Genomic DNA, 72,089 nt, shown 5'->3' with positions numbered 1-72,089 from the left:
CTGCAAGCCAATTGGTCTGCCAACAGGCCCAGAGTCAGCCAGTAATAACAGAATCTCCGCATCTATTACTGTTATGTTTAACTGTTATTGCACACATCACTTAAACTAACACAGCTTCTTCATGTCATTTCTTCTTCAGTCAACAGATTGTGTGAAACCTGAGAATTTATTCTTAGTTTAAGTCCACATCAGTTACAGAAGTGATCCTCTGTGGCTGAAAACAGAAAATGACCTTAATTTGGGTACTCCTCTGTGCATCTAAATCTCCATATTTAAGGAATCTGGAGCCAAATAGCAAACTGTGGTAGAATCTGGGACATGAGCCTAAACGCCTCAATGTGTAACTTAGAAGTTTAGTTTGCCTCAGAGAACATAACAAGCTGCTATAACCTAAGGATTTAAGATAAATGCATTTAAAATAAAACTAAAAAAAGGAAGCTCTGAGGTCATTCAAGAGGTTTTCGGAGTGAGGTAGAAGGAAGGCAAGAAACCAGGCTTGTCTCAGTTTCAGTTAAAGAAAAGGGAATCAAATCAGATTTGTGAGCACAATGTTTCTTTAGTTTTTTTCTAATATGGACAAGAAGTTTCAGCCCATCACATGATCATAGTATTATATACAAGCCGCTTTTTTATTTTTTAGACCCCTCGAATTTAAGGTTTACCTAACTCAGTGAAATGTGCTGAGGAAGTTTCACAGTCGTGGGACTTTGGGACTTTTGAAACTTGCCCCGCAATTTCAAAAGTGTATCACCCTTTTTCCACCTCAAGCGAGATCTCATTTTCGTGGTGACGGCGTGCACGAACGGAGTACTCTGGCTTTTCTTTAAGTCACCTAAAAGCACATGCAACAAATCCAAAGACATTTATGTGTGTATGGCATGACAGAAAGAATGGACAACACCACTGTCAGCGTATTGACTCCTTATCACTGACCTGTCAACATCTTCTGATGATAGCACAGTAGTATACAAAACCCTATCAGCCCACATCCAAGACACTATTAGTCTGGGCCCATTATAGGCAAACTATCTGTCACATGAACTGCTGGGGGGTGGGGGGGGGGACCACACACCTCGAGTCAGCACACAAAATGGAGAATTCCAACATGCGACATGTACAAAGCTAACATTACATACTGGATTGTTATTAAGTTCACTCTGGCATATGATAAGCCAGGTGGTAGACTGTTTCTCACTTTACTTGTATCCTACTAATCCTCTTGAAGGGCCTTATTAGTGAATACAGGCTCCAAGGGCAGGGGGTTAACATGAGATTTGGAGACCTTGCACACCCTCTAACCCCTCACCCATTTAGCCTTACTGCACTTCACTAAATCTATAAGACTGCCAGGCTGAGTGGCAGCAGGCGAGGAGCATCAAACGTGTTGCTGAGTGTGGTCCGATCCCCTTCGATCATAAAGCTTTTCAAATGAGCCTTCAGGAACAGGACACATACTAGCAGGAATACAAGGTACACTGAATTTTTCCTTGTGTAAACTAGACGAGAATAGTGTTTCGGTCCAGAAACACACACGTCAGCTCATGGGAAAGCCCACTGGTTGTTTGGCTGTGACCTCTGACCTTCACACCTCCCCTGCAGTGATATGAACAGGTTAGGTCCAGTATTTCCTCAGTGACAGGTGCAGTTGGAGCAGCTGTCATGCGGGTGTAATCACAATAAAAGCTGTCCAAATACACGTGTTACCAATGACTCGGGAACATTTCTTGCCAAATTAGAGCAGACTTTTAGTGCACAGAATGCTTAATAGAACAGACAGTTTACAGTTTACATTAGCGCTCCCCCACATTGTTTGATTGTCTAAAGGCCATCCCGGCTATCTCCCACTGTGGGGGCCACTCATCCTTTCCTTTTCACAACAGAGGGGCCCCATACACCACCAAACCCCCACCTCACCAAAACCATCAAATACACACACGTACACACACAGCGTCTGGGCTCGTCTGACTACAGCTGGGCTGCGGGGAAAATGTGTCACACAACTTAACATGGCAGGCGTAAGGAAACACACGACCATTCACACACATCCAGCAGGAGCCACAGCGGCTCCTCTGTGGCTTATCACGTCCAAACATATTTGAATGTGCCCCCCCACCAACAACAACAGCAAAAAACCCACTGCTAAACACGCATACCAATGGTAATCAAGAATTATTCCGCCCATGACTGAGTGTTTAGATACATTAAAAGTGTCTATTTGGACCCAGGCTGGTATTCCTACTGTGTGTTCGATTCTTTACCGGCAGTCGACCGGAGGATGATCTGATGGGTTTAGCCTCTGGTCCGTGGGGGGTTGAATACAGGCTGTTGGCTCTTTGTTCGGCCACGGCCGTGTTGCAGATCTGGGTGAAGTAGCCGCTCGGTACCGTGTTCATCAGCGGGCTGGACAGTCCGGTGCTAAAGAACTCGGTCTTCACTCCTCCGGTGGACAAAACCTTCATCTTCTGCTGAGAGCAGGACAGCCCAACTGCTTGCCGACCAGATGCCGGAGAGACGCCTTTAGGCATCCGCATCATTTTCCTGAGTAAACTAAATTTAACCGGATTGGTCAAGCGAATGGAGAAATGTACTGGTCGATAAGCACTCGGTGTTCTGCTCCCTGATGTTAGCTAACTGCTGCTGCTAAAGGCAGTGTATGAAAATATATTTGTAACCCGGCCTAAAATAGCCAGGAGCAACTCATACAGCTGAGATCGGGCTATTAAATGCAAAATGCATGAGTTAAACTAGCAATTCAGCCGCACTTTCTAATAATATTCGTCAGTAAATATAGCAGACACGTCGGTGTTGTTATCCTTTGTCCAGTTGACAAAGTGCAGAGGAAACTTGCCTTACAAGTTATTCAAAAACTGCCGACTAAATAAATAACTGTAATTTCAAACAGCCAGTATACTGAAGTCCAGTACCAGAAGGCTTCCAGGTCTCATTGAGATCGGGTTCTTCCTTGAGATTCACAGCTTATTATGCTTTCCTCTGAAGCAGAATCCGACCCGGTCTGTGCCTCCTATTCGTCCTCTTCGGAGCTCTGCTCTCCATACAAGGGGACAAGAGCTGGGGAAAGAACAGCTTTTTTAGCGCCAAACCTCGTCCCGCGAAATTTAGATCTCCCGCGGTTAGAACTCGCTTCTGATTGGCTCATGGCACGTTCGGCTTGTCATATTTGCATAAAACAGTTGTACGCGAATGGGGCTGCTCTTCTTAAAGGGACAGCAACATGATTTTTGGACATAATGTCCTTTCATTTCCAGGCTAGTGCTGGAGACAATGGCCTCTTATTATTCTTGACGTGAATAAATCCAGTTTATGCAACCAGACATATAATGAGAGATTTGTAACTTTGTTGTTACAACACATTTTTTGTGGTTATTACAGGCCACGATAAGCAACAATTTGACCCATATCTCGCCTCATACAGCACCTTAAGCTTCAGCTTTCTTGCTTCTCCATAAATAAAAAACTCACGTCATATTTGAAAATTTAATTTAAAACTTTATTCTAAATTCTAGTCAAGGATTTTCAAATATGGAAAATTTCAGGAATATCACTGTAAATAAGATGAAGAAATTCATAATTGATGTGATAAAATTAAGTTCGATTTTAACACTTAACTTTTGTTAAAATGTCTGTGATGTTGTAATGGGTCGGGTATAGCCTTAAGTGAAAAAGTGGAACAATCATAACTTTGACACCATTTCTGTTGAAATTAAAGAGAAATGATGTGGACAGTTTTGCACGGAAGCCGTGTTCCACTTGATGGAAATATATTGCAGCCTGGTGCGAAGTGCTACTGGGGATAGTTTGTAGATGATAATTGGATTCATTCAGTACCACTCTTGCTTATTGGCTCAGAGGAGATATTGAAAGAAAACAACCCCTCCCCCACCCACAGCTTCCACACCCAAGCCATATGACATGACCCCCACTGGCCCAAGCAAGACTCCCTAGCAAAGCAAGCCCATTGTCATGTCTCTGTTTGAACTACATTTCAAATGAAATCATGAAATCTAAAAATGTTCTGCATGCAGGGTAATTCTGTTCACTCAAGATAGCACCTAATGACTTTATGGCATATACAACGGGCTGTGCTCATGTCATGATCCACCTGCTGACCATTTGCACTGCTTACCTCACTTACTTGCACTACTTCCACTCTGTTTTACCTCACTATTGTACTACCTCCAGAACCATATGTATTTTACTTATCTTATCTTATTTGATTTTGTTTTTGTTTTATTTTATTTTATTCTATTATTATATGTTGCTCGTTCTTACGTTTTATGTATGCACCAATCACTAAGACAAATCCCTAGTAATGTGAAATCTCTTCACTTACATGGCAGTAAAGACGATTCTGATTCTGATTCTGATTCTCAGGGGAAAAGCTGACACAGTTCCTGCTCAACACACTGGATTAGGTGTGTATTAATTGTCTGTTAGTTGAGAAATTTTTCTTTGTAGATCACAGGATATTTCAACATTTAACAGACGTTAGAGACAAGAATTTCTAACAGAACTGTCATAATAATAAATCATCTCCACCCAGAATGTTTCTTCCTCTTTCAGATGTGAGTCCACAGTCACGGGAGTCCAGATTCTTATTTCCATCCAACTGTGTGATGCCTTTTCATAGCTTAATGTGGTCTGAATTGTAAAATATTAATAAAACATTGGGGTAAATTAATTTTTTCCTCCCCCATTCTGTCTTCTTTAGAGAACTTGGACTGTGTCAGGAACCGAACCTGATACAATACACTAGGTGGCACTCTTAAAATTGACCTGACTGATATCTGTTGACTGTCTGGGGACACAAGACTGTATAAATAAATCAGTGAATTGTTCACATTTTTCCTTTTTTTAATATTATTACCCTGTCACTGAACACTGTTTTCTAAATTAAAAAACTCAACCAAGTTCACATTGCATTTAAACGGTGCAATGTAAATGTAAAGTCATTTTAAGTCATTGTGGCCTGTAGTGTGAAACAGTGTGAAACAGCTCGCACTGGCGACTCACTGCAGGGCGAGACAAACAGAAAAACTGCAGTTGCATCAAGATGCATAAGGTTCACTCATGCCAAAACTTGTCCATCACTGCACTGATTCACAGTTGGTTGTCACGATATACCGACATTGAATATAACAGATGTTTGATGATGTGTAAATAATACATTTATTATGATATTGTGTTAATAATCCAGTGCAGATGTTGGCCTTGGCGATCTTGTGTTTATCAGGTTATCTGGTTGCATTTACACTCTTACTTTAGGATTATTTTTGTGCGCTTTTGCACAGTCCTTAATTGAGTAATGAAAATTGGACATCACAACAGCCCTTCTGTATGTGATTTATTTGATATATGAGTAGTCTGAATTACATTTTGGCTTTGAGTTGTTCATCTGCCCCTCTATGCTCATAATTCTCTGTGCTGTAAAAAAAAACCAAATTGGATTTGTCGCAGGGTCAAAGGGTTGAATCTCTAGGTCAAAACAGCACTTGACCTGCAGAAATGCATTTTGACATCTAAAGTGACAAGTTTATCTTGTTGTTAGAGCACTCACATTCCTCCAATGTCAGGCGGACTCAAGATGTTGCAGTCCTCATCCAACACCCCCATCTTGTGGTGTGCACTGGGACCTGATGCTCAGTATTGCAGCCTCTAGCAGTGCTTCTTGTTTATCTGTAAGCACAAACAGTTCCGGCTGTTATTTTCAAGTTATCAAATTATCCATATTATTCTATCAAAAATGCAAAACTTGCCACTTTTGTTTTTGAGACTGTCTCGGTTATGCTAATATTTAGCCCACTGTTTGTAAATGTCATATACATTGAGAAGTTCTCCCTGCAGGACTAATAAAAGCCTACCTTATCTTATTAAGGTGTTCATGGTGTGCTGTGCTTTCATTTCCATACAAAGTGAGTACATTAATGCCTTAGTGGAAACCAATACCACACCTGATCCAACCAAACTCCTGAAATGACCAACACCCCTTTAACAGCCTATACAATATATATATTCGAATCAGCTTTATTGGCCAAGTATGTGTACACATACAAGTAATTTTACTGCATTTGTTGTTACTTGCTATGTACTTCCACATCAAACACTTTACTGGAAAATAAAAATAGGATCCAACATTACGATGTCAGTGACCCCCGGAGTTCTTGTATTCCGTATCCCGGACAGGTCAGAGATGTTTTGGCAGCACAAGGGGGGTCCTGCAAAAATATTAAGCAGGTGGTTTCGATGTTGTGGCTGATCCGTGTACCCACAACATGTCTGAGGTGTTCCACCACGCTGAAAACATCATCAGTAACCCGTTTCCTCCTCTAGATGGAGTTGTAACTTCATTATTTGCAGTATACCGAAGGCTAGAATTGGGTCAGCTTTCTCTACTACTGATTGTATTGAAGAATGTGATTGTTTTGCTTGCTGTCTCTTTTTAGGCTCACTAGGGCTCTAAATAAGTAATAAAAGCAAAAGTAATAAAACCACAAAACATTTCTTTACTGTTGCTGGTGATCCGGGTGAGACACTGGTAGTACGTGCCTGAAATTCCACAAGGTGGAGTAGTTTGGTCAGCTTTTGAGATCTTTTAGGTATAGCAAGATTAATTTCCCAAACTCCCCAGGTATCATAAGACAGTTATATTCTTTCTATAGGCCTTACCAGGATGATTCCTACTACAGTACGACCTTCCAAAGGCCAAGGCAACGTGTTCATACACATTCTGACCTGTTGTCACCAACACTGATCTGACAATCATGGCTTTCAATATTTGTGAATGGTCTATATGTTGGTTTATGATCACGTAACATCCTTTCACATTCTTTACTATTTAGGAAGTTCAACTGCTTTAAACTTGCGGCAACTCATTCTTTGGAAAATTAGAAAGTCTCACAGGAAACTCCCTTCGTTTGATTTCCAACCACCCAACCTCAAGATTCATCTGAAAACATCCTGTTGTATCAGCATTTCATTGTCATCTAAAGCCAGAAAGTCACGTCAGCCTCATGCTTAACTTTTGAATAACATAAGATCAAATGCATTCACAAGATCAAGCATTCCATAAAGGATTCCAAACTGTTTCACATCTTCTTTTTATTTCTTTACATAAGAACATACATACAAAGCACACTTTATAATAAAGAGTTTATGAAACTCACAGCACATTGTCTGTAGAAATAACACAATCCCTACAAACATTTAGAATTAACTCTAGTATAGAGTTCTGAATATCCCTACGAAAACCCAAACTCCCATTCAGAAAAAAAACCCACCAACGTCCAAACCGACTCACGCCTTACATACCCACAGCAGATATGTACACATTCTTATGAAGCTGTAACAGTCTCCAGATCATCAGAAATCAGATTAGGGTGCGGAGGATAATTAAGTGAGATGATGTGAGAATTGGTGTAGGAAGGTTTCAGGTTGGGTGTGGAGTTTAACCCAAAAAAAAAAAAGATTTAAAAAAAAAAAAAAAAAAACTGTTTGGAATGCAACACACAAAAAGAAAAATAGAATAAAAGTACCAATATTTCTACTACTTCTACCTACAGGGTAGACCCCAGTTTCTTTTCCAAGGAGGGCACCTAAAGCCAGTCACTCTCAGCCTCCAATCCCAGCTTCTGCTTTGGTGTGTTGATTTGTCTGTCCAGGGGCCAGAAGAATGAGTCTCTGTGTTCTTGCTCATGCACTACTGTTGATCCCCACTCATCTAGGAAATGGTCCACATTTTTTTTTAAACTTGTCTTTTCTTTCTTTCAACCCTCCACCTCCCTCCTCCTCCTCCTTCTTCTTCTTCTCTTCCAAATACCTATCCCACCCTTTCTGCCCCTCTTGTCCTCTTGCCCGGAGTGAAGTGGAGACATGTGTTTCCCTGCACCTGCATGGAGAGAAAGGAAGAAAAGTGAAGTCAGATCTCTCCCTCTCACCCTCCCTCCCTTCCCTCCCTGCAGAGGAGAGCAGACAGACTGGCGCCTAGCATGGAACTTTCATTAACCCCAGGCAGATAGCAATGAATCCGCTACACACTGGCTGGCCTGTCTAATTGGCAACCATGCTGAATGTGGAGGGTAAAGACACTTTCATCTCTCTGCACATCAATGCCAACGCTATTCTCCCTGCTTTTATTTTGAAATTATTTGATTTTTAAAGTCAAAATAAGACAGTGCTGTAATTCTAAGAGAGTTGCCCCCAAGACAAGTAGTTTCTCGACACATACACCTTGTGATCTTATTATTTTGGAAAGATATGGCTTATTTTTAAATGATAAATACATACCATATTGTGTCAGAGTCATCCTTAATGGCACAACCGTCTTTCTTCTTTGGAGAAATTGCGAGTAAGGTCCGCAGTCTGAATGGAGAGCAGAAAGAAGCCGAGTTAGACGCCGACTCCTGCTCTAACTGCTTATAACTCCTCACAACATCACACATCGGAGAACATCACATGCTAACACCATCGCAGCGCATGCAAGCGGGGATGCGGGGATATCGTGTTACGGCGCACGAATCTCAAGTGGGACAAACTTTGCAAAATCCGCAGACAGAACTGTTAACTAACATTTCACTTTTTCGTCGTCACTACAGACAGATCTGTGGCCACTGCTGTCAGGGTGATGTTGAAGGACAAGCATCCACCCTGCGTGCCCGCATCTTTCTCTCCCCACCCCTCACCTTTATTGACAAAACCATCTCCGGCTCGGCGGTGTCCTCCGCCTCCAACGCGATCTGCAGGTCGAAGATGTAGTCGATAACGTGTTGAAGGATCTCCACCTGGCTGACGGACTCGTTTTGCGGGATGCTCGGCACCAGCTCCTTCAGCTTGGAGTAGCAGTCGTTCATGTCGCACAGGGCGCTCACCGGCTCCTCCAGGCACGAGTGTTTATTCCGGTTTATGGCGAGACTCTGCTCCGAAATGCAGCACACGGCCTTGTAGCAGCTCCTCACCGAGCGGACGGGACTGATGGCTTTCATGGTGAAAACAGACGCGAAACAATAGCAACAAGGCTCGGATCGATCTTTAACTACAAGTTTGTGATGGGTTTCCTCTACTCGAGATCTCGCTAACAGTGTCCTGATAAGCTCCAGTGCTCTGACAGCGACCTACAGTTAGCTTTTTATACGCCACACGCCCGCTGACGCCGCCTTTCTCGCACCGTGTTCTGATTGGCCAGTGTACGGAGCAAGCCTGTTCTCATTGGCTGACATCACCTTGTGGTACGGGTGGGAAAGAATGAGGAAATTGGGCTGAGGAGCCTAGAGGGGATTGTCAATCAATTAGTTACCTCTTTCAGGTGTTGATTTTATTTTGAAATGGGTAACAACTGTTCTCAAACTATGGCACAAAACCAGGAAGATTTTCTGTTTTCTCACCTCAGCTTAACTCCTCAGGAGTATTTACAAAAAAAATAGTTTTAGATTAGTATAGATAGTATAGATGTTTGCCTCACATTTGCTTTTATAAACAGCTTCAGTTTCGAACAATATCAACAATAAAAAGGCTTCCCCAAAAGATATTGTGATGTTACAAGTGAGATCGTTATGACCTTTTCTCTTGATTACTGTAAATCTTTCACGAGGTTTCACAGCTTGTTGGACTGTGTCAAGACCTCGGAAACACTTAACATTTCCCCCAAAAAGACAGAGATAAATACATATACAGAAACAGATGGGCTATGTAGATACTGTGTAGACAGGTAGATATTAAGGAGACCTGCTTATATGCTTATCATTTGACACATTACCTCCCCAAAAAATGCGCGTATAGAAATGTTAGATGTTAAAAATCAGATAGTTATATGATATAGGTAAAAGGTCAGGGGATTTTCAGGTCATTTTCTACAGTAGTTATTAGCTAATCACATGTTATTCTGATGAGCTATCATTGGACATTATTGATTTATTGATTGATTAAGCTATCTGTGTTTTGGTAGCTTATAGGCCTTTTATTATAGCCTGATAGCACATGTCTAATGAATTTCAACACACAAAAGAATATAAAGTGTGCACTTAATCTGTCAAATCACATACTGTTAAAATCTAACCTCGCTCAGTTGAAACAGTTCATGAAAATTATATTCTAACAATTCCAAGTGTTGTTCTCTTTTAGTTTACATCAAAGCACGTCCCGTTCTGCTCCTATTTGGGTCTTATTTTCCCCTTTTCTCACAATCCTGTTTTGTGGAGGAATGCAGGCCTGAGCCAGCTGTGTGTCCTATCCCGGCCCAGCTGTGTTGATCTAACGCGCCAGTCCCAGACATGCTGGCGCCAGCCTCCCGACGTCATCCATTCACCCCGACGCGCACTCCCCTCTTTGGCAGACGGCCCGCCCTCCCCCGTCCACCTCCAGAGGGGAGAGAAGGAGAGGCGCTCGGAGATCCCATTGGCTAAGCAGGCCTGTCGCTCACGGACGCAGCTCTACGCCCCCACGCTTCCCTCCACCAGTCTGAAGCTGCACTCAGAGAAACTGAGAGGAAAAGCTTTCCAAGTACTCTTAGCAACTTTTGGAACAATGAATACGCCAACATGAAAAGTGACAGGAAAGCATCGTTGAGCGAGTGCTCACACAGAACAGGCTGCGATTACCAAAGCCGGGATGAATCCAAATTTGGTCGTGTAATGTAGTTGTTGTACAGAAGTAAGAGAAAGTGGTTGCTGGACAGTCCGTGAGTGCCAGAATGGTAGCACTGCCGACCGACATGTCAGAGCCACACACAACTAAAAGTCTGGACTATCCGATTTAGATTAAATTGTATTATAATCGAGTGAGGGTGTCAGCAAATTGAATATCTTTTATACATGATGTAAAGATGATGAGCTGGGCGTAAATGCGCACGGCTGGACATCCCCCCCCCACGCAGTGCTTTAACAGATGATCAAGTCACGGCCTTCCTCCTGGCAATCATACCCCGTCATCCTCCCCGCAGCCACTGAGCCTGTATGACAAGCTCGCTTTAAAGAAAACCTCAATAATGAACTTCAGTCCAGTGCTATTTTAGAGATACGTTGTGTGAACGCTGCAGAGTATCCAAACAAGACTTTGACCTTAAATATCTTTCTTAAATATGTCAAGGGCAGTACAAATATTGCCCTGGATTTCCCAAGTCTGGTGGGAATATAATTGTGTGTATCTGCTGACTGAGCAAACTGGAGGTTAAATAGATGAGTCGTTTGGGATTACAGACCTTCATGTGGAGTTGACGTAAACATCTCATTTGATTTTGATCTGATCATTAACAAAAAGCGATGCCCCTGAGTTTGCAGGAACTATACGAGCTATCTCTAGGATATCAAAAAAAAAAAATGCCAGCAGAGTAGTTTCCTCCCGTGACAGCGCTTGTCTGCAGATTCCAGAGTTCTCGGTGCGTAAATCTGTGCCACGCACACACGCACACACACACACTAGTGTGTGTCTGGGCAGGGATCAGGTGCTTGTCGGAAAGGCCCCGGACACAATCGGGTCTCTCTTTCAATGGATGGGAGAATTCCGAGCCTGGCGTCAGTGAGTCTGCCTGTCTCCCCGCCCTCCCTCTCCCTCTCCCCGCTCCTCCGTGCAGCTGGACGCAGACAATCAAGCCATCAACAATCGCCATGCATAATTAGCAGAGCCTCCTCCTCTCTTCTCTTCTCTACTTTTCTCTCTCAATTAAATTTCGATCCACCATAATTTATTGACAGCCAAATGAGAAAGCAATAAATACATAAATGAATAAATTACTATCAAATAAGAATAAGCCTTAACATCTGGTCGTCCACTTCTATGGCTGAGTATGAGTGTTTCCATACCTGTAGGATCTAAATCCCCCAATCCCCCCCCCCCCCCTCTCCCAATTCATCTTCACCTCTCATAGCAAAGTGTCTGTAATAACAGAAGAGAGATGAGAAAGAAAGAGGGAGGGAGACAGAGAGACAGACTGGGTAAACCACCATACTGTCATGTGGAGAGGCAGTGTTTTATACAGAAGGGTATCTTTTTCATCCACAAGTGCAGGCCCATCTTGGGGGAGGAGGAAGAGGAGGAGGAGGAGGGTTAATTAAGTGGCAAGAAATGCACTGAAACTTAATTCTTTGTATCCCTGGTGTGTGTAGCGTAGGATTCCTCCTCCTCTGCTCCCTGTTTTCCCTCTGTCCTCCATCAAAGACGCCACAGTCTTCTCCATCAGCTTTGAACAGCCCACAGATCCAAAGCTTTTGTCCCTTGTGACCCAGGCAGTGACATGACATTTAATGCACATTGTTGACTTGTACTGGTCACTTGTTATTTATGTTTGAGGCTCTTGTTCGAGCTTGTGCATAACAATCTCGTTTGATTTTTACATGAGAGGGAGCCAAATGCATTAAGAAAGAAACTCGCCCCCCCTCCTCCACACCAGGATCTGGATCGTGTGCCTCCTCTGGAAAACTTTTGAGCAACTTAACGTCTATGACACTGTGGATGTGTGGTTAACGTTAAAATATATCACACCCTGGCTGAGCCAATTACAAGAAGTCAGCTCTAATTACAGATGTGATCGCATTCAAACACGTCTGTCAGACTTGAGGATCCGACTGTTGAAACCAAATCTGGTGGTGGACAAAGTGAAGATCTAATAAACACAAAAATATTTTAAACACGTTGCTGTCCTCAAATTCAGATGAAACATATATTCATAAAAATCAGTGTTGATGAGCTAAAACATCAGACATTGACGGAAATTCGAAATCTGATGATGTGGCTAAGGTGGGGTCTTAAACCATAATACATAACAGAATTCAATAACAAAATGAATCAGTTTTACACTACGGTGCTGCCCAATGTGGGAACTTTGCTGTTGTCCCTATCGTGTTGTCAGGTGGCCCCGTCTGTGTCCTTGGGTGTGAATGTTTTACTGGTCCATGCAAGAATAAATGGAGGTCATACAACTGCAGGTGGGACGCCAGCCACAGAAGGCCATAAAGCCCATGGCCACCACACACAGGGCCAAAACAAGCTGACTGTTCAATGTGCCTGGGCGTGTGGAGAGGCTGCCAGCTGTTGGTCACACTATTGTTTTGGCTTTTTCGCCGTCCCTGACTGAACCGCTCCGTTTATTGAACAGCCATCTAATGCCAATAAACATCTGGCTTTGTGTAAGCATAGTTAAGGTTAGACTCGCTGATCACGGTTTGGGCAAGCTGATGCGGGCAGCGGTGATCTGATTAGTCATATCACTTTCCATCAGTCCTCTCAAACAAAAGGTTTTGAATTTGAATACTGTGACTTTTGATTAACAAATAGACTGATGCGGAACAGGCGTCACCGCATTGTTCAGCCTGCCCAAACAACTGTCAAACACACAGGCTCAGAATGATTATTTACAGCCTCTTTGGAGCTGACAGTGGACTTGCTGCTGTCGTCTTCCACTGGATGACCATTAATGGTAGCAGTGTCTGCCCCAATCTCCCTTCTAAAACCATTCCTCTGTTTTCAAAACTGCAAATAAACACCAGAATGAGTGTCTGCAGACAGCATAGACAGTCTGCTAGTTGTCTCCACATTGCCAAGGGAGGAATGATTCTGATCCACATCCAGCCTTGGGCTCTGTCAGCGTGGAGCTGCATCCTTAATCTTTAACCCAAATCAAGACCTATGCAACAGTCTGATGACTACCAGATGATGACCGTAATAATTACAAAATACTGTTGTGTAATTGCTGTTTTTACTGTTGTTTTGTAAGTGGGACATTTGTGGTAAATACACAATCACTTTAACTACAATTTTGACCTTGTAATTACTGTCTGGGTCCATACTTTGTGAGACCTCACACAGAGTGTAGCCTGTACATAAAGATGCAAAGAGTGTTTGAGAGTGGGATCCAAATCTATTCGTGCACTTTGATGGCTCCAGTATACTCTAAGCTAAGTCCATTTTGGCTGCTAAACTGCTGATAAAATGCTGGGATAAAAACATAAGCACTCAGACTGCAGTTTGATCTGTTCAATTAGAAGGTCAGCAGACTGCAGTGGAAATAAATAAGAATAATAACAATCTCATCAGTTTTGACTAATTGCGATGGTGTAGGGAATGAGGCTGGATGAAGTTTTTGACAAGTTCATCTGGTCAGCCTGTGCACGTGATCGAGGCCAAATACGACTCTTCGTTTTGTTGGCGGACCCCACACAGTGCAAGTTCATGCGTGTGTTTTTGTGTGGGAGCAACATGCACTGGGGTGGTGGTGGTGGTGGTGGTGGTGTTGGAGAGATATCAACAGGAAATTTGTACGGGTGATCAGGAAGCAGAGTGCAATGAAGAGAATGAGCTGAGAGAAAGCAGGGAAGATTAGTGTGGAAACTGCGGGAGTGACAGAAAGAGAAAGTCATAGAGGAGCCTGACGCTTTAGCTGCTGCAGGGGTTCAGCTGGTCAGGCTTCACAGAGACACACAGACAGAGGCCATGAGGTCCCCGGTGGGTATCTGTGCACCTGTGTGTGTCATGTGTTTCTAGGTCAAGTGGGTCCCTGAAATCTAAGACGAGCCACAGTGGTGAATTTCTCCTTCTGTCATCGGCATTGTGTTCTTTCTAACACTTTTTCTTTCTTCTATTCTGCACCCCTGACACACACACACACACACACACACACACACAATCTCTCTCTCTCTCTTCTTCCAGCACATGTTCACGTACAAATGGGTATATGCAAGCACACACACACATGAGTGCACACACGCACTTGCCACCCCTCCTCGTCTCTCTTGTCTTTTTCTTGCGCTGCTAATGAATTGAAACTGTGGGGATTGAGACATGATACACAGCTGATTCCCACCGTTTCCCCCCACCCACACACACCCAGACAGACATACACTTACCCTTCTCTAATCTGGGTCAGTGGTGCCCCTCTCGGTCACCCCTGGCGGAGCCCTCGAGACGGAGGGGGCAGAGTGGGAGCGGAGAGGTCTGGACTCTTGGTGACCTGATTAAAAGCTCTTACAAAGACTACCAAGCTCTGCAACCAATCAAACACAGAACACACCATGGCCTTGCTGCTGGCCTGTCTCTCACTCTGTCTGCTTGGCATACAATTATCTGCTTATATGCTTTTTTCATTTAAAGATTTAAATGCATTTACAAATGACTGTGAGATTTCTGTTCTTTCCCTCTTAAACACTGCATACTTCCCCCAAAGTGGCTTCAATCATGGTGGTGTGACGTGCATGGCATCGTGAGATGGACATAAGGACTCAGGGAAAATGGACACTCTGCCAGCTGGTCAGTTCTGCATTGCCATGTTCAGCTGGGCGAGTCCTAATTGGGTTACTGTGTGTGAAACCATTAAAAATCACATCACTAAAACTGGACTGGTCCACTGTGTTTGTCTATTTAAAACCTACTGCTGTTCTTGTTCTGTTTGCAAACCATTTTAGGCCATGAACCAGAGTAAAAAAGGCCGTCCATCTTTGACCCATTGCCCCTCAGTCACTTCTTATAAACAGCGCTGAGCTAAAATGCTTTAAAATCTATGTAGACTATTGTTGCTGAGAATAAAAGCTGAAGTAATACAAACATGAGTCACTCCCTAAGAGAGTAACACTACCAGGAAATGCCTATATCTGTTCAGCCATGTCTGGTCTGTGTGTATTGTTTTATGGACATTTCCTGCTAACATTCTCTGGCTACTCTGTAATTTACTGAAAATATCCTTACACCACTACATTAAGAATCTGGCCAAAGTGGAGGGTCAAAACCACTCAAGATTTCTAAAAATGTTGCTTCCTCCAATACCCCAGGATGGCCAAATGAGGAATCAGTTCTCACAGACTAGAAACACTTATATTTAAAAAAAAGGGAGAAGGATTATATAACAAGTCCCATAAATTAAAGCAAAATTTATATGATAAAATACATGGAATGGTTGGTTCATCCAAATGATTAAAAACAAAACGAAAGGAATTCTACGTGTAGAGTTCAGAACAATGAAAGAAATTTAATTTTAGAAAGCAAAATAATCTGTGCCTTTCCAGGAACGATGTTCTCTTTATTCTAATCTGCAGAGCTCGCTAGAGTTCTCACAGGGACCAGAGACTGAAGAAGTCAGTACAAGGTCACATTCTTCAATGTGCAGATGGCACAGCAGAGTCTGCTTCATGGCACGGACCTGCGGTTAGTGATTTTGCAAAAGCGTGATGGTGTGATGCTCACTTTCTGAAACATTTCCAGAATCAAAAAAGCTGACTCCTGACTTCCTAAAGACATCTCTCTCCCAACAGATTATTGTTAGACAAAAAACAGAACCTGAAGAGAACTGCAGGTAGCTTGTGGAGTTTGAAAGTTTTCCCGGCTCTTAAACAGAAACATAAATCTACATTGTCAACTCAGCTAGTAAAATCATTGGAGCGGCAGCCTTATTTGTTTGATATTTACAGCAGAAGAATCACACGCAAAGCTAAATCTATCATATGGGATCCAAATCATCCTCCCCTTGGATCAGAGATATACTGTACATTTCCAAAGATTAGGTGCAACAGATTCAAGTTTTTCATTTATCCAATGTGCAATAAGTGCAATAAGCACACATTTCCAGTAATTGGAAGGGTGTAACATGTTGTTTTCCCTGTAATAATTACAGCCAAGGATAAAATAATTGCCTGTGCTGTGATACACAATTAATTGCTGTGATAACTTTGTATTTATTACTCCGAGATCATATTTTACCTGTCACTTCTGCCTTGCACCTCTAGCTTCACACGTGTTCACACAACCACTTTTTTTTTTTTTTTTTTTTTTTGTGAGTTGCAGTGCTATTTTCAGTCTAAATGACACCTACAACATTACCAGCTCTGTTCAAGGCAGGAAGCCTTCTAACATGTCACCACCCTGTCTCTTTATTACGACACTCTGTATGCATACTATCCTACTATCCCATTACAGGCACAATAAACAACCTTTAAAAAAAATCTGGATATCTCAAAACCTGATTATCTACATGGCAAGATATCAGAGAAATAGTGAAGGCGGGGACAGAGACCAGTGAATCAGGCTGATGACCCCAACACAGTGAGCCCAGATAAGGACGAGCACTTCAAACACCACTGATAAGCTTTACAGCGAAGGACGCAGAGCAGCTCCTTTGGCCAATACAAGAGATTGGCCTGACAAAGCCCAGTTTGTGAGAGGTGAGAATTAGTGTTAAACAGATGTGTCTGCCCGTGTGGGTTTGAATGTCAGCAGAAGCTAAAAGCATGGATGATTCTGTCACTGGGGACATCCCCTTTGTCTTATCAGTGTCAGTGCAATCAACACTGGCATTTTGTAACTGAATAGGCCAAAGCCTGACGTGAGAGACAAGCTATGACAATGTTAGCGGCCAATCGAATTTGTGTGTGCGAGTGTGTGTTCATTCACATCACAGGAGCCCTATAATGACTGCTTAACAGCCTGAGTAGTGCTCACCTGTGTCAACGCACTCAGTGACTGAGTTAATTATTGTCCTCCAGACGTCTGCAGGGCCTCAGAGAAACAGAGAGATTACAGGGGGCAAACTGGAGATTAGATCATCCCAAAAGCCTCCGTTGCTTCTCTGCTGCAAGACGACTCGATCTCAAGATTCAAGTTCCATTCTGCTTTTTGGATATCACAGACACAAGCAAAAGCATCAGCGATGTTATTCACACTCCTTGTAAGATAATGCTCATAAATGACTTTTTCTTTTCACGCCAGATGTGAACCACCACATACACACACACACACACACCTCCTTGTAAGGGAGGCAGATTATTCCACCCTCCCCGACCAACAACAACACTCCAATGTTAGGCTAACCTTCTGGTGACTTTACCGCAGCATCTGGCAAACGTTAGACTTCACCTGAATCCACCGTTTATGCTGTAATCTGAGTAGCTTTTTACAAATGTGACTTCAGTATGCAAAGCCGTGTGTGTGTGTGTGTGTGTAATCATGTATGTGATCCTGCATCTGCGCGCTCTTTGGGTGCAGCTCTGCTCACACACTTTAAAAAGACAATTGCTCAGCTCAGGATGGGAACCAAAGAAGCCGGTGCAGGCACAGCAGGGGAGCCCTTTTCACAGTGCACACAATAACCACCCAGCCCCAGAGAACACCGTACGGCAGTGACAGTGTGCCACGCACGTGGTCGGGACGGGTCTGTGTGTCCTTTTGTAAGCAGCAACTGATAAGTGAAAAAAAAAAAAAAAAAAGAAAGAAAGCAAAAACAGACAAGACCTGTAAGACAATAATACCCCACTCCCTGCACAGCTGGCATATTTTCTGAGAAGCTATTTCCTGTAAAAATTCTGACATGGGAATAATGATGGCTTTGATTGGGCCCCAGTTAACGGGAGGCACTTCCTGTTCCTTTGTATTGGTTTCATTGTGAGGCGATGGGGTGGGAGGGGGAGGAGGGGGCAAGGCAGGGTTTGAGGGAAACAGCTGCTGGAGATGACACAGTCAAGAACATCCCTGTGACCCCACCCCCCCCAACCCCTGCACACACACACACACACACACACACACACACACACACACACACACACACACACACACTCATCTCTTCCTGCATTGGTAGACCAGTAAGGTTGGTTTCAACCTGATTTTCCAACTGTTGACCCAGTTAAATCTTAACTACCAGTGTGAATCCAGCCAGTTAAGACATCATTCTCACACAGTCAGGACATGACAGTGAAACTCTAAAATACCAAGATAAATGATCATCTTCTTAGAGATCAGCTCTCAGGCCATCTTGACATCTCAACCATGCTTAAATCAGTCACTGAGGCCTGTCATCTCTGGTCTGAAGTCCTGGCAAACGAGAATATCTAGATTAGTGTGGTGAACAGAGGGATAATACCTATCAGACCAAATTACAAGAAACCAGGCTTAAACTGAATGTCTGAGTGATTCTAAGAATGTCTTTTAACCTGCTAGAAGATTAGATGCATGGGCTTTATCTTAACACCAGGCTTTGGTTTCTGTTGAACTGAAATTATTATGATTGTTCTGACAATCAAACAAATAGTATATTGCATGGTATATATGTAATTGCACTGAAAGTTATGAGCAATTGTTTTGATTACTTAATGCAGCGATAAAGCAGCAAATGAAAAGGAACAACAGCGATGCTGATTTCGTTTCATCTTATATAAAATCAGCAGTTAGACCAAATACAGATCAGCTTTTGAAAACCGAGTGGTGATGTCTGAAAAACAGTTTGAAGTTCTGTAAAGGTTAGGGTTTTTCTTGTTTGTTTCTTGCTTGCACATTTCTAAGGGAAGTCTCACTTGTTATCTGTAAAGGAAAGTCTGTGGTTCTTGAGTTAATTGCTGCAAAAGCAGATGTTCGTTGCATTTTATTTCTCTTGAAGAACACAGATACCTCGGTTTGCACAGTCTTTGGAATCATTATAAGTTTGACGGCTTGCACCTCACATGCAGGTACACTTGTGTTTTTATGCATACACGCCCACGTTTTCTATCTGAGAGAGGTTTTCCATTAGTGTTTTTGCAGAGATCAGAGGTTGTTCTGTTTCCTGCCACAGAAGCTGAACAGTGTTCATGTTCTCTCTGCTATGCACTGAAGATGATCACTGGAAAATTATCAGCACAACACACACGCATGCACACAAGCTACTACAAACACAGTTGCATTTTGGCTCATTCTGTATCGAAATCATGTTGCAAGCGCTTATATGTAATGTTGACTTAAAAAAACGATATTTTTCCTGCCAGGTTTGTCTTCATTTGTTCCTCTCACCCCCTTTCCTCTATCATGTTTTTACTTCTATACTTTTCTTCTCCTCTTTTTTTCTTTTATCGTTCCTTCCTCGCATCCCTCTCTCCAGCAGTGCCACTCTCTGAGGGGGGCTGATGTGAGCTCCAGATGTTGGTGCAGACTGACTGGAGACAGTGAGGGCAGAGGGTTTCCCCATACCTGATAATTATGTGTTTTGTTGAATCCCTTTGGCTTCTCTGACTTCATTTTAAAAAAGGACTTTCTTTATTACCAGCCACTTCACAAAACTATACCTTCATTTGTGTGTGTATTAGCTGCACTGGAGCTGAAACACATGTTTATCCCAGTACAAGCTTACAGCAGACACCTGATCTTACCGTCGTCATTTTCTATGGGATGTGTGCCACATGGAGTATTTGTTTTACCATTTGGACGCCCATCAGCTGTTACCAGCAGCTACTCTTCCTGCGGCCCATGCAACAAAGTAAACAAAAGGCAGGAAACACAGGAAATATAGGAAAATGTAGGTAAGGTCAGTCTGGTGCTGTCTCTCCTCAGTTACTGAGGAGTTTCAAAACAAATGTTGGAGTGGTTGTCTTATGGGTTGGGTCAGGGGTCATCTAGCCTCCAAAGATACTATCTCTCTCTATGTGAACATCCATCAATCACTGTGGATACAAAGTCACCTTCCTCACCTCTCGTCCCACGCTTCATCTCTTCTCCTCCTCCTCCTCCTCCTGCTCGCTGCCATCCACTCGAGGTCCTGCATTCGCTCACCCGGTCCCCTCCGTCGACCCCCTCTCGCTCAAGCTTCCTTCAAAGGATGCATTGATCACCGGCGGACACCGATAGACCTTTAGGGGAGTCGCACTGGTTTCTCTTTGTGAGCGTGTCTGTGCAGCAGCCGGGGGTCACGCTGTGAAATTAGGCTGCATGCCGGGGCTAATTGAACTCAGGGGTCACTGACGTGCATCGTTGGCCATGCAGATTACTTAGCATATCTTAACCTACTGATAAGATCAAGTGTGTGTGTGCGTTGCAGGTAATTTGAAGTAAAAATAACAAACTAAACAACAAGGCAGCTCATAGATAAGAGTGGGAAAGATTTGGTGTTTTCAAGTGTTACGAGAAAAAAGCTTTCACACTTTGCTGCCACAAAAAAACAGTGAAATGTGTTATTTGTTTTTAACTGGGGAAATGCATGACTGCATAACTGTTGTGGGCAATAGTACAAAAGGTTTGATGCAGTTTGTCCTTAAATAAACCCGAGCTTAAAATTTCACACAGATGTCCAGACAGTCACTGTCACATTAGGGCATGAATGCACATTTTGAAATAGCAGAAGTCCACTTTGCTGTATTCAGAGCGCTTACCAGTACACCGACATGTAATGCATCAGTCTGGTCACTTCTAAGCAATTAAGACGTTTCATTTCACCTGCTGCGACCCAACAGCTCCTGAATATTACAAAGAAGCAGCTATTTTGGATTTTCTGTGACAATTAGAAACCACAGAATAAGGCCATGGTTACTAGTTCATACAGCTAGTTAGTCAACTAGTTAAGATGAGACTATGTCATAGTGGCTACAATTGCAGGAGTGCAGTGAATTAAAAAAGGGGGGTTTTATCTCTCATGAATTGAACTTTTTGTTTTTTGAGGGGAGGAGCATTATTTCATCTTTAAAAAGCTACGCAGTCTCACTCCAACACATATAAAAACATGAGAATCTACTGTTTAAAGGTTAGGGAGTGATCAGATAATCAAAAATCATCATCAGTAAAAGACAACAGCAATTAAAAGTTGACATTATATGTGATATTCTATGGCAAAAATTAAGCGTTTAATCTCTTACCCCAAAGAATGAAGGATGTACTGGACACTGATCTACTCAGTGGCTGCTTTGATGTTGATCCATGTTGTCCTGTCAGGCTTCTTATCAAATGACCACAACTCTGAATGTGTGCGTGTGTGCGTGCGCGTGTGCGTGCGTGTGTGTGTCCAGCCTTTCCTTTCAGACCAAACTGCCTCTACATGCAGACAGACGTACATTCTCTCCCCCCTTTGCCCATCTGGAGCAAAGGCCTACGAGTTGCAACAGTGTCGGATCATGACGTATAATAAATGTGTGTGTGAGGGCGAGCATGCGTGTGCGTGGTGTGCTTCCCCCCCTCCCACACACACACACAATTGGGGCTCTATGTGGCTTGACCTTTGATCTGGTCGTTTGACCTTCTCAGTGCTGACTGCTCCTTGGCCATCCAGCTGTGAAATAGACCCCGTGTGTGTGTGTGTGTGTGTGTGTGTGTGAGCACATCTGTGCTGTCACCACATCCTTGGGGGGCACTATCAACACATTTGTGTGTTTCCTCAAAGTGTGGGTTCCTACATGGTTTCCTCTCATCGGTGCCCTATTTGCTCATACTTAAAATCTGCACAATAAAATCTCTCCATCACTACTCCAGCATTCTTTTGTTCCCAGAATCCTTGCTCCCTCTGCAGAAGAACCGAGGAACTGCATCCTAGTATTGCCAGACATGGTTTGCAGTTATACATATGGGACTCAGCGATGGAAGGGGGAGAGTGGGTAGACAAACCACAACTGTCAGAAGTATGTCGATCAGTTTAAACCACAATAGAATCATTTTTACATGCAATATTTTGAAAGAACCACCAACTAGGCAAAGCACAGTGCAGGTGAAGACAAAAGTTTTACACACATTTCATTTCCTCTCTTTTGAGAGACGAACATGAACATTTGTGATCTTATTGGAATACACATAAGCTTGATTTATTACACTGAGTGGGAGGTTTAAGATTATAATCTAAGAAACAGAACAGAGCACAGCGATTTCCATCATATGTGGTTGATGCAGGAAAAAAATTGTCTTTAACAGGCTGATTCTCACAAGCACAGTAACTCCTTTTTAAAGGGCAGTTCCAGCAACTTTGAAGCTTGTGAATACAGCCTGAGCTCATGCTCACGCTACAGTGCCTAGAAATTGCATGCCTCTTCTATTTCTCCCCACATCTTTCTTTCTTTCTTTCTTCCTATTTGAACTTGTTGGGTCCCCAGTACAGCACACACAGGGCCCCCTTTTCGTCTCCTCCCATTCCTCTCTCTTCCTCTCCTTCCTCTATCTCTCTCTTTCTCTCTCTCTCTCTCTTTCTCTCTCTCCCCCCTGCTAGGATCCCCACAGCTGCGCGGACCAGGTGCGTTCCGCCCCGACACACACACACACACACACTGACACACGCACGCACACACACTCACACACCCTTACACCCGCCAACGGACGCAGCAGGAAATGCCTAATACCAGTTTTAGAATGATGCCACTATGCCAGCTTGACAGGGAGGCTGCAGGATCTGTCACTAGAGAAGGCAACAGGGACAGCGAGAGGGAGAGAAAGTGAGACGGAGAGTAGTATCTCACAGCTGATGGGAGCAAAAAAAAAAGTGTAGAAACTGAAAGGATGAAACAATTGCTTTATCTCTGAACATCATGTTCTAGTTTTAAGTCCAGGCAGTTGAGAAAAGTTAGAGTGCCTCAGCTCACGAGCAGCATCCACACATGGCCTGTTTCACTCTCTGTGGAGGTCCACTTCCAGAACTTGATATCAACACACACAATCTGCACTGGCACGGCCAAAATACATCCAACTACACCTCTCTCCAGGGATCCTCAAGTACAAGGGACCTCTGTCTGTGTGAGTGTGTGTGACAGTGCATGCATGTGTGACTTTATGTGTGGGTGGATGCACATGTGTCTTTATAAAAAAGTACCAGTTATTTTGGTCTGTGGCTCACCACAGCTCACACTCTCCCCTGTCTTGTACTCATCTCACACGGCCCCAAGAGAAGAAGGGGGAAACAGACGGTGACAGACGGCGAAGCAAATGAGCAAGACCGATAAGTAAAAGTACAGGAGAAGACGAAGAGGAGGTTGAAAAGGAAGAAGGCACATTTGTCATCAAAGGTTATGGTAATATGTGAGATTTCAGGGAATATGTAGTGAATCAGTATGCATTGGCAACTCACAGAGTGCACGATTCACTCTGAGACATGATAACATCCTGTGCAGCTCTACAAACAGTGATAACACAGTCAAATGTTACGTAAATCAGCTTGTAACAACACAAAAAATACGTCTAGCAGTTAGCAAGGGCTGCAAGTAATAATTATTTTCATAATAATCAGGCGGCTTCATCAAACGGTCTGTTAGCTGGACCAACAGTCAAAATCCCAAAACAGTATTCCATCACACACAAAAAAGGAGGAAACTCTTACAAATTAGAGGCTGGAATGAAATAACATTTAGTATTTTTTTCTTGAAAAATGTTATGCTGTTCTCAAAATAATTAATTTTCTGCTGAATTACTAACTGAGCAGTGTTTTGCAGATTTCTTAAAGCCATGGCAACAATGGACAGAGTAGTGAGCATTATTAGAAGCAAAATATACTTGAATAGAATTACATGTTCATGTACATGAAAATGAAAAATCCTTTGGGAATTTGGGTCACTTTTAGCCTCAGGAAACACCAACAAAATATGTGACTCTAAAAAAAAAAGGTCACTTAAATTTTGGAGGAAACCCTGTTCTGTAATTTGCCAGAAACTCTAATTTCCTTCAATAATAGCAATCCACTTTGAACTGGCACCACTGTAATGTAATAGTCCATCACACAGTTTTGGTGCTGAACACGTGCTGTTCCCCCCATCATTATGGAGCGTGGAGCAGATGTACTGTATGCTGCCACAGCACCCTGCACCAGCAGCAGTCACGTATGAAGAACAATACAAGACCTCCAGTCATCATCCCAATCCCATTTCGTATCTCAGTTGTTGGGCCACATTTGATCAGTTTACAGGCTTGTTTGTGGTCTACGTGAACTGGATACCCAGCTGGGCTAACAATGTTGTCTTAATGACGAATGCGTGTTTAGTTTTGTTCGGTTAAATGTGTTGACTTTACGCTGATCGGACTGTAAAGCAAACTCTCCTGTTTCAGCCAGTGATGAGTTCGCTGTTGGCTCGTTCGCTTATATTACATCACCGATAAAACAAATCCAATTTGTCCCGGCTTCAGTTTGTTATTGGCTGATATTATTACATTACATGACTGAAATGCAATGCCATTAACAATCCACAACAAAGTTTATTTTATTATGTGTTAGCTCAAGATTTTTTTTTAATTTGTTTAAATTGTGCAGCAGCTTAATTTGTTTTTTTCAAAGGAAGTATGTATTTTCTCATCTTTAGAATAGAATCAAAAGTTTTGTACATGGCGCATGGTTGAGCAAAAAATTTAGTGGCACAGGACAAACATGTCAGGGAACACAATGAATAGATAAAAGGGTGCAGGAAATCCACCAGGCAGTTACAACAGAAATGTGGGTGCTGAGAAAGACCCTTGCATTTCATTGTGATGGAAACTTAGAAATTTTGCCACACACATGCACATAAATGCATGTATATACACACACACACACACACAGGTACACAATCACACAGTCTGATGACACCCCAGTGTGGCCACACTCTCACCTCAAACGTTTCCATTCACTGACTGTCAGGCCAGTGTTTCCACCAGCGGATGTTTTTTGAGGCCGCTGTTTCTTTGAAAAGACACCAAGGGCCTCAGGACAGGCGGGAGAAACCAACTTCAGCTATTTTAGACTGTATCGTCGGCAGGATACGTCAGTTTGCACTTTTCAAGCTGCATTGCTGAACTCTTTTTGTTCTAAGACAGTTTTCGGTTTGCTCGTAGATGACTGATCTCGTTCTTACTGTGCAAGGGTTAAAATGTCATTCTACTTTGACTTTTTGGAAATACTTTACAAAGAGCAAGATTGCCGGTATAATCTGGTCTTAAATATTGCTACAGCAAAAAAGTAAAAAGTCTGGAGAATATGCTTTTTTAAGTAGGGACAATAAAGGTTCCTCTCCCCTTATGTGGAAGTAAGACACTTAATCTATACACAGAAAGTAAACACACATACACACACTCCAACAGGAAGAGTGTGGGTGTTTGGGAGCAGCTGCATGGAGAAGCATCAGACCCAGCTTCCTCCTGGTGCAGCCAGCACTACCTCTCCTCCCTTCTCTTATTCTCTCCCTCCACACACTCATTTCCTTCACATCTTTAACGTAGACAGAAACACACTATCAGTCAGAAACAGATGATACCACCATCATTCCACCAGCTCACGTTGGCTCTTTTCCCGAAATCTGAGCAAGACAAGATTCAATCTGCACTGTTGGCAGAAATAAGCTGTCTGTGGCAAGCCTACTGGAAACATGTTTTGTGCATGTTGCAATACAAACTGTGTGTGTGTGTGTGTGTGTGTGTGCCCTGATTCTGTTTTCTTTCCTCATAATGGTGACACATCAGCACATCACCGCCTTAAAGCCCACACGTTGCACAACACTTTCCTGTGCTGAGCTCTAAAGGAGGGCTTGTCGGTATCGCTAAAAACTTGACTCTGCTCACACCTGTGCGAGGAGAGGCTCTGATGACTCAAGGCCCTGATGGACAGAGCAGATAAAGACAGAAAATGAACGTGAGAGACGCATTGGAAATCCAACTGTCACACCACAGCTGTAAAATGTCAATTTTTTTATTGTTGTGCAATCACCTTTGTAGTGGCTCGATTATGAAACGAGATGATAAAGGGGACATACTGCATATGTCAGTGAATACGTAAATGCAGAAGAGTTGAACAAAGAGCCTGAATCAAGGCCGGTGGAATCTTCCTCTAACACAAGACTGCACAGGTGCACGTGCCTTAACACCTTTGTGTTTCACTTTCCTTTCTAGTTTTCTATTCTTACTCCTCAACGCTGTCCACCAGTGCCATTCCAACCAGTACTCCACTGCCTTCTGGTTTCCTTTAACCCTTCCGCTGTCAGCAACAAGCTCCAACTACGTGGTTACCGTGCCGAAGACACTCAGCAGTTATTTCTGTGTTTCCTGTCTATCATGTGATGGTAGCTCGAGCTAGCTAGCATGGCTGACAACACACAGGCTCCCAGGTGCAGAGTGTCACAGTGTGGGCCGTCAGCCAGAAAGCCAGTGGGCCTGTTAGCGAGCCAACTAGACCCTGCAGCACGTGCTGCCCTGCACCCCCCACCCTTAACCCATTGCTATTCCCAGTGGAAAGGAGAAACAGGCTTGTGACATTTTCTCTATGGGAAAGAAGTCACGCCTGTGTGTGAGTGAGCATGTGTAAGCTTGCCTCTTTTTTTTCCCTTTTCAATGCTGTACCAAACTAACCAGTTTGAGGATACAGTTTGTCTAAAAGTTTCAATGTGTCATCAACCGGTAAATGAATAAGAGACAGGATATACTCTGGTTACATGCAGACTTACTGCACTTGGAATAAAATTCTGGTACTTGTGTTTCTCCCCCTGAGCTCAGGGGTCAGGCTGCACCCACGGAGAAGCCCTCCAGTGAAAGCGGCGTACAGGGGGCACCGGAGTTCGCCCTCTTCCCCCAGCTTGCCCCCGGGCTGCAGATGCACCGACCCAGACAAGGCTGCGCTTCTCTGGGCAGCACAGAGAGACTGCTGTGCTCCGGTTCCTGGAGCCCTGACGCTCTGATTGAGACCCTGCGCCCATGCAGGAACCAGAGGGAGGGGAAGGGAGAGCAAACACATCTGGCATCTGCAAAACCCTGCACACAACTCTCATAACGTTATGAGAAAAAACGCATCAGCTCCATAGTAGAGCGAGCTCTGTTTCCCCCTCTGCTATCGCGCATGCAGCAGAAGATACACACACCCACAGACATATTCAAACTGTGTGCCTACCAGCTCTATAATCTAGAAAAGTAATTATGTGAGGAGCAGGACAAGAAGGCACAACAATTCTCCAGCTGGTAGACATCGCCAGAAAACTCCCTGCTATCGTTCTATTTATACAGCTCACCAAACAATGCCATACTGGTGCCTAAAGAAAATGATTTAGCGGCATAGCGGCTAATGAGGGAATTGTATACAACAACGCTATAATTAATGATGTATACATACACAGTGCAGTATATACATATGGTTAGATCTATTAAAGCTGTCAAAGGGAAGATAAATGAAAAGCTGTGAAAGGAGGACACAATAAAGAGCGTATCAGAGTGCAAGAAATTTGTGTGGGTGCACGTCTCTGCAAGGTGTCTTCTTGGCGTGTTTGCCTCTTTTGCGTGGGCGCTGCCTTTTGCATTAGGCAGCAGTACAGGACGGAGTTAGAGGTAGTGGTTGCGATGTGTGTTTATATATGTGTGTGAGTACATGTGTGGGTAAGAATGCAGAGTACTTCTGATAAACAACCAGCACCTTCCTCACTCTTTGTCTCCATTTCAGCCCACTCCTCGACGGTGCCACGCGTTTTTGCTTTTCTTCAAACGTTCGGGAGATGATCTCTCTTTATGAGAATTTGACAAGACAGAAAGGACACAAAATAAACACAAAACCTGCCTTTAACAATATACCAGAATAAGATATCAAATGCATGCACACACGCCTGTGAGCTGGATCCTCTCTTCAGGGGGACTGAGTATAGGCCAGTCAGAGGCATAGCAGTGAGCGGGAGTGGTATGCTCTTTGTGGCCAGCTGTGGGGCCATTAAAGGCCCATCTGCAGACAATAGCCTCTGTCTGAAGGGCACACACAGCCTGGTTCCTGTCCTGCCCTGCCTCACTGTGTTTGTGTATGGATGCGTATATGAGAGTACCATGCATTTCCATGCCCCATTTTAATCCATTTACAAAGGAATACACAGAAAACATGCACTAAATTACACAGCTACTCCTAGATGTCAGTCACTTTAAAGTGCCTGCATTAAAGGTGGTAATTTTTCATAGCAAATTTAAATCTCTTCCAGCATATTATGGACTCATGCCCGTAGTTTGCGATAACTCCTTCTCCGTAATGTGGCAGAAATAAACAGAATCATGCCGTGGTTCACTGAGGCATCTCTTGTCAGACGTCATCGCAGATGCCGGAAAAACTAATTTAACTGTGCAATTAAAGCTTTAAACCGAGGAAATGAAGATCACTTTATTAAAAGGTTATCTCCTCTTGCACATTTGACAAAACACAAGAGCATGCAAAAATATAGGCGGGCGCTGGAAAACAGCTTGCCGGGCCAACCACATACCACTCGACGCGGTTCGATCAAGCAAGCCACAGCTTCACATGCCCCATCTCACACACACACACACACACATGTGCACGGCTGCTGCATGCAGACACATGCAAAAAATATCTGTCCCAATACAAAAATAGGCCCTGAGAGGTTGCACCTGCACCTGTGCCCTGGTCCACACCTACACACAGGTGTCAGGATGTGACACATACACACAGACAGAGAAAGAAAGATAGCAGAGAGGGAGGGGGAAAAACGAGAGCGGAGTGAATCACACAACTGCGGTCGACCAAAAAGCTTTTTCTAGATATCATCTGTGTATTTTGAAGTATGTGTGTGATTTTCATTTTTAAATAGACTTTCAGGTAAATGTGTTCAATAACAAAAAAGTACTGCACACAATGCCTATCCAGTAATTGCTCAGATCTCTATGATATGTGAATATCTGATGTATAATAGTACTTTAACAGGTTATGGGTTCACGGGGAGTGGAGTGGGGGTTTAAGCAAAGTGAGTATCATATTGCATACATGAGTGCCTGAAGTGTCTCATACTGCATTAAATGAGTGGCCTCTGACTGTGCATCAGTGTGTGTCACAGTGAGTCATACATATTTGTCCCTTGTTGGTCACTTCCCAGAGGGGCAGAATTGGGACAAATAATCTAAGCAGTGGTTTCTCTTTAAAATATATTTATAGGTGCATGGGTTGACACATATATGCATGAACAAACCAACCAACTCCCTGATACACATGCACGGTATATAAACAAACAGAGGGTGGAGATAAGTTTTATTATTTCCATAGTGAGACATTAAGAAAACAAAAGCAGTTCATTCACATCATTTATTCCCAGTTAGTGAAAATAATTAAATTAGATCAGACTGAAATTACTGAAATTCCTATCCGTATTAAAATTTGCATTTAAGGAATCTGAGGGATTCTTACTCTCAGTTAAGTCTGAGTAATTTTGTCCTGGGTTTAATGTGTATTCGAAAATGTTGCTGGACTGTAAAACCAAGTTGTTTGATTGTCTTCCAGTCCACCAGCTCTGGAAGACAAAGTTTTTCACATGATTCCTCAGCTACAATACAGTATGTGACGTTAAATGGCATGCCACAAACTGCAGCAGCTCCACCGTGTTGTTGTTTTGAGAAATACTGCCACCCTATGGAAGCTGACTGTCACTGCAGCTCAAAGTGACACTGCCACAGCCATGCTATAGCTTCCAATTTCTTACTCAGTGTTCCCTCATATCGTTATATATATGTCTTCAAGAAAGCATTTTGAATTCATTCATGCATTCACTGAATCCCCTGAGGCTTTGTAATGTACATGAAATCTGATTAACAGAGGTGGAAAGAAACAAATACACTTAAAGTAACAAAAGTAGAAGTACTAAATAGGCCGAATGGAATATTTCAGAATAATGTTAGTTTTAGATTGGATTATTATTATTATTATTACTATTATGATTATTATTATTATTGATGCATTAATGCATTCATCATTTTAAGCTGGCAAAGGTGGTTTAATACTCAATGTAATTTAACCTGAATTTTACCAGAAGCTCAACAAAGTTTTACCTTAAGCTACTATATCATCATTTATTTATTATCATTATTTATTTATTTACATTTGTTTGATTATATTTTGTATTGTTACACTAAATCCAAAAAGTATTTAATAACTAAAGCTGTGAGATAATTGTAGTGCTGCAAAAAGTACAATATTTGCCCCTATTATTATATTACATAGTGCAGTAGAAGTATTAAGTCACAGAAAAAGAAAATACTCAAGTATGGTACAAATACATCAAAACTGCACTGAAGTACAGTACTTGAATAAACCTGCCTTTGCACCACTGATTAACATGTTACATTAAAAATAACTGATGTATCACAATTTTAGGCATAAAAAAGGTACAAAGGCATAAAATTGGCATAATTGCCTTCATAAATCCTCATTCTCACCACACGTCCATCACAGTTCATCCTTCCTGGCTTCAATGGGACAAGAGACGCCGGTGCCTTTGAGGCCACAATAGCCTTTGGGTACCTTCTTCAGGTACTGCTGGTGATAGTCCTCAGCGTAGTAGAACTGCTGCCCCTCCAGGATCTCTGTACTGATGGCTCTGTAGCCTTTTTTATCTAGCTCCTAGGGACAAAATGCAAACACAACCCACTTACTGTTAATGTATAGTTGGTTTTCCGAGTCTAATGACAAGTAGCAAAAGTGTGCGTGCCAGATGAAAAAGTTATTATTGATAATTCACATAATTCAGCTAACAATCCTCTCCAAAATGCGGCAGGCAAGAATGAATGAAAATCTTTTCATGCATATCAAACAAAGTGAAATGATGATTATTTTGAGGTTAAAGTCTTCAGTCTGACAAGTTTAATTCTGAGATGCACAATTACTGGCCTCCTTGATCACCAGCAGTACCATTAAAGGTTAAAAGACCTAAAATCAGACCTGTCTGTGAGGATAACATTCCCAGCATGCAGCATCTTCACGTGTTCACAGTCATGACACACACTCAGCACGACTTTCTCCCTTTTCTCTAACTTCCTCAAAATGAACACACCTCTTAAATGCTTGTTTTATTCTGCCGTGTATTGAATGTGAACCTTGAATAGCTCTCGCTAATACAGTAAAGGGTTTCTGCTCCTCAATGAGAAAAACAGGGTGATTGAGTGACAGAAGAAAGGAGCATCTTTCTTCTTTTTGTAGTGCAGCTTGCCTCTGTGGCTCTCTCTGTGGGACAAAACATCAAAGAGTATCCGCTCTCTTTGAGAACTCCTTAAGACACTTTCATACTTACACTTTTCTAAACACCTTGAGAGAAGGCTTCAGACACACTAAAAAAAGCGCACTCGTACACACACACACACTAAACACTGCTGGTAGATCAAATACCTGCTGTGCTGAGTGGTTTTCTCTATCTAATAATACAAGCTCAGTCCTCTATATATCAGCTGACAAAACAACAAGTTTGAGGTGCACCAGGGCTGTCTGTGGGCAACAAGTAGCTTTGCATGTAGCGCGCTACACCTCAGAACAGTTTGCAGCACAGAGGAGCTTTATGGGGGCCTCAGTGGGCACGGTTCAGATTGAAACACAAACTGAATGCATTGACTCCGAGTCAACCTGCTCTAACCAGCTTGTGCATATGATGATGTTCTTGGATACTGTTTTAATGAATGACACTTCAGAGCTTGTGAGCCCGCACATTTTTCAGGATGGATTTTTCACTTTAAAGCTGCAATAATCAACGTTTATATTGTTTGCATAGCTAAAATGATGGGTAATGTAGAAGGTGTTGTGTTTAGTGGTGAGCCCACAGTCATCATATTATTTCGTTTGTTGGCCAGAAACTGGATGAATTCTAACTAATCCAAATGTTTCATGTTTGCTTTTTCATGTTTGCTGCATTAGCTGCTTTACCGAGACATATACACACCAGAAGAGAGAAACAGTTCACAGGTCTGACTACACATATTTACTGAAACTGAAAAAAGCATGAAAACTATTATTTTACCAGAACAAGTTCCAGTTGGTACTTTTAGGTCATTATTTGGTTTCATTCATTTGTCTACATAAGCTCCTGTTTATTTCAAATTGTTGTTGTACATTATTTATAAAAATGTTTTTAAGTCCTATGTCCTGTCCCTTTCTGTTAACTTTCTTAGACATTTGCTAACTGGTTCTGTCCAAAAAAAGAAAGAACAATAAAGGCTACAGATCATAAAACAGTATCCCTGCTGATATAACAGGAGAAAATAATGTTAGCGAAGGGCGGCAGGGTAGTGTATAAAGTTGTCCACATGGAGGCAGTGTGGTACTAGCTCTGTGTGTGTGTGTGTGTGCATGTACGTGTGTCTGTGTGTGTGCTGGAGGTGATGCAGTGGAGTCAGTAAATCAAAGCTCTGCGCCCGACAGAGAGGCTGAGGCAGCAGCTGACCTCCAAGTCCTCAGTGGCTGCCGCTACAATGTGAGAGCTCCAATCTCCCTGCAGGAAGGACCCCAGTGTCCACAAACCCAACTACAGCACAACACAGAATACAAACCTCTCAAGCATAGGCATATTTACCGATTTAAGAGAGAATAGAGAGAACCTCCTTCCTTTCCTGTCTAACAGCATTGTAAAGCAGCCGACACAAGCATGGAGCTTTGTTCATCGTGGCCTAATTAATCAGTCATCATCACCAAACCACTGTAGTAGCAAACCCTCCGGGGCTGAGGACGTTTTATGTGAGGAGAACACAATGTCCAAGGAAAGGTCTGCTATTCTGGGCAAACATACATCCCCACCCTGACATCCACGCAATGCCTCCCTCACTCTCCATTCAGCCCTCTACAGCAGTCACAACACGGCGGCCATTTTAGATCTATAAATCAGAATGCATGGCGTCACGCCACTGTGTATAACCTTATGTGGCTTCGCTCTCCTTCTCACTGCAGCAGCAGCAGCAGAGGAATGGAGGGAAGAATGTGGAAGGTAAAAACATCAAAGATGGAAAAGGGAAAATCGGAGAGGGGACGAGCAAACTAGCTCTCCCCAAGTTGAGCATATTGATGCGGTTGAGGGTGATGTTTAAGCGACGGCTGCAGAGAGAGAGGAAAATGTGGCCATCTGCATTTGTGTGTACAAATTTTATATATGTGTCAGTGTGTGTGTGCAGACTGAAACGGTGGCTCATGAATACAGGATGTACCAGGTGTAGCTCAGTGTGCCTTTTTTTTGTAGAACAGTGGGGACAAAAATCATGTCACACAACCACACTACGGGGACTCACCTGTCGTTTAACAACAAAAAGTGGGTCCCCACGGGATAAACCTTTAATTATACGGGTGAAGACCTGTTTTTTGGTTAGGGTAGGAGGGTTCGGTACATACAGCTTATGGGTAATGTTAGGTTAAATTGCCAGGAAGCGGATTTAAGTCAATGCAATGTCCTCATAAGTGACAAAAATGTGTGTGTGTGTGTGTGTGTCTGAGCTCACTCAGCCCGGTCAGCCCTTCCTTTCTTCACGCCTGTCGGAAGGACTCCCCTGTCAAAGACATGGCTGAACGGGTGCATTTCTCTCTCTCCATCTCCCTCCACTGCTGATTCTCTCTCTCTCTCTCTCTCTCTCTCCCATGTGAGCACAGACCACTGCTTCGTGCTACCTCCCTGCTCTCCAGCCAAGCGAGAGAGCCCCTCTCGCCATCACCATCGCCAGAGAGACGGCCCCGGGACACAAATAGGACGTGACACCCCGAGAGAGGGTGGAGGTGGAAGAGGAGGAGGAAAATGTACTTGCTCCTATCTTCCTACCCCACTGTCTTGTCTCTCTCTCTCTCTCTCTCTTTTCCCTCGGAAGGCCTACGGCTGCAGAGCGCTGGGGAAGAGACGTGCACTGACATAGAGTTTGTGACACTCGATGACTCATGGTGAAGACATTTGAAGAGGGATACGACCTCAATTTGGTGATTTATGTAATCATCCCTTAGTCCTCTCCTGTTACTGGTGTGTTGGTACCTCCATTTACCATTTATCTGACAGCGCATGCCTATCACTTTATTCTCCATCTCAGTCTTGATCTCAAATTCAAATTTGTTTTATTGGCATTACTGTAATTAAGTACAGAATTGTCAAACATTTTTTTTACATTGCTTAATTACATTGTTTAAATCATGTAATAATTTAACAGTGCTGCAATTTTCTTTTACTTAAAAAATGCAATGCATGCAGTGTAAAAATACTGAATGACAAGTCTTACATTCAGAATTTTACTTTGGTAAAAATACAGAAGTACTTTTTATCAAGAGTAAAAGTTTAATAAGGTAACTGAATGACAGGTGTGAAGGTGTTATGTTCCTGGAATAGTAGAGATTATCAATACAGTAACTGTGTAAAGTAGCATTTAATGTTGTGTAGGGTCTGGATGAAGCTAATTTTAATAGCTTTATACTGTCAGGCATTTCATTTATAATACTGAATAATATCATATGCTTTGTATTTAAATACTGATCTTTAACTTGCTACTAAAGCTGCCAGAAAATGCCAAAAATAAAAGATTTCCATGAAATGTAGAAATAACTGCAAAGTTGTACTTAAAAAAAACATTGAATTTGTTTCTACCCACTGCTATAATTCAGAATTTAAAAATAAAAGATAACATTTGGTTTGTACGTTATTACAAAACCCTTGACCTCATTTGCTCAGATCTAACATCGATGTAACGCTGACTGCGGCCGCACACCTCAACTCCGGAGCGCAAAAAGCACTTCAACATCTCAAAAACGTAAGTACACTTTGAGTACTGCAGAAAGCAACGCTGCTCAACAGCACAAAAGCTAGCAAGGGACAGACTTCCAGTTCTGCCTGAAAACACATGGAATAGCCTGACATGATACTTATCGACTAGTCCGAAGCACCACGCATGCCCTCGGTGACCTCAGGGAGAGAGCCAGAGCGGGAACGGAGAGAGGAGGAAGGAGAGGGACTCGCGGGGAGAGGAAGAGACATGGAGACGCAGAAGCGCAGAGACACGCACAGACAGATGGACGTAAAGAAGGAGAGAATGGGAGATTATCAGTGGTGGTGAAAAAGAAAACGAAAGAGAGAGAGAAAGAGAGAAGAAAAAAATTTTGCTTCTTGTGCCTGTGAGGCTCTGTAAATTGCCATACATGTAAAACATTCATGTACATCATGGTGTCTGCACATGTGTGTATTCCCTCTGTGTGTCTGTCTATGCACAGAGGATGACGAGGATTTCCTCCCCCCCCCCTGCCCTTCGATGCCACTGTTCGTCTCTTTCTCATCGCGGGTCAGGCATCCATTTTAGCTGGGCTCTAATCTTCAGCGAGCGCTCCTACATTTTGTGAGCGAGGAAGCCAACAGTCCTACATTTTGAGAGGGAGAGAGGATGCACACACATCAGTTTTAGAGTGAGGCGGTGCGCGCTCCCATGTTGTTGCTGTTGTTGTTGTTTTTTTAGGGCAAACAACAAGTAGCTCAACATGTGAAGACCAAAAAATGCAGAAGATCAACCCTGTATTCTCGTGAAAAGCGATCGTCTTTTTAACATCTCGGCTGCATTTAGTCGACAGAATCTCACTAAAGGATGAGCGTTCACCTTGTGACAATTAAAAGTTATTTGTGCACAAAAAAAAACCACAACTAAAAACATAATTTTCTGTTATTTTTTAGATCTTAGCCAGTATTTCATATAAAAAAGATACCTCGTTGTTACTGAACACTTCAAAAACATTTTAAGATTTTCTTGTAAAGAGCTGCAGAGTACTTGGAAGGGTAAAGCTGACTTTTGAAGGCTTTCAAAAATGAGAGACATGAGCTTGTGTGACAAGCTGTGCCCTGTTCTAAAAACCCTCAAGCTTCTCCTCAAGACTTCTAGCCTCGAACTACCCCCCGACTCCCCCCTTTTTTTCCAACCATGAACCGAACCCCTGTGCGCACCCCTCTGCTTCCCCCTTTCAAGCTCATTAAGTTAGGATGCCTTATCAGAGGGCACACTCACCCCTCCAAGGCCCTATACACACATGCATGTGCGCATACAGACGCAATACTCGAGCTGGCATGATAAAACCTATTGTTCATACATGCACACACACACACACACTCACTCACAGTCTCTCTCACACGCACACACCCACAGACATCGAACCTCTGTTCTTCCATTTTTCTCTGCAAACCCTAACTCATCTCTAACCCACCTCCCCCATCACCCCACACTCCCCTCCTAATCAACTCTTCCCATCCCTTTCTCTCTCACCCTCCACTCACCCTTACCCCACCCCCTCACCCAGCTCTGGGGAGACACATTTCAGCAGAGAGGGAGGGAAAGAAAGAAAGAGAGAGAGGGAGAGACGGGGAGGCAGAGGAAGAGAAAGAGATGCACTCCTCCTCTCTGCTCTGCTGCCACAGCGGCTTGGCTACAGAAGCCTTTGATGTTCTGCAAATTTCAAATTTCATTATAGAGAACCCCCTTCTCCTCTCCCCTCTCCCTTCCCCTCCCTCTCCTCCCCCTCTCTGCTCTCGCGCTTAAACAAGCTTTTCTGCCTTAACCCCCCCCCACCCCCCCAATGCTGAAGTTAAGAAACTGAAAGCCCTGCAGAAGAGACTCTTCGTATGGGTTAATTATTTATTGGGCTGTGCGTGTATGTGCCAAATGTATGTCTGTGTGTGTGTGTGTGTGTGTGTGTGTGTGTGTGTGAGTCATTGGCTGGCAGTGGGGTGGAATCCGGATTTTGTGATGCCTGTCTTATCTTTGATCGTCTTAGATCGCCTCCACCCACTCTCTCTTGTCACTCTACCGAACACGCACCCACGTCTCCTGATAGAGAATATTGGCCTTTCAGGGTAAAACGCAAGCTAACACACAACCTCACGAGCACAGACGGACACACGCAGGAAGCCCTTCCTCTGTAGAGATGCCATTTTCAAGCCAGGCGCTCTTGAGACTCAGCATCAATGCGGCAAGGCAACCATTTCAGGGCAGGAAGCTGCCATTTTGGTTCAGAGCGTGTCAGCTGCTCTGAGAAGATATGTGTCCCATTGGCCCTCAGATGAAACTGTGGTGCCACTGAAGTGGTTGACAGATCGATGGTGTCAGCAGTGTTGGTGGGAAGACAGAAAGGGAAAACGAGAAAGAGTCTGAGTTCTGTTTGTCCTCAGAATGTTAGTAAATGGGTGTGTTTTGTGAGGATGTGCTGGAAACTGGGTTAGGGATCTCAGCTTCTCCCCAGTGTGGCGTGACAGGAAGATAATGCTGAATGTTGAATGTTTCCCCCCTTTTCTTCACTGAAATTTATGGTGTAGTCATTACATGTCTTAGTTAAGCACAGTAGTCACTATTCATATATTTTATAATCTACATGTATTTAAAACACTGTCATTGTGATCTGTGCATTCCATGTAGTTTTGTTGGTCTGTTCTGTACATGCGACATCTACTGCATGACCTCCGTCCTCAGAGAGGAATCCCTCCTCTATGACTCCAAATGAGGTTTTTGCCATTTCTGTTCCTGTTCAAAGCTTTTTTGGGGGGTAGTTTTTCCTCACTCGAATCAAGGGTCTAAAAACAGGGGGTGTACACTGTATAGGTTGTACAGCACCCTGAGGCATCGTTGATTTGTGATTTTGGTCTATATAAATAAAACTGACTTGACATACATGGTTATTTTGATGAAAGGTTATGCTACTGATAAATGTCATTGGGATGTCAGAGATAATACACATTCTAGGATACATTAGTTTATTAATTTGCAAAAAAAGAGATATATATAAATATATGAATTTCCTAAAATTTCACTTAGATATCCAAATGTTTTCAACACAGCAGCAAATGTCTGTATACAGGAAGAACAGACAGAGGTGATTATTTTGACAAAATAATCCCACCAAAAGGTCCATGTTGTTGTTGCTCTGGAGCTTTTGGTCACATGATTTTCACAAGCTGATGAAGTTTGCTCGGTTGTAGTGGAACTGTGGATGTGCAAATGTATATTATCTACATACATACGTACGCAAGAATATATCTCCCTGTTTCTTTAATTCACACACTTTATGTCAAACTCCTCGTCTCACTTTTAGTTTGTGCGTGTGTGTGTGTGTGTGTGTTGATGGTCCGTTATGGCCCTCTGATCTGACTGCCTCCCTCTTTTTCTTTTCCTGCTTTACAACCACCCCCCTGCATTCACATTGTTCCTGGTCCCAGCTGTCAGTCCTCTCTCCCCTCTCTCACCTCTGACCCCAGCCCAAGGCCAAGGTTAAGAGGTTGTTGCTGTGGCAACACGGCAGCCCTTGTGGCCCGTGACTGCTGACCCCGGGAGCCCTAAGTAACCATGACGATCATAATTTGCTCCCCTCTGCCCCCTGCCAGCATGTCCATGAATACCATTTAGAGAGAGAAGAGACCAACAAACCAAACGGATGCAGGGATTGACGGATAGATGGACTAATGAATGGATGGACGGACGGACAGATGGATGACAGAACAAAAGGGAGACGCGTGTACCACTGAAAGAACGGGCTTCAGAAATGAGTTTTGATGACCCTGAGATCGACCCTCTTACTCTCTTTCAGTTCAAGAAAGTGGGCGTCACTGACTGGATGCACAAGGGGGTCAGTTTAACGGAGGTGGCTTTGCTTAACTAAACAGCATCAAACTCCAAGAGGTCACCACTCCAGAGTCTGGCTTTTTAATTGTTATTCAAATAACTGGGACAAATACAGCTCAGCTCTGCTTAATGGCACAACTGTAATTCTTTGACAGGAATGATGTTGGGGCAATTTATGTTACACTTTGACAATGCATAGCAAATTTTTTAAAAATCTTTGCATCTTTTAACGCCTTTTCAACAGATGCTCTGCTCTCAACTGTCTTAGTTCACACGTGATTTGGCTATATGTAACAGCATGCTTGATTAAAGATTATAAAGGAACTTTGCGATGTGTGTGTGGGCATTATACCTGCTGGAAGGCCACTTTGCTCTTCAATGCAAGCTCCTGTTGAGTGGGGTTGGATGTGTAAATGGCTGAACGATACTGAGTACCAAGGTCATTGTGCTGCCTCATACCTGCGTAAACACACACACACAAAGGGGAAAATAAGACACCCTGCAAACAAGCCTAAGTACCACAATCATCACAGGCATCATTTGCATGTAAAAGGTTTTCACAATTATGTCATCATCCTGCATCTTGAATCCATGAAGCCAAATGAATTCAAAGATCACAGCAGATTCGGGCTTTCATTCGGGAGGCCTGCGGTGCGTAGGTGTTATGGGCTCATGTAGGTGGGTGCATTTTCGTCTTCTTTGTCATCTGTGTGGCACTGTCAAAATTTTCATCAGCTTTACATCAGTGTGTTTGGAGGAGGCCCAGGCCTAGTGTACCTTGATTAGGAGGCCAAACAGCTGCCATCACTTCTCTGCTTTTCAGAGGCTACAATCCTCTTTGCCATCCACAGACCACTCTGTTGCCGGCTTCTCTCTGTCTTTGTCTCTTAGTGTCTCTCCCACTCAGCCATTGTTTTTACTTTTTACTGAACAGCATCATTCTTCCCTTCATCTACGGTTCTAAATCCTTGTCTTTTTCAATCTTTGGCCTTGTGTTGTGGTCTTGAGAAAGGGGCATGTGCAATTTTTCACAGTCTGCAGTAACAGTGGCTTAGTTCATGTGAACAACAGATTAAGACTGACTATTGTTCAGTGGTTGCTGATCAAAATGAAGGGGCAAAGTCATATATATCAAAGGTGATATCACTGGATCAGAGGCTGATGCTTCTTCTAGTTTGTATTCCATCTTTGTAGTGTCACAGTGTCACTGTACATGTATCTTGCTGTCACGTCCGTTTTGCAATGAAATTTAAATTTAAAGCTCTGTTATCTAATTCTTGGCAACTTGGGAGAGCAAAATGAGCTCTAAAGACAACAATGACTTTATAAATCTGCCTATTTACACATCATTATTACACTATTAATGTCCATGTGACAAATTTGCTCATTCATCCACCTTTTCGCTTTTAGCTCTGTTTTCCTCAGTCGCTGTGGGAAATATCTGCTTCTTCAGCAGCTAAAAGCTCCACTTTATCCACCAGCTAATTTCTTGGTTTGTCTGTCTGTCATTTGCTGCCTTCTCTGTCTCCAAAAAACCCTGTCATGCTGCATGCAGTCAACTGATCCATTGTGAATATAAAATGTTGATTGTTGCTTCTTTAAACTGGTAATGCGATGCCTCTCTTAATTACAGTGTGAGGTAAAAGTTCATAAGATAAGATAAGATAAGATGAACTTTATTGATCCCGCAGTGGGGAAATGCACTTGTCGTGGCAGCTCACAAGAACAGAAGAAGAGTGCAAAAAGCAAAAAGTGTGCAAAAAACAGTTACAAAAAAATATAGAGGTAAAATAAATTAACAATTTACAAGGTACAGTAAACACAGTACAATATACAGCTATATACAAGTCCTCACAAGGGAGGCATTTCATCATGATGTTTGCATGATGAAATGCGTATTGTGTTCTAACAGTGGAGGAAAGCATACTAAGTCTGGAGAGGCTGGAGCCACAAGAGGCTGACAGCTCCCTGACATGGTGATCTGCACATCTTGTTCTGTTTAGATTAAATGTTACCTGATAAAGTAATGTGTCATAACCTGTACCGTAATGTGTGACACCTTTCTGTGCAGACAAAATGGCTATAAGTATTCATCTGGTCTTCATTCAGATCAGAGCAGACAAGCAGATATCACCTGCTGTCCAACACATACCTCAGAGAATTTTGGTTTGCTAAAAATTTCATCAACAATATTAAAGGCTTGAGTAGTTCAAATATGATAAAATGGTGTGTAGTGGAGATTACAACTTTGAACAAAGTGTGTGGGCCTCATTTGTCAGAGCTTAGCTCCTTTCAGATCCTATTTATCAAAAATGCAATGTCTTTTACTTTTAAAATATAAAATATTTAAACAGATATATCACCTTAAAGTGACTGCCACAGTTAGCTTTAGAGAGAAAACAAGCAGACAATTAATGTGTCCTCTAACACAACTTAAACAGTGACACTAGTGGGCTGTGAGGCTGCACAATGTTTGGTGCTAAATGCCAACATGCTCATGACTGTCACAATCACAGGTTCTCACATTTTTGATCGGTTGCCAAGCTTCAAAAAGGCAGATCTTATCCAATATGAAGCTGTCAGAGGTGAGAGCAGAGCAAGGAGAGGGGAGTGAGGCATGTAACTGACAGATGTAGCCTGAGACCTTGATTAACTGTGGATGATACCCCAAATTCCTGAAGCATTTTGGTTTCTGTGTGCAGTTTGTTAACATAAATGAACTGAAAATCAAATCAACACCAGGTTCAGTTCACACCATTCCTGTGGCCTGATCTACAGACTACCTTTGCCATCCGTGAAGCCATGCTGCTCGTGTGTCTGAAAACACCCCTGATTTCATGTTCTACTATTTTATAAACACACATTTTCTAATTCCACTTATTTGGATCTATTTTGTCTCTATTATACTGTAGCACAATTAAACCAACTCTCTCATGTGTCTCCCTCTGCCTCTGCATCCATCTCTACTCTCACCCTCTTTCTCTCCATCTCTGCAGTGTTGGATGTCAGCCATCTTGCCCCCAGCGCTGTTGTTCAGTGACGAGGCTAATGGTGGAACCTTCATCAAAGGCCACCAAGCCACTCTGTCATTGGCTATCCACCAGAGTCTTTACTCTGATTGGCTGGCAAGCAGGGGTCTTGTAGCTTTGCTGTTTCCTCTGACCTTCCCTGCCGACCCCGAGGTTCTCACCAGTCCAACCTCACATACAGACGGCTCTGGTGTACATGTGCAAAATTATACATGGACGAAATGTGCACATTAATTATGAGAGGATAATGTATAAGACATAAAAATCCTACATCATGAAACTACAGGCTGGACTGTGTGATTAAAGCTATTAACAGAAGAACAAATAATTTATTTTCTACTTCAGAACAGAAGTCTCATATAAAGAAGAAAAGACGACAAAGGCTTTTCATCACAAAGAAATGATTAATGATACTGAATATCAGAGAAAAGTCAAGAGACAAAACACCCTTGAGTGGTTGTAGCTGCTTCCAACACAAAGACAATTAAGCTTCATCACATCTTCAGAGATCCCTCCACCATCTGAAGAGGAGATACTCCCCAATCAAAATACTCCAAAACACCATCCAAAACATCAGCCGAGATTTTGACTATACTAAGTCCAAATCCATCCCCATAAGCATTACAATCCTCAAACAACTACAACGGCATCAAATACCACCCAAAAAACTTCGACCCCCCCCACCGCCTCCACCGTCTCTCTCTTGCTCTCTCCATTTTTAACATCCCCCTTCGTTATTTTCCCCATCCATCAAAGGCGGCAGTAATAATTAATGAGAGCCTCCCTGTTCTTTCTGCATTATGCATGAGAGCCTTGCCTCTGAAAGCAGAGGGTAATGGGGGGTGGACAGAAGGGGAGGGGCTACAGGTCACACACGCACACACACACACACAAACACACCGCCTCTCAGGGTCACTGACCTACGCCCACGAAGCTAAAAATATTAATTAATTGCGCCCCCCCCATATCAGTAAATTTAGAAGTAGCTCTTTCAACACAAACGGAAGCCAAAACCAGACAAACTGGGAGGGTGATAGGGTATGTCGAGTCTCAGTGGGCGTAGCTTCTCTCTCTAACACGCTTTCATGGCCAAACCTGCGTACACAAACGTACATGCGTACACTTTTTGGGCTTGTTGTGTTTAAACCTGCTGAGATTTCTTGCAAGTCTGTAAAATCTCTTCCAGCGTTTACCCTTGCATGGGAAAAAAAAAAAAATTAAAAATTAAAAAAGGCACCACTCAGCTTGTCCCTGTTGGCTGTTGGGCATAAAAGCCTGCTATTTCTCGCACTTCCAACGTCACCTTCACTGCTTCCCTCTGCAAATCGTGCTCATTCACCTTTTGTCTTTGCCCGTTTTCCCTTATACCCCCCAACTTCCATCCATTGTTCTCTCTAAGCACACATGCATATATACTGTATGCATGCACAGGCCTCCGTGTGTTTGAGGGTTGGTGAAAGAAGAAGGGGTGGGGAAGCACAAAGCATAACCCGACGGGCGATTTTAAGTTACAGCCAAAAAATGACGCAATAGAGTAAGAAGGTAATCAGATTAAAAGAATATGATAGAAATGAACACCGAAATTTATTACAGGATAGAAAAGAGTAAGAAAACCGTACCCATGTGTGTCCTACATTGAACATGTCACTTCCTTCAAACCCCTCTACAAAGCCACACAACAATCCTTCATTTGTTAACAATTTTAAGAGCTGAGAATAGAATCACCTCTCCACCTCTTTACTGTCCCCTCCTTTCCCTCCATCCCTTTCAGCTCCCTCACTTTGCCTGTATTTCAGGGGGGGCACTCAGCACGAGGTAAAACAAGAAAAGATTGCAAATGAGGCAAAAAGAAAAAAGAAAAACAACCATTTAATTACAGAGATGAAAGAATAAACATTTCAGCAGTCAAGCCATTGTCACCGTCCGCAATTAAGAAATGTTTCTGTGTAATTGGCGACTTTTTGCATCCTTCTGAAAGTGGAGGAAAAACATTTGAATTCGGAGTTACTGCGCTTGGCAGTGCGTACCAATTAGACTGCAGCAGAGTGAGCACTAATGAACGATCTAATGCAGTTTCTTTCTTTCTTCCCCTGTTACCTCTTCATTCCTACCCCCTACACTGTCACACAATGTAATACTTCACAATACACAATACAAACATCAGCCGGGATTATGTGGTGTTTTTCACACTGATGGAGTCTGACCAGTTATCGTTATTTCTACTATTCTGTCAAAAAAGTACATCCCAAATAAAACAAAAGTGTAATGCCTGATAAATGCAGTCTTCCCTCAGTGTGTGTGCGTGATAGTACTCAGGGTTGCGCTGTGCCCCGCGGTCCCGTTACGACTGTGTGCGTGCCAGCAGAGCCATCTCCTCCTCTCCCCTCTCAGCTGCTATTTTTGCCCTGTTCTTATGTAAGGCGCTCCTGACGCGCTGGAGACAGAGGCAGAGTACGGAGATGGGATGGTGAGAGCATCCCCGGCGGACACACACATCCACTCGCCTGCACGTGCAACACACACACACACACACACACACACACACATAAACACACACTCACACAGGACAGAAAATACAGTAAATACTAAGGGGAGAATGTGACATATGCAAACATACGAAGCAAAACAGCAAGTGATGCGCTGCCGGCTGTCAGATGCTGACGGTACACATACAGGCACAACCTTAAACCAACAACGGGGCTGTGTGTGCCTTGGCAACAGTACATGTGTGCATCACACACACACACACACACATACACATATATGACTCTAAGGTGTACATGTCATGTTACTGCAGCAACTATACCAAACTATAGTAATCTCTTGTTAAAAATCTGCATAGCCTCTATTTTATCTTCTCTACCGGAGCAGTGCTCTCTAACGTGATCACTTCATAGTTCTGGGCATGTTGTCAGAGCACTGTGATTCTGGCCCTTGTGCTGTTTATTTTTAGCTGCATCTAAATCTACCCAGCAGAGCTTGTACTACTGTTGTACTCAAGTCAGGCCAGATGAGAGCATAAGTTAAATTCCCCGTATTTAAATCTGTGCTATCATAGCACCACTGCCTCACTTCAGGTCAGCAGTTTCAACAAATGATGCAAATATATGTAGAACATTTTTATCATAACCTTCTATCTCTCTGACATCTAATGGAGGAACGAGGAATTCAATTCCTTAAATTTACATATCATATAACAATTTAATAATATTAACCATAAGATCAAATTTCTATCCCGAGTCCTCAATGATTTAATCTTATTACAGTACAAATAAAAAATCTTCAGTGTAGTACATCATTTTGTGTGATTTTAACTCAATTTTCCATCACTCAGATAATAATTCCACAAATTTTTAGGTCTCATTTGCATTTCTGTGTGTTATTCAGTGTTTTATGAGTAAGTCTTTATTATTATGCAAAGCCTCTGTTTCTAATCAACAATCATAGTTCAGGATGAAATCTATTGTTTTTTTTGTTTTTTGTGTTTTGTTTTTTTTTCATCTTCTTGAGGGTCTTTATTTATTTATTTCTCCCATATGGTTTCAATCAGGTACTATTACATAAAGAGCATATTTATTTCCATACAAGATTAACAAATGTGCAAAAGTGACAAAATATGCATTTTGAAAATGAAATCACAAACATATTAAAAAAACTGACTTCTAAGTTCTAAAACATCCAACTTCAATATAATCAAACGGACACACAAAGCTCAACCCCTGCATTGTGCACACACGTGCCACAATCTCCATAAATTAGGTCTGTCTGAGTGTGTGAGGGTGTAATAACTGACACCTGGTAATGAGCACGCCATTCTCAGCCAATCAGTGGAGAACGAAGGAGTTTGGTTAGAAGTGTGGGGGCGGCAGAGGTCACAGGTCAGGGGTCAAGGTCACCTCCTGTGGGGCTTGCCTCTAGGTGGATGGGACATCCCTAAATTGAGGGATGTGGTGACGCAGGGGGACACGGGGGTACCCCAACAGGGATTTGACGTGTGTCGCAGCCAGCTGGGGTGAAGGTATTACATAAAGGAAATATTCATGTTCATCTTAATTGTCAGAAAGTAACTGCCAGCAGCATGACGTGGCAGATGGAAGACAGCTTGATTTATGTCTATTTTGTGATCTGACTTTAGGTGATATGTTATAAGCTGGTTTTGTAATCTGTGATAACCTATTTTTCAGTATATTTATGCTATAAGCCCTACAGTTAGAAAAATAACAAAAAAAGGTTAAATGAAAAAAATGTCTTCCATTTTTGAATTGCATTCACCTTTTTAATAGACTGTAATACAACTCTTTTCTCTTTTAACCATGTGGTTCCACCAATGTCTGCCTACAAGGGTGAGCATGTAATGTGCAGACGTTATCAAATGGGGACAGCTGCCTCGGCCATCTTAGCTGTGCATTTGTGTTTCTGTGTCTAACGGCGTATGCCTGCGATGCCTGTTCACTGACGCAGCATCAGCAGCCTACACCATAAATACTGCATGGCCTAAAAAAATAGAGAGAATGGAGGGAACAAGGGAAGAGGAAGGGAAGGAGAGGAAAGAGATGAAGAGGAAACGTGGAGGAGGGGAAAAGCCGCGGTTAAGATGAAGGGTGGTGGAGGGGGGGAGGGCGGAGAAAGAGATGGGAGAAACAGGGATGGGGGGAGGGGATGGGGGAGGACAAGGAGCGGGGAAGAGAGAGTGACTAAGACATAAAAGTGGAGTGAGTGGATGCGAGTGTGTTTGTGTGATGAGCGGATGGCCTCGGGGAGCGGCCGACTCACTGCGCTGCTCTGCGGATGTGCTGACGGGCTCCGGGCCGTTTGCACACTCACTCGCCCCTCCAGGTGAGACGGGTGAGGTGTGTGTGTGTGTGTGTGTGTGTGTGGTGGGGGCTTGGGGGGTGAGATAAGAGGAGAGAGGGAAGCTGGGAAAGGATGTGGGAAAATGAATGGAGGAAAAGAACTGGAGGGTGGAAGAGAAAAGATAGTCAAACAAAAAATGGAGAGGAGAGACAGATGTGACCTCATGTTTGAATAGGTTAAGGGTCAAAGTGTGACAGGTCAACTGTGGAAGTAGTAGTAGTAGTAGCAGTAGTAGTAGTAGGGTAATACTGAGGGGTGAGTTGCCAGGTTGGCAGAGTAAAGAAGTGGTCAGAGAAGATGCTCCTATCTTCCTCTGGGAGCTAAAGGAACACAGGATAAAGGGCCTACGTTCTGTAACAAGGAGGTACCCAGTGAACCAACTGACACGCCATTGGTGCAGCTGTGTGCCCCGTCCGCATGCACAGTATGTGTGTGTGTGTGTGTGTGTGTTCTGCCTATTCGCATGTATGCACAAATGGAGTAAAGCTGCCTTTGAGTAGGCATAATGAGCACTTGTGCATAATGTGAAGCGAACAGTATGCTTGTGTATGGAAATGTGTGCACAATTGATCTGCGGTGTGTGAAAGAACAACAAGACGTGTGTGTGATCACTCCAAATACATCAAATCATGTTTTCAACCTCGATGATGAAGCAGAACTGCTGCTGCCCCAGATGTCACTGTGACTGCTGAGAGTTCACGTATGTTTCCGTGCACACGCGTGTGAAGGCGTGTTCCTGAAGAGTTGCCTTAGCACAGACGTAAGAAACTTTTAATTTGGAAGTGTGTTGAATGGGGTGGTCTTTATGCAACATCCCAGGGAAGCCAGCAGATTGAGACTAGTGTTGCTGAATATGGAAAGAGGGCACACAGCAAAGGCTGCTGGGAGTTTCTGATTGGCTGCTAATGTTGCTATCCAGACTGGGATTGGTTGAGCTGACGCAGCCCGACATCACGTTGTCGGGACTAAACCCTTTTGAACTGAGGCAAAGCAGAGAGGCACAGATCTCAAAACACATACACATACACACACACACACACACGTGCATACACACTGTGTGCAGATACACACCAACGTACACGTAAAAGGAAGTATTACATGCAGCTGAATATGCATCTGTACATGATAGTTCCACATGCGCTCCGACATAGTGAGTATATACAAATCAGGATGGGCTCTGTGTTTATCGTGTCAGGACAAAACAGAATTCATAATGTTCCTGGGCTTGTCTCCATATGTGATGATCTCTTGTGATTCTTTGTGGTTGAAAGGAAAAGAAAAAAAAAGAAAAAACAACAACGCAAACTTCCCTAATTTCTCCATTCTCTTTTAAGCCCAGCTCTAAGGTGGACGGAATAAATTGGAGCTTAAGCATGCGTGAAGGCACAGCCAGCGGGCCCCTTTCCACCACTCCATGGCACATTTGTCAAATCAGAGGAATTTCTTCTACACGTGAACCCAGAATCGGAGAGAGAGAAACGGCAGGGATTCACATTTAAGTCACGCGTCACAAGCAACACTCCTAGACAAAGAAAAATGTATATTTGAGTTTGTGGTTATTTCAGAATATGTTTCCTGGTCTTAAGTGCAACGACAAAAAAAATAGTGGCGTGCATAGTCAATACGCATGTTATTAATAAAACATGAGATGAGACAAGGCACTGAGTCAGGGGAAATGCATGACTACTCTTTTGGCCAAACTGCCTTTGCCCCGTGGCACGTCGGCTCGACTCTGCTTGTGCCTTTGCCCGTGGTAAGACGTGTCTCTGCCATTGGCTGCGGTGAACAGAAGAAGAATCTCATCGGATTGGGATGATGCCGTTCCCGGATTAACCTCAATATAAAAGTTCCCTCCCTCTGCCTCTTTTTTTTTTTTGGTCAACTCACATCTAGTTGAGCAGGTGAAGTGGAATGTGAAGAACACACGAAAACACACAGCTGATGAGTCGACTCGAATGTATTCAGCTGGACAAACATGGCTGACATTTTAGTGTATTTAGGTCACACAGTGTATGAGAAAACAAGCATGACAGATGCAAAAGAGATGGCAGATCTGACGTGGGCAATGTCAGAGCGTGTGTGTGTGTGTGTGTGTATGCAAACCTGTTTTGAGGCCGAAGGTTGGGCCTATGAATCTTTGATCCATCTCTCCCCACCTTGTCATGCCCCTCCCAACATTCAATATGAGGGAGCAGAGTACCACTTTGCCTGTCCTCTTTCTTTCTCTCTCTTACACACTCACTCACACAAGCGCACTCATGCACACACACGCACACACACATACACACACACACACACAGACCCTCCTTGTGCATTAATGTTCTTACATCACCTCCTCCAGTGAGCAGAGAAAACAAGAGAGCAAGAGACTTGAAGAGATGGAGAGATGGGTTTTGGGGGATGGGGTTCCTGTCGCTGCTGGGGGCTGGGGAGGGTGAGACACGGGTGGGGAAGAGACGTGTGTCATTATAGAGCGGCGGTGAGGAGACCAGGACTCAAATTCTATGAAGTTAAACATATGCAGCATGCTGAGTATGTAGTATAGGAGTATGGATTAAAGGCCAGAGTTATTGTAACACGGTCACAACCAAGTTTTACCCTTTTCCCACAATGAGCAACTTCAATTCAACTGCTGCTTGAGGATTAAAGCCACCTAGGAGACACACTTTGCATAATGAAAACAAAAGACATTGAAGCTCTAAATTTATTATATAACATTATTGCATTAATGAGAAGCCCATATGTAAAGTGAATGCCAAACGGCTGGATTACACCGGTTGAAGTAAACGTCATGCACATGCTCTTAGAGACAGAGAGGGTTTTTTTTTTGCAGTTAGGGCTTGAACACGCACCACACTGGTGTGTCTCTCCATGGATGGCTGGATTTCAGACACATTAACACTGTCTGGCGTTGACTTGCACCCATGAGACCTCCCCCCACCACAACACACACACGCAGGCACACGTCTGGGCATCATCCTTCTGCTCTAATACACCCCGTGCCCCTTGGGATGGGTGTTATTTGAGGGCAACTTTTGGGTTTTGGTGTGTATGTGCATGTTGGTACCTTGTGTAGGATCGTGGTTCTCCCAGAAGTGTTTGAGCAGCTCCTTCAGGCTGATGTCTTTAGGGGAGAAGACCACCCTCACCACCTCAGTGTGACCCGTCAGACCTAAAGGAGAATTACAAAGTTGTGTTAATCCAAATCCCTCCTCCTCATTCTACTCTTCCCCCTAAATGTTGCAAACTACTGGACACAACAATTGACTAGAACCAAAGTCATGATGGCTGCATGTAATTAAAATGCCCGTTCAAAATAGCAAAGGAGAGATAATGAATAGCCTCCTTGTATGTTTCATTGAGTGCATGTGCCACATGCAGAAGACATTGAGGTTAAATCCACATCCACTGTGAGCTATGTTATTGCTTATGGCACAATGGGAGAGAAAGAGAGAGTGACAGCACATCAAGCCACAGAGAGAGAGAGAGAGAGAGAGAGAGAGAGAGAGAGAGAGGCAGAGAGATTGAGCGTAAAGGTTGGGCTTATGTTGAAAGTTGCCAAAATCACACAGACACACTCTCTCCTGTCTACAGCTGCCAGGACCCCAGAGCTTCAACAAGCTGCTCGCAGCCATTCTCAAACTGGGGCGATACTTAAGGTCTAAGGTCTCATTCAGACCAAATCATGCACCAGTCTTCCCATTCATTCTGAGTGTGGGTAGTGTGCTTAGGTTGCAGCGATGCAAGCCACAGGAGCTCACAAAGAATAAATAAACGACAAAAAAAAAAACCTAAACGGCAGAGACTCTACTTTTAGAGAAACACAACCTGACATGATGCTAAGGTGACCAATTATATAACCTGGTGATCAGAGCAGCTGGTCAACGGCATTATTATTCAAGCTGTTTACAACTTGCTCTGAGTTTCTATTATGCTGCTTGGTGCCTCAAACAACATCGTGCTGCCAGGAGACTGCACGAGCAGGGGAGGAGAAATACAGCAAACTTGTTGCAGAAGGAGAAAGCCCCTCTGGAAAAGCTGTTTCTCTCAAGCAGAGAGCCTGAAACTGTCCAGGTGGAGTTTACCGACCAAACGATTATCGTCTCTCAGTCGTGCCCTTCCATATTGCCGCACAACTCTGCACTAGTGTCCACAATGCCAAGCGTGACATCTGTCTGTGAGTGAGGCCTGTATATAAAGACACACTCACTCACACACAAGTCCATACAGATCATGACGTGCTTTGCAGACAATGGGAGAAGGTCTGCCAAGTCCATGCATCTGGTCTGAGACTCACGTTCTGTCTCTAAATGACACTTGGCATCCCCAAAGGATCAACTCATGCCAAATGAACATTGAAGACTTCACCTGTCTAAACAGTTGTTCCCTAAATATGTCATGAGTATCTGACAAATAGGCAGTGTCTACTGGATCCATTCACTCTTTCTTTGTTAAATATAAAAAAATAAATAAAATGGTAAAAAAGGACATTGTATATTTCATTAGAGTATGTCTGTAACCTCTGTTTGTTATGTAAATACTACCACAAGCTGACCCAAAGAACGTGACAAGAAGGGCGAGCATGTGAAAGTTATATTTAAAGCAGTGCAGGGATTTATGTGTGCTGTGGAGGTGTTGCAAAGAGCAACAAAACGAAGAGGAGACCATGAGGTGGACATTGCTGCAGAACAGAAGATGCTGGTGAACTTTATCAACTGATGACCCTCCACTGAGGCTGGCGAGGACAGCCTCCTGGACACTGGAAACTCTCACCACATCCATACAATCTGCGGTGGTCATAACCAGCACTGAGTTATTAGCAGGCTAGCACAGCAGGCTAGCACATATGGTGCAGGAAAGTCAACAGGGTAATGGCAGAAAGCTGGATAAAAAGAAAATGCAGCAAAAACCAGTTGTTGAGACCTGCTGAAAAAAATAAAAAAGGTGAATTAGCAGCATGATTTTCCACGCTTGTCCCATCTGAAGGGGGTGAAAGGCTGAAAAGTGATGCACAGCAGCACCACTAGAGCTGCTAGAGATTTAATGTTCTGCTGAAGGACACTTGAGCAGGGTGAACAAAATCACCTCCCAAATCACCATGCCATCCTGTTGTCCTTTTTGTTTAATTGTTCTCTGCCGCTCTGCTGCAGCAAAGCCTGGCTTCGCGAAAAGACCATTTAAATTTACGTATGTTTATGTTTTCCTAACAAGTCTCCCCTTGGGGTTTTGAGAAACACCATCTTTTCCAAGTAGGAAATACAGAATTAGTGTGGTGTTGAGATCTGTCTTAAAACCAGAGGGTGTCACAATTTTCCAAACTCACGATTCATTCATTTGACCTTTTAAAAGATCACAATTCGATTTGCAAAATCACCAAAAGCCAGCTTCGCAAAAACAGATCGCGACTCAATTCAGTGTTCAGTAAGTGCTTCACTTAGAGCGTGAGTGTGAGTTCAGTCCACTCTGTAAAAAGTCTGTACTTTTCCCCAACCACAGCTCCAAAACAATTCAGTTCAATCCAGTTCACGACCACAAAATAAATACAGATCAAAAATCCCGTCCATGTTTTACTGTCGGCCTGCACAAAATACCTCCACTAAGAGCGGCAACTCCTGAAAGTGCGACTGGGTAATACACAACTCTCCTGACACAGACTCCAGAGACGAGGCTTCTGTTTATGTGTTGGCAGCCGGTAAGCTATGCTGTGTCGTCCTTGAAGTGTTGATGTGTGCCGGATGCGCACAGGTAGGTGGGGGAGGAGAGGAAAACAAATACCGGGAAAATCACCGATAGTGGTGGATTTCGATGATTGAAATTAAAAGCTCATTTAGATTTTTGGTTTACATAACAAATTGTGACACCCCTCCCTTAAATGTCTCAGAGAGGCGGTCACAGTGGAATGTTGTGTCAACAAAAAAGGAGGCCATAATTAATGAATAGTCCCCTTCCAGCAGTCAACATTGGTGTCTTTTAACCATGACTGCAGTCCCTTCCTAACCTTAACCAGTAGTTTTAGTTCCCTAAATTTTGGCAGATCAGAAAACCTTGAGTCCTTTTTTAGAATGATCCTATAGGCCATTTTGGAAAACACCGACAACCTCAGCAACCTATTATTCAGTTAGGACTTAGAATTAAACCCATTAAACACTTTAGAGCCAAGACACAAAAGGTTACAGAATCAACTCTTCAAATATACTGCAAAATGGACTATGCTGTGATATAACTGAGATACAATATGCTAATTGGTAGTAACATCTCCTTCTATCCATGTCTGAGCTGTCTGTGCCATCTGTCTTCCCAAGACCAATTTGACTGCACTTCAACCTCTCCTATTGCTGTCTGTCAGACCATCCACCTATCCGCCTGTCCTTCCATCCTTCCCTGGCTCTGCTGACAGTTCCATCATCCCCTTCTTTTTGTCCGTCTGTCCGGCTGTCTGTCCTGCCCTGGCCATGTTGACAGCTCCTCGGTCTCATGCAGTCGCAGTGTTCTGCTCCGTCATGGCCACTGGAGCGATGCCTGCACTCTCTCAGCCGATGGACAGGCAACCATTCTTTCTCACACTTTTTTTCCTCTCCTCTCAAAAGTTTATTTTACCCGTTCCCTCACTTTCCACAGCTCCCAGTCTCTCTTTTTCTGTCATCTGTCTCCATTTCCATCCCCCGTCACAGCTGACCATCTTGTTGCTGGGAAGCTGACAGAAAGAGAGACTGGGAGAGGCAGACAGATATGAAACATACAATCCCTTGAAGGGCTCTGCTCAGAAAGTCTGCCAGCCAAGCCCAAAGTGTCTTTCCTCTCCTCTTCATGTCCCCCATGCTGCGCCTGCACATAGACTCCATGCCTGCCTGTAATGATGTGCCCTTGTAAACGCCCAAACTAACAGCTCACGACTCCAGAAGACAGACGCACAGTATAAGACAGAGCTAAACATCTTTAACTTAATCATATATCGGAGTCCTACTTAAACCTATTCAAAAATCTCACATTGAAGAAAACAGAAAGAAACAAATTCCGACACAGACGGGCACCCAAACATTTTTAAGGCCTTTGACAGCAAATACCGAATGTTATCTTGTTTCTCGAGCAACATGTTAGCCAAATCATAGTCTCAGCGAAAGAAGCCCATCTATGGCGCTTCATACACAGTACGGCAAAAACGCCGCAGTACAGCGCAGTACAGAGCCGAATCCTTACAAGTAGGTCATGTGGGGGTGGGGACGGGGGGTACAGCCCATCTGGAGCAGTGCATTCTGAGTAGTTGACTGCAGATGAAGGCAAGGCGGCGAGAGGATGAGAGCGCTGCACTTAAAACACCGGCTTTCCAGCTCTGCATCTCCTTCTTCTTCTTTTGCATTTTTTGGACTCTTGAACCTTGACTGATCTCATGGAAAAATGTCCTGGCAACCCACTCCACCTCCTCCTCACAGGGAGGGCGCACGATCAGTTAAAATATATCAAAGCAAAGAAGGTATACATGTGTAAAAATGTGCAAATACAAACACAAGGTGCAGAGGGTATTACCTGTGCAGACCTCGTGATAAGTGGGGTTTGGTGTGAGTCCGCCGGCGTAGCCCACCTGTGTGGAAAAGACCCCCGGAAGCCGCCAGAAAAGTCTCTCAGCTCCCCAGAAACATCCCATACCTGAACATAAAGACAGCACAAACACAGGATTAGTGCTTCTGTGCTACCATGCCATCCACAAGAGGATTCCATATCGAGTTCATTCTGTTTACAGAAATGTGTGATTGCGCAGTCTCACCAAACATGATGGTCTCCATGCCTTCTGGAAAAGGCTCCACAGTAGGATTCCCATTGGCTGCATGCTTGTCTGTAATGGGAAACAGAGTGCAAATGTGAAATCTGATAATAACACTACATTTCAACAGTACAAATTACAGTATGCGAGTAAAGAGGCCTATTAGCAGCCCCAACTAAGCGTCATAGGTCTGCACTTGGTTACAGGCTGACACAGGCCAACGGATCAGAGGCTTCTGTGCTGGAAGACATTTAAGAGATTATATGGCTTTGACCGCCATTCTATCCCGACTGTGCTCTCCTCAACACCCACAATTAAACACAATCATGCAGTCATTTCTTTATCTTTCTCTTGCTCCACTGTCTTTGACTGGGAACGTATCATGTGCTAGGCTTGGCCCCATTGTGTTTCCGCAAAGTGAACCAAAGCCTGAACTCTCTGGACATGCACTTGTATAACCTCATGCGCAAAGGATGGGCCTCACAAGCAGAGCCGATGTCGTCCTAATCTGCGCTATGTTAAAAATACCTTATAAGTAAAACAAACTGGAGTGCTGAGAGGTGGCAGGGGGGTGGCACTCTACTGCCAACTGTGTTGCGTGGAATTAGAGTGCTAAAAAGGAAGTGTGTGTGTGTGTGTGTGTATGTGTAGCCCACAGATGTGTGAGGGGGATTAGGGTTTAAGAAGACTGAGGTGACTTAGCGTGCAAATCTCCACTAAGCAAGGCTGGTTTGTACTGCAACCACTAATATTAGTCTCCAGATAAACAGGCCACAGGGTACACTAAGAGCTTAGACACATACCAATAATGGATGCTTGCGCCAAGTTCAATGTGTGATTGGTCTTTAGCCCCTCTGGGATGTGACACTGACCTGAATACAAACAATCTCTAATCTGACAGAGACATAATAGTTCATTTCCTAGATAGACCCAGGATGAGCTCTTAATGCAACCACAGGCCAAAGACCAGTTACCTGCAGTTTATTTCAGACCGAGAGATTACTGTTAAGCCTGAAACGTGGAAAAGAAACGATGCCATGCCTGGTTCCAAAAGATTAACAAGTACTTTGAAGAATACAGGAGGGAAAAGAAGTGACACAGCTCTTGAGCTGATACCACCTGTCTTGGTGTGCAACCTTAAGGGCACTTTTTGATATTAGACAAACTTATTTGGTTTCTCTGTACAGTAACAGATTGCAGAGGAAGCATGAAGGACCCCTAAAATGTCACGGAGGCCTGGCTGCCTTCAGGCAGTCCCTTTCTGCCATCCTGTTGTGCGACAGTTCTGTCTTTTAGCAGCAGGTTGTTTGGCACTGGGAGGTCATGTTCAGTCTAAGCAGATCTGTGTCAGTGACTGCACTGTCTAAATATTCTCAGAGCACAGGGGGGTAACTTAAGATGCTGTGAGGATAGGAAAAATCTTTATCCTCCTTCCATCAATTTTTTTCCGTCTCTGTATCCTCCGTTCACTCTCACCCTCTTGTCCTGCTTTTCTGGCCACAGAGATAAAAAGAACTGAAGTTGCCAAATGACAGAGAGAGAGAAAATAAGAAAGTGAGAGAGAGACAAGTGTGCGATAGAGGAGGAGGAGTGGGAGGAGGAGTGTTCAGCCTGCCAAAATAATAAAAGGAGTAAATAGCCAGTGAGAAGCAACAGATGAGGGTAGCAGAAAGGCAGTGAAGGATTCTTTTGGCTTTCAGACCACCATGCCTTTGGGTGCTGTATAAAAAGACCAAGCACTTCATCCAAGAGAGAAAACAGGGAAAACAAACAAGCAAACAAATAAACAAACAAAAAAAGCGGTAAAAATAAAGACAGCCAAGAACACGCCGACACAGGACTGTCCAGAGAAGCCAACTCTGAGCCAAACCTCCCCGCCCTCTCGACTCTCTCCGCTGCTCTCCATCTTCACTTCACACTCTCTTCCTCACACCACCTTCCCACCATCCCTCACTCTCCCCTAACAAACACACACACGCCCGCCTGCACGCAATCAGCCACACAGTCACACGTGCACCAACCTCTGCTGTGGGTATTTCTACCATGCAGCAGCTGGCACAGTTCCAGGTGGTGCCAGGCTGGCTTCTTTCACTGTGCCTAGACCAGCATTCCCCCCTGCCAGCCCCAGCGCCCACACCCCATTCTGCCAGAATTACCCCACCTAACACACACAGGCACAGAGAAAGAACTGGCTGAATACCCTCACTACGCTGCCTCACTCACACCAGCAAAAGAAAGAACAGAGGACGACAAGAAACAAGCAGGGAGGGTGACTGACTGAGCTTACAAAAGAAGAAAAACAGGCTGAGTATGGGGGAAGGATTCATGAAAAGGATCTTTTTTTTCCAACTTGGATGAGATATGGGCGTAATTTCTTTTGTGCGCCTCTGTTTTCGAGGATATCTGAAAGGCACAGTGCAGGCTATACAGTACAGCAGGATTGAAGCGGAATACTTTGGTCACCTTTTGTTGCTTTTAGCATGGCGGCTGTAGGCGGCTGGACCAGAACCAAAACATCGGACCCAGCGCCCTGCCACTCTGCTTGGTTACTATCAGTCAAGGGCACAACAATCTGTCTGTTGCTTAACGGATAATATCGTCCAGTTTGACTTGTTTCAGCGGGTATTTAGTCTTTGTTACCCTTCGATTCTACCCGTGGTCCCGTATTTCTCACCCGTTACACTGGAGTCCAAGCGCTGCTGCCCCCTCATGCAGACAGACGGGAGAGGTACTATCCCTGGATGCCAGAACTGGTAACGGAAGGTCGATTTCCAGGCTGCTCTGTTTATTTCCTTCCAAAAATCCATTCTCTCTCTCTCTCCTTCCCTCTCTCTCTCTCTCACTTCCTCTTCCCTCCCTCTTGCTATTCCTCTTTCTAGCTTCACACAGGTTGGCAGAGAGTCAGACACGAGTCGTTGGAGGAGGGTGATGCTTTATACTGGTGCCAACGACCCTGTGCTGTATGGGAGGATGGGTAGGGGCGAGGAAGAGTGGGGCAAAGGAGGGGAGGGAAGGAAAGAGACAAGGCTGGTGGAGGTGGTCAAATTTTAGGAACAGTTTCCAGTTTTAACTTCATTTATAGCACTTTAAAAGGTGCTCCACAAAGACAGACGTACGGACACAACGTATACACAGTGACATACATGTGGGTGACAGTTGTGGAAATGAAGAGAGACTAAAACAAGTTTAAACACAATTTCAAACAAAAGGAATCCCATGAAAGACGTGGATCTTGAAAGCATCAACAGACTCTGATGGCCTCCAGCAGGCTATTTGAGAGCTGAGGAGCCACTAAACAAAAAGTCCAGTCTCAGGCCTGTATCTCCCCCATAGATGGGGCACAGCCAAAACACCATGGAGAGGGGAGTCAAGTGATATATCTGTGGGTGAGACGATGAAGAGATTTGAAAACAATCAGAAGGATTTTGAAGTTAACCTGAAATGGGGAGCCAGCGTATGGCTGCAAGAACAGGAGTGATGTCCAGGTAGAGGGAGTAACAACAGTCCGGTTTGGATGACGTCGGCACATACATTTTTTTTTCTACATCAGAGGGTGATAAGAAATGTCTAATTCTGAAGACGGTTCTGAGTTGGAAGAACACCAGGTTCTCAGCATGCGGTCTAATATAAGCAGAAAGGTCACTAAGATTACCGGCAGTAACAGAGGTATGATGTGGAGGGGCCAAAGAAGGATCTCTGTGTGGTCCCCATTTAAATGAAGGGAATTATTAAACACTAAGAGGGAAGAAAAAGAAATGTTGCTTAACACAATCAAACCAACTTGGGTACTGTGTCATTCGAATGCATTTAAAGCTGCCTCTGTTCAGGGTGGGGGAGCCTTCTAGACTCTGAGGTGTACAACTCTGAATCCAGCCATACAAACTGTATCCTAGCAATGGAAACAGAAGCTATGGAGAAGGCTATCTACAATAGCATGGGCTTCAAAATCTCCTTCCAGGTTAGTGGGTTCTCAAAAATCTTTCCTCAACAGTGTGACGACAACAATATGGTCCACACAAAGGAATAAACACAAGTTGTTTTTGGCTAAACAGTAAAATGTACCTCTACAGTCTCCTGCTGCAGATACACCACAGCAATTGGGGGGGGGGGGGGGGGGCCGACGACATACAAACTTCACATTTCAGGTTGGGGTCACATCACAGGAAGCTCTTGCACTGAGGCAACAGTCCTAATCAGTGAACTACACTGCTGCCAAAATCCTATTCTCATATTCTCATATTTTTTTTGTTCCCTCCTGAGCTTATTGCAAGCGCCAAAAAGGCAAGGGCATCTGGAGAAAGCAGAGGTGGGAAAACAAGAGAGAAATGATGCCAGAAATATATCTTCTCCATGAACCAGCTTTAAAGAATTATAGTGAAGCATGTAACAGAGATTGATTTTGGTCAGCTGACCTCCCCCACCCTGTTTGGAAGAAATATTGGCAGTCTATCCTGCACTGACTCAAAATAATAGCCACTGTGCCCCTACCATGTAGCAATCTGCCACTGGATCATTCTCGCCAAGGTCACAGAGTACATTATACAGAATGGAGCGAGGGGGGGAAACGCGGGACGTCTGAACAAGGAACAGGGAGCTTCTTTAAAGATACTGGAGGGGTAGAAGCAACATTCAGAATTAGTGATCTTCATTGTAGTGAGGGGACAAATGTGTACACACACACATGCAAGGCTGGGACTACACAAGGCATATGTGGAGACAGTGCTTGCGATCCCAAAGACACTCATGCTTATTGGCCCACACTGACAAAAACACAGATCCATGCTATTACAACACACACACACATAGGCACACTTGAACAACCCCATCTCCACCTAAGCTGCCCCCCACGGTGAAAGGGGAGAAACAGATTTCTGCCATGCGGTGTCTCCGAGCTGCTTCGACAGACGGAGCAGGAACTTACGGCGGGGCGGAGCCTTCATGCGCATAATGCCCAGATGGGCCCCTGGACGCTGCGGCACCACTTCCTCCTATGCACTCACTCCAATCTCCCACAATGCACTTTGTGGACGCCTTCGTCTGAGTAGGTGAAGACAGGAACCAGGTTCAAATCGCACCATGTCCCAATGAGCCATCCCGTCCCAAAATAGTGCGGTGAAAAGCTGAATGAAAGGCTAATATGGACTGTGATGAAATGAGACGGAGAGTCACTCCATCACTACATAGCAAGAATGGCTGAAATTATAAACAGAAAGCCAAAGAAGGTGTACACATATTGGCATGCACTGAAACTGAGAAAATGGCTTAAAAATTTCACTACAGACAAACAGTCACAACTTATCTATTAGTGTTGATCACTCGATTTATGGAATTGTTTTATCCTGATTTCATCATCAACTGTTTGTATCACAATCCCATCAAACATCCAAGCAGGCTTTTGCTGCCACTTCAGATTTTGTGGTTTGTCTCAAAGATTGCATTACTACCTCAAAAGCTAAATCACAAAGCACCAAATGGGCTAAAAAGCATTACAGCAAATGTACCTTGGGCATACTCGGTTTAAAAAGGTTAAGTATGCTCAATTAGGTTCCCACGACTATTACTCAAAGGGAGAAATCGGTGTTGATAGGGGTAAATTGCGTGAAAACATTATGCCGAGAATCAATTTATCCAAAGTCTGGCAATACTATTGAGCTTGTTCATATTTAAGTGGTAGCACAAAAACTATATTAACTGCAAACCCAAATAACTGCCCCTCAAGAGTAAGTGAACGTCATCCACCATGTGTTGCTTAGACAGACTTTCCTACATAGCGTGATAAGACCTAACAAACTGTAGAACACGCTGCACTGCACATAATTTGAATTTTGTATAGTAACCTGTAATAACAGAAGCATAATGTGACACATCTTGGGATTTTCATTTCCAAAATGAAATCATCATCTGTTGTTTTATCTCTCAGCCCTTGACATTTCCACCAGTCGGGGAAGCTACATGTCTGGACTGATCTCTGGACCTTCATCTGACAGAGTTGTGGCCAAGGACTCCTTACTGAAGACACGTTATGAAATACAGACGCACACTTTAGTCTGAGTCCTTTAAGTTCTTAAAGATTAAGTTTTGCCCCTTTTATGGACTGTGTTTTCTGAAGAAAAACGCAAAAAAAAAAAAAAAGTTAATAAGCTGTGGTAAAATGAGCTATATCCTGCTGAAACTCTAATTTCACTAACAGACTCTTTCCTGTGAAATGGGCCAATGACACCTCACTGAATCTGGAACAACAGGCCTAACAGGAAACATCTGAAAGAAAGTGCTACACGTCCATTAGCTGCAACTCTTCTCTCTTCCTGTCGTGTGAGCAGCTGTCGATCAGCTTACCTTCATTCAAACATCTCTCTAAAAGAATTTTAAAGTTGGACAATGTTGAGGTACGTGGTTAACTGCTACTGTTAAAGCCATGAATAAAACAGCACGAGACCATTTTCCACACGTATTCTTTTACGTGCACGTGCGCAGTTTGACAACCGTCCACATCATTGTGGACACAACTTGTCACTTTTGTTTTATTTACCTGCCACGATCATTTTCTCCTCTCTTCCATTCAGAGCGCGGTTTCTGCTTGGCAGCTGAGTCTTATCTGCCATTGAGTCAGCGGCAACGAGCGACACAGAGAGTAAAAGGAGACAAGCGGCTTGTATTTGGGAGAACGACTGTGAATATGGCAGAGTCTTCCGGGATGCCTCCATACTACCCGTACGGCAAGGCGAGGGAGGGGTGGAGAGACGGCGGCGAAAAACGCCATCAGTATGAATATTCATCGTGCGTGGGCAACGTCGTGCACTGCATATTAACTAATCAAGGGGTTAATATGACTTTGGCACAAAAGCCTACAGTGCACCGCGTGCGGGAAACGAAATTAAATTTAAATAAATATCTCCGCCGTCGTGCATGCAAATGAGCTCGCGCCAATTATCAGCCCTCGTTCTGTGGGAGGTGCTTCTGGTGCTATGAGGTTGGAGCGTGGATGTATGGATGAGCAGTTCTGTGGGGTTCATTTTAACATGCGTGTTGTTCGGGGTTCATCCCGATGAGTTACAACTTCAAGGGTCCGATGGTAATAACCTCCAAAGTGGCTCGAGCCGCGCGTGCATAATTCTACCCCTCCGGCATCTGTAAGGAAAGCAGTGGTCATGGCGCTGTGCCCGTGTTTGTGTGTGTGTGTGTGTGTGTGTGGGAGCTGTCACTCAACACTGGCCAGATGATGTTTCTTAAGAGCATCACTATACTCTCATAGAAAGAGGGATTTAAAACTAACTATTCTGTAAGTGATTTGTGCTCAAAATATTCTGGTGACTACCCTACACCACTACTCTTTGTTCAGTGTGTATCTTTTGTTTTTTGTAATTTAAACCTAAAAAGTGTATTTTTTTTAATGTAGCTGTTGGGGTATGGTGATAAAGTATTAAAGGCACATTTATCATCAGGTTTAGAGGCGCTCTTTATTTTCCTGCTCTTTGTCATGTAGGCCATAATCCCAGGTGATTATGGCCTACATGACAAATGCCGAAGTCATTAAAACGTCATCACTTTAATAAATTATATAACCGCCATCAACTTCCCCAGTCAGTTGATGGTATTTTCAGGGCATACAAACAGGACAGGTCAAACGCCTTGACAGTACGTGCCACATCTTTGTTATAGCTTAGATGTGAAGAAAGTTGTAAATTGCAGTCCAAAGTCTTCAAGCAAGTCATATCAGTTATGTGGACAGAGTGCATCATCGCTGAATGTTAATGTCCAGGATGTGGCACAAGCATCGAAAGCTGGACATCATTTTACACTCTGTTATGGATGGAAAATCAAAAAAAGACCAAAAAAGAAAAAACAAAGGAAAGTGTCAAGCTGAAAGGGTTGATCAAAAGAAAATGAACAGTTTGGTCATTTTCAGGCAAAACTCCAAAAACAATCTTTGGTTTCACGAGATAAGATAAGAACTTTATTGATTGAGGAAAGTGTTGTGCCAGAGTTACAATACAAAGAAGCATACAAAAGTAGAAAGCAATTTCCCCACAAAATATAATAATGTATATAAAAATAACAGAGTCTATAGTATATACATGAGATGTAGATGGATAACATCTTCTCCAATGTGAGGATTTGCTGCTTATTGTCATCTGTCATTGAACATCTATTGATTCTGGATGGTGAGTTGGACAAAACAAGGTTAGTGTCATTGTGGACTCTGGGAAACTGGTGGTTTAAACAATGAATCCATTGTGCAATAAAATATTAGTTGCAGCCATATGTAAGAGTCACCAGTCACTGTGGCCTGTTGGTTGAAGATGCACATCACATAACTTTAACATCCTTGACTGAGGGAAAGACATGCACCTTTGCTGTATCCCTCTCACTCTCACATTTCCTGTCTGATTTTCTACTGAAACCTGTAATCAGTTAAAAAAAAAAAAAAAAAAAAAGTCACAAAGAGTCACAGGCCTGCACTGGTCAGCTCATTCTGAGAAGTGATTTTCTTTCCACTGCGACCAGACCAGCAATGTGATAGTAATGAGGATGATTATTTACGTGTGAGAACTTGAAGCATTCTTCTGCATGCTTTGAACCAGCCAATTTACCAGTAACAAAGAATCCAGGCCATTGTTCATATATCCTGCACGCCAGAATAACATCACACCCTGCTGCAATCCCCCTTTCCTCTCTCTCTCTCTCTCTTCCTCTTTCTCTCTCTCTCTTATCTGCTGGGGAAATGAAGCTCAATCACCTGCGGAGGAGCTGAGGGCGGCACAGGGGACTTTGCAATGCAAATGCCAGGTAATTACCCGAAAGCTAGGAGAGTGGAAGCACACAGGATGAAAATAGAGCAGGCAGACAGAGAGAGAGAGAGAGAGAGAGAGAGAGAGAGATGAACAAAACACTGGGTTCACATGCCTGGTGATGCAGGATGATTGGGATGTTTTGGGGCTGTGTGGGGATGTAGGAAGAAGAAAGGGGGAGAGGGGAGGAAGGGACAAAAAGGTGATGAGACGCACGGGGATGGATGGCAACCACACACACACACACACACAGACACACACAAAGCCCACACTGTGCATTAATTTCCTCCCTGCGTGTGCGTCTGCATCTGTGAATGTATATGTGCATACCTCTAACAAATGATCAGTAAATTTGGTGTTTTCCCAGAGACTCTGCCGCATGCTGTCATGGAGGAAGGATCTACTCTTAATTCAGAAGAATATCTGAGGTGAATAAAACCAGTTTTTTTGCATGAGTGCAGTAACAGTTTGAGTAGAAGCATGTGGTATGTGTGTGTGAGTATTTGTGTGTATGTGTGTGTGTGTCTGTATACACTTGCATGCATAAGTGTTTGCGCCTGGGTGCACCATTGTATGCGTGCTCTCTAATGGGCACTTGTGTATGTAGTGTATGTGTGTGCATGTGGTGGGTGATTGCATATGTTAGTGTGTGTCTGTGTGTGTGGTTTGTGTGTTGTATCAGAGGATTTAGTGAGTGTGCCAGCTTGCAGCTGTTTGATTGTCAGTGAGTGAGAGCGCAGAGATGTGCAGATGTGAGTGAGTATCAAAGAGATTATGAAATGACCTGGAATTAAACACTGCAGTAGATTTTAACCGGGTATTGTGGCATGTTAAGCGCTGTTTGATTGCGAGCTGCTTGGAAAAGTGTGCTTCCCTGGTTTAGACAGTTACCTACAATTTTATTTTATAAGCCAAAATGTTTATCTCGTAATTCGGTACAGGACCCTGGCATTTGTTTGTGGAAGAAATTACCGAGCAATAGTGTGACTCACAGGCAGTTTGCACCTTGACTGCACCTATGGCTACCTCCGATTAACATCTGAACAGAACAGGAGCCAACCAAACAGAAGACTGTTTGCCGATTTAGTATAATTGTGGCTTTGCTAAAGTCTCACTTTGCCTAATTAGAATAATAAATCATGCCGCCTCGTTGTTTTCAAAGGGCCCCTCCATCGTCTCACCGAAGCAGGTGGGATTGTGGGATGGTGTGAAAAACAAAGGCTTTGATTGCCCTGCTGAAGCTACAGTCAGTTAAAAGCAATGTGGCGCTCTCCGGGGATTCATATTCAAAACCGAGCCATATCAGTTCATAGACCTGAGTGGGAAACGCCAACTTGACAAATTTTGATTCATACGCTGGCCCAAGCTTGACTTCACTTGACATAAATCACTTGGCTGATTGGTAAATGGGCAGAAGAGATGTGTGTGTGTGTGTGTGTATGTGTGTGTGTGTGGAGGGGGTTGGATGGCGGTGGGAGCGAAGACATGAAAGGTGGAGGGGAGATTGCATGGTGGTACCTTTACAAGATGGTCGTTGTAACACATGCTGTTTAGGCCATAACATATTATACCCGGTTATGTTGCAATGTCACATCCTCTCTCCTCCTTACTCTCTCTGAACCGAACTGGCATTAAGTACAAAACATAAAGCAATAATGAAGTAATCAAAGCACATATGTCCAGTGTTCGTAATAACAGTGGTAACAACTAAGTAATTTTCATTATCCACTAGTCAGAGGTATAGTTTTCTTGTGCAACAGTGATTATAAACTGTAATCCTGTTTAGGCAGCCATATCTCTTTTTGTGTCCCACTCATTTGAAGGTCACTGAGTTTATACTTGTTTGGGACGCACCTCCGCCTCTGAACAGTTAGGCTGTCAATTTGTGGTCTCTTTTTAGAGCCATGTAGCATGTCATTTTATTGTGGGTTTTGGATTTGTTATTTCAGTGGTTCAAATAATAAGACTTAATTTGTTCAATGATTTTGGTTCATTGTAAAATGTTTGTGGTGTAAATCTGGAGAGCTCCTGCATCTGAAGGGCTTCGTACAACACTGCAGGGATTGTGAGGGACTGCAAGTTTAATAGCTCCTTTTCAATGTGAATCATGAGTGGAAAGTGAGGCTCTGCTTTACATGAACTGTCAGGGGCTCTTTCTGATAGCATCAGTGCTCTTCTAAATGTTTGTCCCTTTAATAAAATAGAAAACCATTTGAGCCGAATTTTGTCCGAGTTAGTCAAATGCCTCACACTCGTTGTCAGCATTCGGTTCTAATGCCACACTGTGAAAATACTCCATCACCGTAGTCAAAGCCCCACATTCAAATTTTTACTCTACAGAGCACAGAAGTATTGGAAGAAAAGAAGAAGAATTCTCTCTGTCAGTAGTCTGTAAGTAATAATTCTGTCAAGGTGGAGCAAACTTCAACTGCTGCCCAACTACGGTTGGGTAGTTTAACCTATTATAATTGACTGATTTTATTTTTTGTAAAATAAATATTCTGAAAGGTAAGTATATATGTACCTGACAAATGAATGCAATGCAGTGAAAATAAGATGAAATATTAAGTAAAGGTGTGTCAGAATTATACTTAAGTAAAGGGTTGTATTCATATTTGCTGAACGGGAATTACACAACAGTCTCCTTTCTGACATTTGTTTCCTATATCTGTCATGTTTCTCTACAAATAATTTTTCCTTTGCTTTTTTTTATACACCTCAGGACAGCTGGAAGGACTTTTGATATCGCAGGATGCTACATGCAGATACAAAACGAGGGAGAGGACAGAGAAACGGGGAAACAGGATGTGATTGGAGGGAGCTGAGTGCTGCTATGTAACGCCAGTCCACTTCCTCCCGCTCTGGCACTCCATCCGTGCTAAGAGTGGCTGGGCTAAGCCACTCTTGCCCTACATACAGCCTAAACAGCAGATTACTGACTGTCCCTCTAATCCCATGCACCAGGGCATGTGCCACTGTCACCATACACCAACCACCCAATCGCCCTGCAGCCACCGTCACCATGCTTGCTGTTCTGCTGGCTGTGCAAGCCCAGCACCCTGATCCCTTACCATCTTCGCTGTTTTCGTTTTTTGGTTAGTCATTTTGGATTTTCGGGTTTTATCTCTATCTGAATGAAGCACGCTGGAAGGCAGAGGTATCGAAACAATTCATTCCACTCGAATCTCACTCGCTCTGTCTTTCCCTAGCAACACTCGGTCCCATCCTCATCATTCCAGTGACCCCCACCCTCTCTCCGTTTTAACCTCCTCATGACCACCTGGCGCGGGATAGCTTCCTCCAGTCCCTTAGCCTCACCTAAACCACCAGGCCTGAGATTAGGGTTAATCTGGACGTTGTGTCATCCTGTATCTCTCCACCACCCCCACAGACCCATTCTTTCCTCTATCCCTCCCTCCCTCCCTCCCTCCCTCCTCTTTACCAAAGAGGCTTTGGTTCAAAATCCTTTATTGTGAACCCCCGCTCCCCTTGCAGTGTCTTTCTGCCCGCTGCCAACTGCAACTTTTCCTCCTGCACCACATCCTCAGCCAATCCTCAAACAGATAGTGCTAGAACCTGTCCCCAAGCGATGTTGGTTAAGAGATGCGAGCAAAGGATTTTTGCATCTTTTGCTTTAGAATAGATCTGGAATTAGGCCGGCACATGCATACAAAAAATAAAATGCTTGCTCGTGTATGTGTGCATATGAGCGTGCAGTGATATATAAGACTATACTTAGCAAGCGTGCATACAGTGCGATGACTTGTCGTAATGGTGTGCATGCAATGGTGTACTGGCGTATGTGTGGATCTTTGTCCACGACTGAGAGTGCTTGCTCAATTCATACCAACAAGGGATTTAAATGAGAGTCTAGAGAATTCATCTTCAACTCTGCTGTCCCAATCACCCAACCCCCAGTGCATATAGCCAGCCGAGCTCTCCCAGTCCTCTCACCCTGAGGACACACTGAAGGCACGAAGGCCCAAGTGGGATGAAGAGACTCCACAATGGTGCAGAGCACAAAGATGCGTAGAGAATGAAGACAAAAAGGGGGAAAAGATACATAGTGCTAAAGCCCCTTTTCAGTTTTTTTATTTTTTTTTTGTCTCCAGAAATAAATGGCAATTTCTCCCTCAAGCAAAGTCTCCTTTCTTGAGTTGAAAAGCCAGCAAAAAGCACTTGGCAGACAGAAACTGGCAGAAGGGAGAGTGAGAGGTAGAGAGGCAGCGAGAGATGTAGGCCAGCAATAAAGTGTCTTATCGTAAGGGGGCAGAGAGAAAGACCCTTCAGCATGAGAACCTCCACGAGTCGGACGCTTTAATGAGAAAATGGCATGGAGGATCTGTTGAAATGATCACAAGATGCTGAGCTTTTAATGTTAATGTCAAACTCCTTGTGCAGTCATTATCAGACAGTTTGTTGAGCACTGTTTAATTTGCTCCGATTACACAGATAGTCTGTTCACTTATTAAAAAGTCAGAGTATGCGTAACATAATGATCATTTATAAGGTTCGCTCATATGATACCCAGCCAGCCAGAAGTTCCTCTTGCCTCCGAGAGAAACACAGTCACAGTACGAACAAAACACACACACGGACATGAACCTGATGACATTATCATCTATGCAGGGGGCCTTAATGCACAGAGGTAGGACGGGATGCTAAAGGTCTCCTAAAAGGATTAGAGCACGGAATCTCAGCACCTTGAGCGAAAACGAGCAGCAAGATGCGGGAGTGACTGGTATACCGAGAGTGACTGATTAAAAGGGAGAGAGCTACAGAACATGCTGAGAAAGGCAAAAGTGGGAGAGTGAGGGGCGAAACGAAGAATGTTCAAAGTGATTGTGCACGAGTGCAAAATGTCCACAGAGAGCAAGAAGGAGAGCGCGAGCGATGTAAGCTAATGGATGTAAATTAATTGCTGTCATGTGGATTCTGATCCCAATAAATCAGGGTCAGTGTGGTCTCGGGTGCCATCTCTGCATGGCTGAGAAAAGGCAGGAGGGACACACATGGATGTACATATAAATATACAGACGTCAAATGTAATAAAGCATGAAATATTGAGAAAGAAATATAAGAAATTACAAGAATTGCTCTAATCGTTGTGCGATTTCTGACAGATACCAGATGGAACTTTTTGCACAACTGTGTACAAACGCAATATATCTGCTAAATTATGAATTAAAAAGTAAAAAGTAGGGAGGTGAAATCTGTGGGGCCACAAAAGTTGTGTAACACATCAAATAAATGAAAATGAATGAACAGCAATGTAAAATAAAAGTCACTGCAGCACTCGCATCACTTGCCGCTTGATAATCTGCCCACATGTGATATTTGGGATCCAGCACGTCGTGGCGTAAGATCCTCCCTTCATCACGAGGAGCTTTTTGAAAATGCACCTCAAGTCCAAACAGAATACTGGATGCCAACTTGTGCAGACCTAACTGGGTTATAAATGCAACGCGGTCCAATGAATTAGCCACGCTTATTATTAAAAATTACCACTGTGCTTTCTGCTTAACTAGGCTGCAAAATTGATTTACCTTATTTCCCCAGTCTATGACCATCACAAAGACATCCTGTTATTATGAGGGCCATGAGTATTATTGTATGTGTTAATCAGAAAATATGTGAACCATGCTTTTTAATTACAAATCATACAAGGGCAATTTTTAAAACAAAAGCCCTGAAAAAAAAAAAAAAAATCCCACGTTGCCCACACATGAAAAAAAGCTGCCACGCTGCAACAACGCCAAATCATAATTAAAAAAAAGAGTCCATATTTTTAAAAAAACACATTTCATTCAATACACTTTGCTGTACAGTATGCCCATATTAAATACACTGTGTTTTCTTTGACACTGTATGCCCCAAAGCAAATCACTCATGTTCAAACAGTAATATCTGAACATGACAGAAATGGTGCAAAATGGGAAGTAGGTCACATAGCAATTTATTTGACAAAAAAGGATGGGGGTGGGGAACTGGGGCATGGTGTGTGCAGAGGCAGCAGCAAAAGGGAAGGTTTTTGGGAACACAGATCAGATAGTGTGTGTTTATGTTTGCGTGGGAGTGACTGTATGTGCTCGACCTGGAAGAAAGTTACAAGCTCTTATGGATCATCCAGGAACTGCATGGTCAGTGTGGAATCTGGTTGCTGACACGTCATTGTGTACCCTTCCGGTTTTTTTGGTATTTGGTAAATATTACAAAACACACTCACACACACACACTCATCACACTGACCACTCCAAGAGAAATTGAAACTGATATTGCGGTCACTGGACCATATCAGCACATCTGACACAGAGTGTGTCAGCAGCATTGATCAGCTGTCAATGAACTGCCCACCCCCAACCCCTGACACGACTAAACACACACACACACACACACACACACACACACACACACAGATGGGAGTGTGTGTATCGCCACTGATATTTACAGGGTAAATATCCAAAATCCACACAACGGTACTGTAAATACATGTATTCCCCTGCACAGACACCCACACACACTCGTAAGCTCTCCTCCTGATCCTGCTTAAATCCCGTCATCACTGAACATCACAGCTGTATGATTTGCAAGTGCACAAAGGCCATATACCCTCAGTATTCTCCACTGACCTACAGCGCTAAATGCTACAGCTTATCTAGCTATACAGTTAGACACAGCGCTGATGCATTGGCTCAGAGACTCCTTCGTTTGTGTTCAGCTTCTCCTGCCTCTAGGCCAGTGTCAGAGCTGAAGACTGGGGTGAGAAAAAAAAGTTTTCAATAAAAATATGAAATAGTGTTTATATAAAAAAATAAATTCTGATTATAGGTGGTTAGTTGCAAATTTTGAGATTAAAAATCTAAAAGAAAAAAAATAGCACTTTTCCTGGAATAACCACAAAAAATAAAAATGAAACATATTTACGTACATACATACACATTTCTATCATCACTTCTGCAGCACAGCAAAGTAGAACCACCTCAGCTGAAGAGGATAAAATAAAACACAATTCTGCAATGACTTTTCTCTTTTGCTGTTAATGCAGGGATTATTAAAATAACTAAAATAATTAAAATAAAATAGAGGAGCAATCATTTCACACGGCTCCTGAATAATACACATATACATGCAAAACAAATCAATCGGTGGGGGCATCAGGTTTGTGTGGCCCTATTTACATACTGAAAGACGATCTACTGTATATGCTCTCATCACAATCTAGACAATCTGTGCAGACTGCTCTGAGGATCTGTAAAGCCACATTAACACATGAGAGAGGCTCTGGAGCACCAGTCTTTTCTAATGACTCGATAATCCGACCCAAATGCTGCCTGCTTGCTAATCTCTCCATCGGATTACCAAACTAGGGACGAGCACTGTCTATTCGTCCCGGCCCGTCTTCCTGTCTTCCTGCCTGTCTGTCTCTCACAGCTTGTCTCTTTGTATGACTGCTTGCTCTTGTATTTTCCCTTTTTTCTCTGTATGATAAAAAATTCTTTGCTTGCCTCTCTGTGATCTTCCTGGCTGTCTGCTGGTAGGGTTGCATGCTTGTTTCGCCCGGCTCTCGTCCTCGCATGTACAAGCCTTTAAAACGGATAACGGGGTAGCAGGACATCAAAATGCAGTCACAGATCTCTTCCCTCTCTTCATGCCAACATGCACAAGGGTAAACATGCCTAAAACATATAAACACATATAGCACAGAACCCGTGAAATTTATGGGTCAGAATTTATGCCCATAAATTATAAGGTTTCAGTTGCCTGTAAGAATCAGAAAATATTTGACACAAACTGGAAACAGTTTTGGTAACAGACGTGTAGTCCACAATTCAAGTGAAAAAGAGATTCATTTTTGTTGCTTTTATTCAAACTGCCTCTCTTAAAATCCATCTCTCTGCTCCTCATAAATGCAAGGCCAGGCTCTCTCTAGCGTTCCACCCAAAGCTCTGCTGCAACGTTATTGTGCATTTCATGTAAATAGATCTAAACTAATGTCCTGTTCGTCACACATCAGCCATGTCTGATTCTATATATTTCCTATAAAAACACTGCCGCTGTTTTCTGCCTGCAAGGCCCTGCAAAATGTCTCTTTGATTTTACAGAAATCACTCTACGTCTGCCTCAGCGCGTGTGTGTGCATTTGTGGCATGCTTGCACATGAATGCACGAGTTTGCGTTTGTGAGCGTGCGTTTGGAGTGAGCCGTAATTCTGCCGCATGTACTGTAGCTCAAACTGCTGTTGACAGTCTGCGAAAACTTTTGACATTTAGCTTTTCTCAAAATAACACTAGACGCAACTAATGCTACCTGAACGTGTCTCCGAATTATCCTTCTATACCTGGCAGTTTTTGCAGATTTGCTGACAGACGGGAGACAGATCGCATTTTCCATGAAAAATAATATATCAAATTCTAGGATATTTTATCCCTTTCAGGTATGTAATTCTGTGTGATATTGAAATAGATATTTTTTATGCTTTTACTAAAATTGAGATCAAAGGGTGTGAAGTAAATGTGTGTTAAATTGCCACCGGAAAGACACGCAGAGGTTCAGTCTGCATGGCTTTGGTAATGTCTGGCAAATATCACATTAGCAGCAGGGCGATTTCAAGAAATTCAAACTTCCAACAATCCTTATAACTGCTGTATTGCAGCTAACTGATCGTAAGAAAAT

The 72,089-nt window shown here is 43.4% G+C and overlaps 3 protein-coding genes and 1 long non-coding RNA gene across 8 annotated transcripts in view; 1 reads left to right on the top strand and 3 right to left on the bottom strand.

The window, feature by feature from the left end:
- Positions 1 to 3,166, bottom strand: part of e2f2 (E2F transcription factor 2) — an 11,461-nt gene extending 8,295 nt beyond the window's left edge. The window contains exon 1 of one of the 2 annotated variants that reach the window (XM_046413533.1): positions 2,259 to 3,166. In XM_046413533.1, the coding sequence (XP_046269489.1) occupies positions 2,259 to 2,534 (276 nt within the window). In that variant the 5' untranslated portion in view covers positions 2,535 to 3,166. The remainder of the gene's footprint in view (positions 1 to 2,258) is intronic. The other variant, XM_046413531.1, reaches the window with a different exon arrangement.
- A 3,936-nt stretch (positions 3,167 to 7,102) lies between these two features.
- id3 (inhibitor of DNA binding 3) lies at positions 7,103 to 9,129 on the bottom strand. The gene is made up of 3 exons (XM_046413597.1): positions 8,697 to 9,129; positions 8,302 to 8,376; positions 7,103 to 7,903 (listed from the first exon to the last, which is right to left on the bottom strand). Exons 1-2 carry the CDS (start codon positions 8,994 to 8,996, stop codon positions 8,323 to 8,325), a joined length of 354 nt encoding a protein of 117 aa, XP_046269553.1. The 5' UTR covers positions 8,997 to 9,129; the 3' UTR covers positions 7,103 to 7,903; positions 8,302 to 8,322.
- Positions 9,130 to 29,633: 20,504 nt separating this feature from the next.
- On the bottom strand, positions 29,634 to 61,403 carry si:ch1073-358c10.1 (peptide methionine sulfoxide reductase MsrA 1). 3 transcript variants are annotated; one of them, XM_046412960.1, is made up of 7 exons: positions 61,157 to 61,288; positions 59,549 to 59,664; positions 54,631 to 54,699; positions 54,393 to 54,512; positions 49,936 to 50,040; positions 39,338 to 39,444; positions 29,634 to 31,015 (listed from the first exon to the last, which is right to left on the bottom strand). In XM_046412960.1, the coding sequence occupies exons 2-7, from the start codon at positions 59,571 to 59,573 to the stop codon at positions 30,842 to 30,844; spliced, it is 600 nt and encodes a 199-aa protein (XP_046268916.1). In that variant the 5' UTR covers positions 59,574 to 59,664; positions 61,157 to 61,288; the 3' UTR covers positions 29,634 to 30,841. The 3 variants fall into 3 exon arrangements, with proteins under 3 accessions (XP_046268916.1, XP_046268914.1, XP_046268915.1); XM_046412958.1 differs by lacking the exon at positions 59,549 to 59,664 and having other exon boundaries at positions 61,157 to 61,403; XM_046412959.1 differs by lacking the exons at positions 59,549 to 59,664; positions 61,157 to 61,288 and adding an exon at positions 57,302 to 57,795.
- On the top strand, positions 60,769 to 67,803 carry LOC124071909. 2 transcript variants are annotated; one of them, XR_006845416.1, is made up of 5 exons: positions 60,769 to 61,013; positions 61,191 to 63,414; positions 63,784 to 63,844; positions 65,757 to 65,807; positions 66,139 to 67,803. It is a non-coding gene; the product is annotated as an uncharacterized LOC124071909 (long non-coding RNA). The 2 variants fall into 2 exon arrangements; XR_006845417.1 differs by lacking the exon at positions 65,757 to 65,807.
- The last annotated feature ends 4,286 nt before the right edge of the window (positions 67,804 to 72,089 follow it).

This window comes from Scatophagus argus, chromosome 15 (genome assembly GCF_020382885.2).
Source record: "Scatophagus argus isolate fScaArg1 chromosome 15, fScaArg1.pri, whole genome shotgun sequence".
Classification (NCBI taxonomy): domain Eukaryota; kingdom Metazoa; phylum Chordata; class Actinopteri; family Scatophagidae; genus Scatophagus; species Scatophagus argus.
Note: the sequence above shows the minus strand (reverse complement) of the source record. Positions and strands in the feature narration are given on the sequence as shown.

Excerpts from the sequence above, each read along its gene's own strand:
- id3 (XM_046413597.1), bottom strand. The coding sequence starts at position 8,996 with ATGAAAGCCATCAGTCCCGTCCGCTCGGTGAGGAGCTGCTACAAGGCC. Across the intron at positions 8,377-8,696 it reads AGATGGTTTTGTCAATAAAG|ACTGCGGACCTTACTCGCAA; the intron begins GTGAGGGGTGGG and ends CTCTCCATTCAG.
- si:ch1073-358c10.1 (XM_046412958.1), bottom strand. The coding sequence starts at position 61,403 with ATGAATATTCATACTGATGGCGTTTTTCGCCGCCGTCTCTCCACCCCT. Across the intron at positions 54,513-54,630 it reads CATGGAGACCATCATGTTTG|GTATGGGATGTTTCTGGGGA; the intron begins GTGAGACTGCGC and ends CTTTATGTTCAG. Across the intron at positions 31,016-39,337 it reads GCAAAGTGGCCTTCCAGCAG|GAGCTAGATAAAAAAGGCTA; the intron begins GTATAATGCCCA and ends TTTTGTCCCTAG.